Source organism: Nicotiana tabacum, chromosome 5 (assembly GCF_000715075.1).
Source record: "Nicotiana tabacum cultivar K326 chromosome 5, ASM71507v2, whole genome shotgun sequence".
NCBI classification, from domain to species: domain Eukaryota; kingdom Viridiplantae; phylum Streptophyta; class Magnoliopsida; order Solanales; family Solanaceae; genus Nicotiana; species Nicotiana tabacum.
This window is the reverse complement of record NC_134084.1, coordinates 53,260,986-53,333,074: the sequence shown is the minus strand read 5'-3', so window position 1 is coordinate 53,333,074 and position 72,089 is coordinate 53,260,986. Positions and strand designations below refer to the sequence as shown.

The 72,089-nt window shown below is 37.2% G+C and overlaps 3 protein-coding genes across 4 annotated transcripts; 2 read left to right on the top strand and 1 right to left on the bottom strand.

Annotated features, from left to right (window-relative positions):
• Positions 1-15,280: 15,280 nt before the first annotated feature.
• On the top strand, positions 15,281-15,700 carry LOC142180785 (secreted RxLR effector protein 161-like). Its single transcript, XM_075252858.1, has one exon. The coding sequence runs from the start codon at positions 15,281-15,283 to the stop codon at positions 15,698-15,700; it is 420 nt and encodes a 139-aa protein (XP_075108959.1).
• Positions 15,701-18,797: 3,097 nt separating this feature from the next.
• On the top strand, positions 18,798-20,764 carry LOC107803922 (omega-hydroxypalmitate O-feruloyl transferase-like). The gene has a single exon (XM_016627711.2). It carries the CDS (start codon positions 19,068-19,070, stop codon positions 20,457-20,459), a length of 1,392 nt encoding a protein of 463 aa, XP_016483197.1. The 5' UTR covers positions 18,798-19,067; the 3' UTR covers positions 20,460-20,764.
• A 5,422-nt stretch (positions 20,765-26,186) lies between these two features.
• LOC107803920 (26S proteasome regulatory subunit 6A homolog) lies at positions 26,187-37,560 on the bottom strand. 2 transcript variants are annotated; one of them, XM_075253572.1, is made up of 9 exons: positions 37,110-37,560; positions 32,842-32,949; positions 32,215-32,598; positions 29,906-30,024; positions 28,916-29,003; positions 28,570-28,689; positions 28,325-28,465; positions 27,437-27,461; positions 26,187-26,450 (listed from the first exon to the last, which is right to left on the bottom strand). In XM_075253572.1, exons 1-9 carry the CDS (start codon positions 37,341-37,343, stop codon positions 26,395-26,397), a joined length of 1,275 nt encoding a protein of 424 aa, XP_075109673.1. In that variant the 5' UTR covers positions 37,344-37,560; the 3' UTR covers positions 26,187-26,394. The 2 variants fall into 2 exon arrangements, with proteins under 2 accessions (XP_075109673.1, XP_075109672.1); XM_075253571.1 differs by lacking the exon at positions 27,437-27,461 and having other exon boundaries at positions 28,291-28,465.
• Positions 37,561-72,089: the final 34,529 nt, after the last annotated feature.

The window sequence follows — 72,089 nt, the reverse complement described above, 5'->3', positions numbered from 1 at the left end:
AATAATTTTGAACATAGCAGAATTATACTCACTGATAGATTTAAAATCTTGTAGCCTTAGATGAGTCCAATCATAACGTGCCTATGGAAGAACGACCATCTTCAGGTGGTCATATCTATCTTTCAAATTATTCCACAGTATGACTGGATCTTTAATAGTGAGATATTCCATTTTCAGGCCCTCATCAAGGTGATGGCATAGGAATATCATTGCTTTGGCACGGTCTTGGTTTGATGCCTGATTTTTATCCTTGATGGTGTCTGCCAGACCCATCGCATCAAGATGAATTTCAGCATCAAGCACCCAAGACATGTAGCTTTTGCCTGATATATCCAAGGCTACAAATTCAAGTTTAGAAAGATTTGACATTATTTAGGAAAAGAAAGTTCTTACCTCTAATACTTTCAAAGTATTTGTCCGAGATGTCAGAGTCTCGTGCTGATAACGTGTTATAAAATAAAGACTGTAAAGTAAAGACAAGTATAGAGAGAAACTGTTATATTATTCGAATTCAAACTGATGTACATAATGAACTGAAATCTCTTCTATTTATAGAAGAAAGGAAGTTGTTGTGTAAGCTGCTACTATACCAGATATGGATAATCTTCTACTGAGAGCAATGTTTATCCATAACGGAATACTGAAAGGATAAGCTTATTATACCCGATATGGATAATCTTCTACCGGGGGTAATGTTTATCCATAACTGGGTACTGAAAGGATAAGCTTATTATACCCGGTATGGATAATCTTCTACCGGGGGTAATGTTTATCCATAACTGGGTCTGAAAGGATAAGCTTATTATACCCGGTATGGATAATCTTCTACCGGAGGTAATATTTATCCATAATCGGGTACCGAAGTGATAAGCTTCTTCAGGAAGCTTATTTCCAATAGAGTACTAAATAGATAAACATATTTACGGTGGAGTCCCATATGGATAAGTTTCTTCAAGAAGCTTATTTACAACGGATTACTAAATGAACATCCATAATATAATATATTTATAACAAGATTAGGTTTCTCTTTTTAAAAATGCAAAGATGCCTCATATATAAAAATAAATATTTTTTGCTGCAAATTAGGCTTTAGAAGCTGATGGGCTTCTTTGTCTATAATGTGACAGATTTTAAGAAAATTGGGCTAAATGCCCACTCAAAATTGGCATGTAAGTTTTTATGGTACCTTTAAGAAATTGGGCTCAGAAGCTGATGGGCTTCTTACTTTAAAAATTGGCAGAGCACTCAATTGTCTTGTTGTTCTATTTGGACTTATGGCCCATTTTAAAAGCTTTACACAATTATTGTTTTGGGCTTATAGCCTAAATTAAAAATTACATAAGCTTCTTTTTTGATTAATTCCAAATTTCAAAAATTAGTCATATGGACTTAAATTTCAGAATATAAATTTAGTATTTATATTCTTTATGAAAAATATAATTACATTATTATTACAATTGCTTGAAATGTTAATTAGTTTAACATTAAATTTATTTGTTAATTTGTTTAACATTATACTGATTTGTTAATTTGTTTAACATGAATAAAATGTTAATTTGTATAACAATAAATTTATTTGCTAATTTGTTTAACATGCTTTAAAATGTTAATCTATTTAATATGATATTTATTTTTTAATGTATTTAACATTCTTGAGATGTTAATTTGTTTAATATTATGTTAACTTGTTTAACATGCTTGAAATGTTAATTTATTTTACATTATATCTATTTGTTAATTTATTTAACATATTTGAAATGTTAATATGTTTTAACATTACTTTTGTTAACTAGTTTGACATATGTTTTATGTTAATTTGTTGAGCATGAAATCAAATATTAATTAGTTTAATATTAAAATTACTTGTTAAATTGTTTAATATGTATAATATGTTAATTAGTTTAACATTATAAATTATGTGAATTTTTATAGCATACAATATATGTTAAACAGTTTGACATTAATTTTATTTCCATGCTAATATAAGTTATTTGTTAACTTATGATCCATATAGGCTTATAAAATCATGATAGATAACCATGTTGTCTTAAATATAATTAAGATGCTTATCTAGATAATTGAATAGGTTAATTTTTCTAATATTTTAATTTTTGGACGATGATTGAGAACATAGTGAACTCTCGACTCCATGATTAATATATATGTTTATTAACTTAATCATTTAATGCTTAGTGTTATAATATGTGTGTATGGTGAACATAGTGCCTTGCGTTATTTTTTTTATTTTTTTATATGATCCTCATGATATTTTTATTTTGTTAAAGAATGATTACTCTTCGAAAAATATTGTTACTAAGCTCAAAAAAGGGTTGAAACTAAATGGTGATAACTACGAAACCCGGAGCATGAAAGTCCAGTATGTGCTAGAGGAGCAAGAGGCTCTAGAGGCCATTAACAATGTCATGAATGAGCTTGAGGAAGGCAACACTGCTCAGCATAGGCGTGAGCATGAAGCCAATAACAATTGGAAGAAAAAGAACTTCATTGCTTGCATTACATTGTTGAGCACCTTGGATGATGACATCCAAAGGGAGTTTAAAGATCACCAAAGGGCTATGGATCTTTGGAATACTTTGAGGAAAATGTTTGGTACATGTTCTACTACAAGGTTGTGTTCCGTAATGATCAAATTTGATTCATGCAACAAACGCCTAGAACATTCAATGAAAGCACATCTGAGGCAAATGACAAATATGATTGGGGAGTTAAAAGATGTTGGTCATATGTTGACTGATGAACAATAAATCCAAACTGTCATACACTCTTTACCTAGTTCTTGGGATCATATGAAAATGCCTTTGACATATAATGAGTGAATCACAACTCTGGAAGATGTTCGGAGGCATCTTGAGTTAGAGGAGGAACGACATGAGGCTACAAAGCCAATAATTGAGTTGCATATGACAATAACCTCTAATACCAAGAGTGATTCAATGAAAAAGAACTGGGGAAAGAAAAAAGGGTCACCTCAAGCTCAGCCAGCTCAGCCTACTAAAAGAGCAAAGACTGAAAAAGGCAAGAACAGATGTGTCAAAGTTGCTAAAGGAAAATGTTATAATTGTGACAAAAGGGGTCATTATGCCAGAGATTGCTTTGAGCCTCCTAGAAAGGTATTTCACAATGCTCGAATTAGTGAACTTTGAGTTTCTAGTTCTGTTTTTCTAACTGACTCTAATCCTTTGTAGATTGTAAACTCAAGAGTCACGGACCACATAGCTTGGAAGTGTAGTGCCTTTATTAAATTTCGGCGAGTTCCACGTAGAGCAAAGTGGATACATGTGGACAAAAATAATAAAGTTTCTTTTGAAGGATCGACACATGCAAGTTAGTCCTGCGTGGTGGTCGAGACCTAATACTACATGATATTTTTTTTTGCACCAACAATTCACCGGAATGTTATTTCAGTTTCAATTTTTCTTAAGCTCGGATTTGACCTATTTTGTCATGGCAATTCTGCCAAGTTGACTTTTGGTTCAACTTAATTTGATTTTGGTCATGTGACCAGAGGTTTAGTTATTATGGATTTGGATTATGATTCATTTAATAATGATGCTAGTTTATCTATGGTTGTTTCTTCACATAAATATGATAGTGATGTAAACATATGGCATGCTAGGCTTGGTCATATTGGTCAACAAAGAATGCAAAGGTTAGCAAAACAATGTTTGCTTTCCAACATTGAACATATGGAAATTTTCCACATGTAAAAATTATAAAGCTTGAAAATCTGCAAGAAAACCTTTTAGTCATGCGACTAGAGCTGAATATCCTTGGCAATTAATCCATGTGGACATCTGTGGGCCTATGAATATTAGGGCTAGGCATGGAACAAGTTATTTCATAACATTTATTGATGACTTTATCCGTTTCAGTTATGTCTATTTAATTTCTCACAAATCAGAAGCAATAAGTTGCTTCAAACGCTATATGAGCTTAGTGGAAAATCAATTAGATAAGAAGATAAAAGCTCTTCAAACTGTCTGTGGTAGTGAATACTTATCAATGCAGTTTAATAATTTATGTGATGAAAAGGGAATAATTGATCAGTTGACTATCCCAAATATTCCACAACAAAATTATGTTGCGGAGAAAAGAAATAGAATGCTCCTAAAAATGGTTAGGTCAATGATGACACAAGCTAATCTTCCAATGAATTACTGGGGTGATGCGTTCCTTATTGCCACATATGTACTTAATCTAGTTCATACAAAATCAGTTATTACTACTCTATATGAGTTATGGACCGGAAGACAACCCAGCCTGAGTGTCTTAAGACCTTGGGGTTGTGCTACCTATACGCGTGATTCCTCTCACTAATATGGAAAATTAGGCCCAAGGGAAAAGAAAAGTATCTTTATAAGATACTCTGAACCTCAGAAGGTTATGTGTTTATCGGTCAGCAAGACAGTACAAGTCGAATTGATTTTGAATCATGAGATTCCATATTCTTAGAGGATGAACTCATTAAGAAGGGAGAGGTAGGTCAAAACCTAATCTCATTTGAGATAATGGATCAAGAAGTACAAGGATCACTTCATTCGAGTGGGAGAATTTTAGCAGATGATGAATTAGTTTCTCATCAGCGACCTTCTTCATCATCAGATGCGAATGAAAGTAATCCTTCTACATTTTGTGGAAGTGACCAAATGAATCTTGTTCCTAGTGGGAGCGAGATGGTCACAAATCTTATTCCAAGAGGAAGCAGGATGAATGTTCTTGATCCGAGTGGGAGAAACATTGATCCAAATGGGAACAATGATGAATCATATATAAGACGTGGCTCTCGTAAAATGATTATGATGCTCCTATAAGAAGAAAACTAGCCTAAATGTAAATAAGGCTCTCTCGTCCCTTTTAAGGATAAATGGGCAAAAGCAATGGAAGATGAATTGGAGTCTATGAGAGTCAACAAAGTCTAGGAAATAGTTGACCTACATGAAGGACGCAAAGCAATTGGGAGCAAATGGGTTCTCAAGATTAAACTTATCACGACCCAAACCAATGGCCGCGACGAGCACCCGATACCATACTCGGCCCGATCGTACCACTCTGTAACTGTGAACTCTGGAGGGGTAACCTTTAACTTAGGCCGATGAGGCCATACTCTGAATCAGCTTAAAATATCATCTCTCAAATCTGAGGGCTAAACATACCCTATATATATATATATAACTATGCAGGCTGATGAGGCCGCTATGAACATCTATTGATAGACCAAAATATACAGGACTCGTCTACAAGTCTCTAGAGATAACTAAACTGTATCATGATCGGGATAGGGCTTCGACCTACCCATCAAACCTGTATATATAAAATAGCCTCCAAGGTATAGACCTGGTAACTCCGAGAAAGTGGAGCGTACCAACCAAGCTGATGTTTGACTCTGTCTACTAGAAAGATCTATCCAGCTGTCTATCAGAACCTGCAGGCATGAAATGCAGTGTCCCCAACAAAGGGACATCAGTACAAAATAATGTACCGAATATGTAAGGCAACAGAATAACTGAAGGCTGAAACTGAACTGATAATATAATAACTGAGAGTCAAAGATAACCTGAAGATATGCTTACTTTCTGTTGCTAACTCAACTCTCTCAAAATAGTAACTAAAATAGTTTCCCTACCTTATAAGGCTCGGTATATATAAAACTTCTCTGGCGTAGTAGGCTCGCTCATAGACACTCGGCCATACTAGGCTCTGTATCTCGGGCATGCTAGGCTCTCTCATAGGCGCTCGACAAATGTAGGCTCGGTATATAACTTATCATCTAATCAGAGGTTTTCTAATAGCCTGCCCATCGAATATAGCTTGATGGTAATGAAAATACTGTAGTACTGTCTATATACGCTCTCTGCTCTCTTAACTGGAAGAAGACAATACTCAAATGAATATGAAGTCCCGATAAGGGAAAATACTGTAACTTATGAGACTAGGAAATGTACATAAATTCACGATTATGAATTTCTCTTTATGCCTCATTATCAAACTCGTGTAATTACGAGATCATGCCAAAATGAAGGAAGGACTTAGACTTAACATACTTGTATGATCTCTTCCTTATTAGTCAACCAAGCTCAACACAACTTCTTGCATCTACAACAAATGAAATGATATTGATGTTAACATATAATATCGTGCCATCGTATTTGGCTAGTCGCATGACTTAAGGAAAATCGGGCAGCAACTCCCCTATTTTTAATACATCCCAAAGACCACTAAGGGTCATCAACAACCCAACAACAACAACTATAACCAATACTAGCAATAATAACTATATAATCCAATATGAGTTTCTTCGATTATCTTAACAATCATATTGAGAGGCAAGCTCGTTTTTTACACTCATAGCAAGATATAAATTGAATCCAACTCTTATTCCATAAATTAGTTTACAACCTTCATAGCATCATACTTATATGTACCATATTATTTCTTTTTTAAAACCTCCACAAAATGCCTTCCAAAACAGCCCAATACGTCTAGCACCTTAATTTTTATCGCCAATCAATTGTTTTTCATCTTTTCTTCTTCAGTCAACTTAATTAACACCTAGAAAAGCTTAACAATAGTAGTCATAACATTATCAAATTATTTCTCACAATTTTCAGCCACCACAAACCATATATTTAGCCACAAAACAGTCCAACTAAAAAAGACAACCATATCCCATGTTCTTTCATGTGCTATCTTATGGTTTTTCACTCAAACAACACAACCATCACAAGATTAACCTTAGGCACAATCAAGAAGATGTTGTACATACCTCGAAAATTAGATACAACTCGAAACCCTATCTCAACTTAGCTCACAATAGCCCTCAATCACACCACAACATCATAGAAGTATTCTCTTGTAGTCTTTAACACCTTTGATGATGATTTGTGTTGATTTCTCTTGAGTTTGGTTCTTGAGATCTTGGACAAGTTCTGGGAGATATTGAGAGTGTTTTGGAGTTATTAGTCTCTGGATATTGATGAAATATAATGAATAAAGACAAAATATAAGCCCACCGCCTCAATTCTCCAAGCAGGTGGGTAAGTTGCCTGCTTGGCAGCTTGAGCAGTGCCACTTCGGACATTTGTATCTCTCTACTCCGATATTATATTGACAAACAATTTACAACATTGAAAACTAGACACATAGGGATTTAATTCCATATAAATAACTCCATGTAACTCTCAATAGATTGGGAGAAACTATGTCGCAACTTGGCCTATAAACCTTCTAGTTCCTCCGAAGTGCGGCAACATGACTTGGTAACCCTACTTTAAAAATCCATATTTCTCTACCCTGGTATCGTATGAATAAATTGTTTACACTGTTGAAACTAAATTCTAATACCTTCATTCTTTATGATATATGTCCAAAAATGATATCATAAAGCTTACGAATTTAATTTCTCAAAACGACTCATTACAAGGCAAATCTTAACTCGATTTTTCTGTAAGTTAAATTTAATTTTTCCCAAACTTTATATTTTATGTCCAAACATCATATATAGTCATATTATGACTTTACACTCATTCAATCATGATTAAAAAGTCTCATATTCATTATACGCCACCTTAGGACTCACAGGGTGTAACACCAAACTTGTCGACTTTCGACATAAATTATCTTCTTCAAATAGTTTAGCTTCTAAGCCTTCCAACCATCTTGGTACTTGTTATTCATGATCTTAAATATTATTAACTTCCACGGTAACATGATTAACTTACTTTATAAGTTTCTCAAAGATAATTTCATTTTTGAGCTTACATCAATTGACTTATGACGTACTCTTAACTACGAAACAGGGGGTGTAATATCATTCACCCTTTTGGAACATTCGTCCTCGAATGTTGATTGATGAACTTATCAGTATCATAACCCATAACCATTACGAATATTTTAATATTGTCCTTTCCATCTAGGCAACTATTTTGTGAACAAATCCAAAGGCTAGGGCATTCCCTCTTTTAGTTCCTACAAAATCAGTTACTACAAAATCAGTTACTGCTACTCTATATGAGTTATGGACTGGAAGACAAACCTACCTGAGTGTCTTGAGACCTTGGGGTTGTGCTACCTATACACGTGATTCCTCTCATGAATATGGAAAATTAGGCTCAAGGGAAAAAAAAGTATCTTTATAAGATACTTTGAAACCTCAAAGGTTTATGTGTTTATAGGTCAGCAAGACAGTGGGAGTCTAATTGAGTTTGAATCATGAGATTCCATATTCTTAGAGGATGAGTTCACTTAGAAGGGAAAGGTAGGTCCAAACCTAATCTCATTTGAGATAATGGATCAAGAAGTACAATGATCACTTCATTCGAGTGGGAGAATTTTAGCAGATAATGAATTAGTTTCTCATCAGCGACCTTCTTCATCATCAGATGTGAATGAAAGTAATCCTTCTACATTTTGTGGAAGTGACCAAATGAATCTTGTTCCTAGTGAGAGCGAGATGGTCACGGATCTTATTCCAAGAGGAAGTAGGATAAATGTTCTTGATCCAAGTGGGAGCAACATTTATCCAAATGGGAACAATGATGAATCACATATAAGACGAGGTTCTCGTAAAAAGATTCCCCACCGACGATTTGATGTTAAAGGTGATGAACTATTTATTATGCTCCTACAAGAAGAAAACTAGCCTAAATGTAAATGAGGCTCTCTCATGCACTTTAAGGATAAATGGACAAAAGTAATGGAAGATGAATTAGAGTCAATGAGAGTCAACAAAGTCTGGGAACTAGTTGACCTACGTGAAGGACGCAAAGCAATTGGAAGCAAATGGGTTCTCAAGATTAAACTTATCACGACCCAAACCAATGGCCGCGACGAGCACCCGATACCATACTCGGCCCGAGCGTACCACTCTGTAACTGTGAACTCTGGAGGGGTAACCTTTAACTTAGGCCGATGAGGTCATACTCTGAATCGTCTTAAAATATCATCTCTCAAATCTGAGTAAACATACCTAAAAGTTCATATATATATATATATATAGATATATATAGATAACTGTGCAGGCTTATGAGGCCGCCATGAACGTCAACTGATAGACCAAAATATACAGAACTCGTCTATAAGCCTCTAGAGATAACTAAACTATTTCATGAAAGGGACAGGGCCTCGACCTACCCATCAAACCTATATATATAAAATAGTCTCCATGGTATAGACCAGGTAACTCCGAAAAAATGGAGGGTACCAACCAAGCTGATGTTTGCCTCTATCTACTGAAAAGATCTATCTAGTTATCTATCAGGACTTGTAGGCATGAAATGCAGTGTCCCCAGCAAAGGGACATCAATACGAAATAATGTACCGAGTATAGAAGGCAACAGAATAACTGAAGGCTAAAACAAAATTGATAATATAATAACTGAAAGTAACTGAGAGTCAAAGATAATCTGAAGATATGCTTACCTGCTGATACTAACTTAACCCTCTCAATATAGCAAGTAAAATAGCTATCCGGCCCTATAAGGCTCGTTATATAAATAACTGCTCTACTGTAGTAGGCTCGCTCATAGGCGCTCGGCCATACTAGGCTCTGTATCTCGGCCATGCTGGGCTCGCTCATAGACACTCGGCCACAGTAGGCTCGGTATATAACTTACCATCTGATCAGAGGTTGCCCAATAGGGGCCTGCCCATCGATTATAGCTCCATGGTAATGAAAATACTATAATACTGTATATATAGGCTCTCTGATCTCTTGATTGGAAGAAGACAATACTCAATTGAATATGAAGTCCTGATAAGGGAAAATACTGTAACTTATAAGACTAGGAAATGTACATAAATTCAGGAATATGAATTTCTCTTTATGCCTTATTATCAAACTCGTGTAATTACGAGATCATGCCAAAATGAAGGAAGGGCTTAGACTTAACACATCTGTATGATCTCTTACTTATTAATCAACCAAGCTCAACATAATTCTTGCATCTACAATAAGTGAAATGATATTGTCGTTAACATATAATGTCGTACCATCATATTTGGCCAGTCGCATGATTAAAGAAAAATCGGGCAGCAACTCCTCTATTTTTAATACATCCCAAAGACCACTAAGGGTAATCAACTACCCAACAACAACATCTATAACAAACACTAGCAACAATAACAATATAATCCAATATGAGTTTCTCCGATTATCTTAACAATCATATTGAGCGGCAAGCTCGTTTTTTTACTCATAACAAGATATAAATTGAATCCAAATCTTATTTCATAAATTATTTTACAACCTTCAGAGCATCATACTTATATGTACCATATTATTTCTAGTTTAAAACCTCCACAAAATGCCTTCCAAAACAGCCTCATACGTCTAGCACCTTAATCGTTATCGTCAATCACTTGTTTTTCATATTTTCTTCTTCAATAAACTTAATTAACACCTAAAAAATCTTAACAACAGTAGCCACAACATTATCAAATTATTTCTCACAATATTGAGCCACCACAAAATAGTCCAACCAAAAAGACAACCATATCCCATGTTCTTTCAAGTGATATCTTATGGTTTTTCACTCAATCAACACAACAAACACATGATTAACCTTAGGCACAATTAAGAAAATGTTGTACATACCTTGCACATCAATTACAACTCGAAACCATATATCAACTTAGCTCACAATAGCCCTCAATCACACCACAACATCATAGAAGTATTCTCTTGTAGTCTTTAACACCTTTGATGATGATTTGTGTTGATTTCTCTTGAGTTTGGTTCATGAGATCTTGGACAAGCTCTTTGAGAGATTGAGAGTGTTTTGGAGTTATCAGTCGATGGATATTGATGAAATATAATGGATAAAGACAAAATATAAGCCCACCACCTCAATTCTCCAAGTAGGTGGGTAAGTTGCCTGCTTGGCAACTTGAGCAGTGCCACTTTGGACATTTATATCTATTTACTCCGATATTGTATTGACAAACGGTTTGCAGCATTGGAAACTAAACACATAGGGATTTAATTCCATATAAAGATCTCCATGTAACTCTCAATTTATTGGGAGAAAACTGTGTTGCAACTTGGCCTATAAACCTTCTAGTTTCTCCGAAGTGCGGCAACGTGACTTGGTGACCCTATTTTAAAAATCCATATTTCTCTACCCCGATGTCGTATGAATAAATGGTTTAGACCGTTAAAAACTAGGTTCCAAGACCTTCATTTTTTTGAGATATGTCCCAAAATGACTGTAGAGATGTCATTTTTGACCCTCCCCGAGATTTCATACATGTTAGAGTAAATATTGAGTTTAGGTTTAATATCGCTATTTTAAATAGTTTTGACTCTTTTACTTTATTTTATCATAAAAATCAAAATTACAAAAATATTTTTTATCTTTAGATTAAAGTCAATTAGTCTATTTATATTTATAGTATTATAACATTTGAAAATACAAAAAAATAATTTTACATTTAGCATGTAGTTTTATTCTAGTAATTTATTTTAATTAGGAATGATTTCACAATTTTATAGTTATTATATTAGGAATTAATATTTTTAGCCTAGTAGAGTTAAAGGGCCACTTTTAAAGGTAAATTTGGCCCAATTTGGATCTAGCCCATTAAGATCAATACCCAATACCCATTAAGCTAACGCTAATACCCTTAGAACCTAAAAAAACCTAGTCTTTAGGGCATGAGTCGTTTTTTGAAAACAAAAGGGAACTGAAATGAAGAAGGTCTTCTTCTTCTTGAATGAACACAACCAAAAACCCTAGGGACCTAAGCTTCTTCTTCAACCAACACAAACCCTAGAAAAGAACAACAGTCTCCGCCCTTGGACGACCCTTCTCTCGCGTCTGCCTCACTCCCTTTCTCACCGGCCAGCTGCCGTACTTGACAACCGGCGAGTCTGGTCGTCCACCACACCCCCTTCTTGAACCCTAGACCCTAGGAAACAAAACCAGCAACCTTCTTGTTTACCGTGAAAATGGTAATAATAATTAAATTTGTTGATGGGACTCTAAAAATACGTGATCTATTTTTATGCTAGTTGTTAGAGCAGTGGATGTTAGATATGTGAAGTCTAACGACGAAATACGAGCTAAAATAGAGTTATAATCAAACCGGGGCTTGTTATTCGAGCCTCGTACTGACCACTGAGGGGCCTCGAGGTCGATGCCTGGGCTCAGGCTCGAGCTATCGGGGGTAATCGAGAAGGGACTAACAGTTAGGATATAACTAAAGGAGGCTCTTTATGGTTAATATCAAGCAATAAAAGAAGAACAAGTATGAAAGCAATAAATGAGAGAGGTAGTTTCGAGCGTATAAGTTAGAGAGAAAAGAGAGAGAGAGTTATTATTGATCTTATGTAGAATGATTGGAGCAACAGCAACTGATGCTTACAAAGTGATGGGGATCCCCTTTATATAGGAGGGGAATCCCGTTATAGTACAAAATGCATTAACTGTAAAGGCATGGGGATGGGGCGGCTGAACGTGACACCTTGACACAGGCTCCGAGTAGGTCGGCTTTGTCAGATTTAGCCGTGTGCCTTAGGAATTCCCATTTCTCATACTATAGCCGTTAATACGCAATGCCCCCGGAGTCGGTACCCGATGACTCCCGAGGGTGGATCTCGACCTTGGCTTCGAGCCTCGAGGAGCATGGCCGCGAGGTGACCTAATGACAGGTAAATTGGGCCCCCGGTTTTACCGCATACATTTGGCTTGTTTAAAGCAGTTTAGAAAACAACAATTTAGTGCCTAACTCCCCCCCCCCCCCGGCCGTTCTTCTACTTCAATTTGCACTTCGCCAGCCACCAGACCCACTGTTGAACACACAACAACCAGCTCCACACTCAGCAGCCACCACAACGATCACCCTATAGCCATCTTCACTCATCTTTACCCATCAGCCGCTCTTCTTCTTCACCTCACAGCTGCCGGCGTCCAGCCAGAAAATCCAAGATCCAGTCATCATCTCCAGCCTGCCATAACGCCAACCACTCACCACCAAGCAGCAACTCACACCACAACCATACCTCCGCAAGTTAGGAACTTATAAACAGGCAGATATATAGAGAAGGAAAATGTTTTTTGTTTTGTTTTGGTTTTCAGATTCTTAACTTTCTTTTTCTTATTTAGTTCCTAGTTTAGATATAAAGAATTAGTTCTATGAGATTTTACAATCAAAAAATACAAAAAACACATTTGGTTCCTTCTGTTAAATTTGATTTCAAAGATGGAGTTGGTTTGAAATATTTGATCCGGAGTTTTGTTTGAAGTTTGAATCTGTCGACGAAGATGTTTTTGTTTCTTTATTTGGTTCTGATTTTTGGTTATTCGAGTATGGGAACGGAGTTAAGTCGAGGTTGATTCGAGTTCGTCGCTGGTTTTAGATTTTCGGTGCCGATTTGGGTTCCCGTCTTCGGTTCGTCACATGTTTTAGTTCAAAACATTGAAACAATCAATTTTTCGGCTATATTGAGGTTCAACTCTTTCATTCTCTATTTGTTTTATTCAAGATTAATGTTAATTATTTATTTGGTGATATGATCCCGTTGTTTCTGTAATTGTTTGTGGTTTTGAATTTGTTCGCTCGGTTATCTGCTCGTGTTTACTCGAATTGGTTATAGCTGAACATGATTTTGTTACAGTATAGAAATTGGGTTGCTATTCATCAACTGAACTACGTCAAATTATATTAAAGGGTCTCGGGTGTGCATTTCATATGACCCTGCCATAATTTTGAATAATAATAATAATAATAATAATAATAATAAATATGTTGTAAATTGCGGGTGTATTTCATGTGACGCGGTTTGAAATGTGTACCAAAATGACAAGTGTACGACAATCATGCCTTGTTCTAGAAAATAATTCCATAAATGTTAAAAGCGGTTAAAAAGAATAAAATGCTCATAGGTATAAAACATGTAATTAATCAGATAATTAGGCCAATTACTAATAGTTGAGCGACCGTGCTAAAACCACGGAACCCGGAAATGCCTAACATCTTCTCCCGGGTTAACAAATTCCTTACCCGGATTTTTGTGTTCCCAGACCATAAATAAGAGTCAAACTTCCTCGATTCGGGATTTTAAACCTGTGACTTGGGACACCATAAATTATCCCAAGTGGCAACTCTGAATTTGATATAAATAATCCCATTTTGATTTTGTCACTTTAATTGAAAAAACTCTCTTATACCCCTTCCCGGGTAGAAAAAGGAGGTGTGACAATGACATCATAAAGCTTATGAATTTAACTTCTCAAAACGACTCGTTACAAGGCAAATCTTAACTCGATTTTTTCGTAAGTTAAATCCTTTCCCAAACTTTATAGTTTATGTCCAAACATCATATATAGTCATATTATGACTTTATACTCATTCAATCATGATTAACAAGTCTCATATTCATTATACGCCACCTTAGGACGCACAGGGTGTAACACCTAACTTGACGACTTTCAACATAACTTATCTTCTTAAATTAGTTTAGCTTCTAAGCCTTCCAACCATATTGATACTTGTTATTCATGATCTTAAATATTATTAACTTCAACGGTAACATGATTAACTTACTTTATAAGTTTCTCAAAGATGATTTTATTTCTGAGCTTACATCAATTGACTTATGACGTACTCTTAATTATGAAAATAGGGGTGTAACAAAACTCAAGGTTGATGGCACAGTTGAGAGATATAAGGCTCGACTGGTAGCGAAAGGGTATACACAGTAGAAAGGAATTGACTACAAAGAGACTTTCTCGCATGTTGTATGATTTACCTCTGTTCTCCTAGTTCTAGATATTGTTGCAAGCTTGGATCTAGAATTACATCAAATGGATGTAAAGACTGCCTTTCTCAATGGAGAACTAGATGAAGAAATATATATAGAACAGCCTGAGTATTTCATTGGAAAGGGCCACGAATAAAAGGTTTGTAGACTTTTGAAGTTTATTTATGGCCTCGAACAATCTTCAAGGCAGTGGTATATACACTTTCAGAATGTTCTTGTATCCAATGATTTTACCATGATGGATGAAGACGTTGCATTTATACCAAACGATCAAGGAATAAGCTTGTGATTTTAACATTATATGTATATGACATACTTATAGCTGGAAATGATAAAGAGTTTGTCACCAAGATAAAGTCATGGTTGTCATCTCAATTTGAGATGAAAGACATGGGTGAAACTGCATGTATTCTTGGAGTTAAGATTTCAAAAGATCGTCCAAAGAAACTATTATATCTCTCACAAGAGAATTACATTAGAAAAGTTCTTGAATAATTCAATATGCAAAACAGTAGCCCAGTTAATACTCCTATCAGTAAAGGCCATGCCTTGGGAAGTCAGATATGTCCTAAGACTCCTGAAGAGACAGAAAGAATGAGCCCAGTTCCTTATAGAAGCGTAGTCAGAAGTCTAATGTATGTTATGGTATGCACTAGACCTCATATTTGTCAAGCAGTTGGCTTGGTAAGTAGATATCAAACCGACCCAGGTTTAGCACATTGGCAAGCAGTAAAGAGGATCATGAGATATCTGAAGAGAATTGCAGATTATGCGCTTTGTTATCAAGGAGGCAAAGATCTGCAATTAGTTGGATATAGTGTTGTTGATCATGAAAGAGATCTAGACGAAAGGAAGTCTACCTCAGGATATGTGTTCTTACTTAGTGATGGAGCCATATCATGGAGTAGTAGTAAACAATAATGTGTATCACTATCTGCGATGGAAGCCGAATACGTGGCTCTCGCATCAGCAGCACAAGAAGTTGTTTGGTTGAAAAAGTTCTTGGAGCACTTGTTGGATATCGTTGAAAATACTGAACCAGTATTAGTCTACTATGACAGTGAGGCTGCAATATCCTCCACCAAGGACCCTAAGTTTCATTGTAAAACCAAATATATAGATATCAAGTATAACTATGAGAGAGACATGGTTAGACGCAAGGTAGTGAATGTGAAGTATATGTCTACAAAAGATTTATTAGCAGATCCATTGACCGAGCCTTTCTCTAGAGAGCATTTGTGAGACACATTAGGTCTCAAGGCTTGCATAGACTTTGATATTCTTTATTTTGTTATTCATTTTTCCCTGTTCAAAAAACTGATGTTCTTGATTATCAATTAAGTTGATTTACATATATACATATTTATATTGTTGAATGTTATGTGCATTCTTTATTCACTTCTTATAAGTATGTTGGGTAGACAAGAGGTTGGCCTTCTCACATAAACAACCGCCTCCTAATCTTAGTGATGTGAAGAGATGAGACATGATTTTAAGCAAAATTATCATAAGGATAATTTGAGAGCTATTCGCTTAAAATTAAAATGTCGCTTAAACAATGACATAAGGTCATTAGGGTGAAAAATATTCACTTAGTCTATTTTGTGACACAAATGTGAGTTAAATATGATTTTGTAGATCAATGAACTCAAATTTAGATACTTATAGTTTCTAAATATCATCTGGATAACATTCTTTATAAGATAAAGACATACGCTCCTTGAGAAAAAGGAGGAAATGTTGTATCATGTGTTTCATACCATGTGTGCTAATATCGATCAATTGGGTTAATATAAGTCTATTCTCAACTTATTGTTATGTGAGACCTAGAGCTTTTATGATGGCTCAAGATTTTGTACCCTCGGAGATTCTGATCAGATACTTGAGACTTAGTGTGATGTTATGTATCTTAATGTGTTTCCAAAAGACCATGTTCACGGATTCGGTCTAGCGGAGCATATCTAGAAAAGCAATCATCCTAATGTTAAGAGGATCGTGAGAAGAGGAAGATCATTGGTGGAATCTCATTTATTTGTGTTCACCTGTGCACCAAATATAACCTATGAGTTATGATTGTATCAAGAAATAATGATATATGAGATTTTGAGACTATATCACATGTGATTTATATGATCTAGGGTACTACGTACTTTATGATCTACTTGCAAGTTTGCACTCGACGAGAGGCTATATACTCCTAACAGATGTATAGCACTTAGCTCTCACAATATGTTGGTCGCACGGACTACTTCCCTATATGAATGATTGAGGAGATGGGATGGGAATAGGTTTTTCATACAAAATGAGCACTCCCATTATGTGTGAGTGAGATGTAGGAAATAGAGTCCACCCATAAGAGGTGCTCCTAGGCCCACTAGGGCAAAACACAGTAATTTTAATAATTACTGTAACCCTAGTATTCCCTATATAAGTATATATACAATGTACAACTAAGAGATATAGATATGCAGTATTTTCCTACGCCTAGTTTTCTCTTAAAATCAGACTAGGGTGACAACCACCACTGACTAGTGACTCCAGCTGTGATTTCTTTCAGATTTTCGTTTCCGCTTCACGAAGAACAAGTAAGTTCTCGTTTTACGATTTATGCGCGAATTACTTCAATCTGCATTATGTACCTGCAAATATCAGGAAAGTGAAAGCGAAGAAGAAGGCCTTGATAAAGTGGATGATGATAATGACGAAGAACATGAGCCAGGTGATAATGATGAATTTGTTGATTTCTTCCATTTTACAACTGTCTGATCTGGAATTACTTTTGCCTGTGTATGATAGTTTTCAACCTTCTCTATGCGAGTAAACCACTTGTTGACCACAGCAGGTGCTGCACAGCATAAGAAGGCAGAAAATCTCAACGAGGAGATGGATAAGAAAGATGATAACAGAGCGACATCAGTCCAATGGTGTTGACATTGGAAACGGGGCCATTGACGGGCAGAGGACGCACCTAGTGTTGATGTGAAGGAGAAGATTAAGAAAGTGGCATCCATGAAGAAGAAAAGGTCAAGCAAGGAGGTAGATGCTGCTGCCAAGGCAGTATATCTTGTCTGTATTTTTATGAAATTTTTACTCATTTCAAATAAGGAACGTGCATGTTTGTTTAAAAAGAGCTAGTAATCATGGTTAACTTTGTTCCCTCTCTTTCCCCCCTCCACTATTCCAATATCTTTCAGCTTGCAAGAACTCGCATAAACTCAATATTTTCCTAGTTTCAACGTTCATGATCTCTATTCACCCGCTCAAAGTTCTATTAGTGGGAATTCTCTTAAGCTAACCCCGTAATTCTCTTGGCGTGCCATCTTTTGTTCCTAGTTCCCCGTCCAAATCCTAGGGAACTATTTCGTTTTCTCTCTGATCCCTTATTTCTTTCCTCTGAATGTGAGAAATACCAAGGATTCGGTTACATATATGGGTTTAATTCATTGGGTTAAACAACCAGGCCTATAACTTTGGGGCCGTTATATGTACTACTTTGAGGACTCTGATGCTAGAAGCTACGCATATTGATGTTAGTGATCCCATGAAGTATCGCCAATCTGACTAATTTATATCCGTTTGTGTGAAACAAACAACTGTATTAACCTGAATATTATGTTACTTATGGAGTTGGCATGAGGTTTCTGCGTTTATAAATCCAGTTCCAGTGCACGGCGAGTATAATTCATTTTCTTAGTTTCAAGTTGATGTGATTTGAATTACTAGGCCTTGCCTTTGCTATGGCTTCTTGTTTTCTTGCAATAGAAATTTTTCGACTGGTCTCCATGAGGTGTAAATAAAAGATTGCAGGTTGGACTTTGTGACTACTAATGTGTTTTCAAGGAGAATAGTTGCATAGGTTATGTCAACCTACCTTTCTAAAGTAGGAAAAAATACCAATTGAACTTTTCTAAAATAGGCAAGACAAAACATCAGTGAATAAAAGTAGAGATGTTTTAAAGATGTCTTTCCTTGTTTAGAAAGAGAGGGAAGGGAGTGGTTATCAAACTTAAAAGAACCCAAAGATGGTGCGGATAAACAACAATTACAAGGCTGGCGTTTGCAAAATAAACAACAGATATAAGTCACCAGTAATACTTTGTGCCTTAAAATTGGTATTCTAAACTTGGAATAGCTAGTTTTACTTAATTTCTACTTACTCCTCACCTACTAAATATCTGGAAAACTCCTCATAGTCTTTAACTTGGATGTTTTCTTGGGCATAGTTTTGGGATATTTTAGTGTCTCCTACCAAGATCTCATGAACTGCTAAGACCGGCCAGCTCATATCATGGCTCCAATGGTTGAAGAACTCCAATTTCCTCATCTTGAAATACCTCTAACTGTTAATTCTATATCTCCAATATTACCTGCAAATCCCATCCCCGCATCCCATGGTGATAGCCTTTACCTATCAAATCTAGATGATATGATCGGAGCTCGCGTTTTTACTCCAACTATGTACTTCTATCGCGATGCAGGGAAACCGGCTGTCATCAAAGTATTAAAAGAAGCTCTTGCAAGTGTACTGGTGCCATATTATCCATTCTCTGGTAGGCTACGAGAAACAGAAAATGGTAAGTTGGAGGTGTTTTTTGGACCTAACCAAGGCGTTCTCCTAGTTGAGGCACGTTCAGAAATGACGCTAGCCAATCTTGGAGATTTAAGTGTGCCAAATCCAGCATGGACAAACTTGGTTTACAGCTTTCCAAATGAAGAACAATACAAAGTGATTGATATGCCATTGCTAATAGCACAAGTGACAAGATTCAGGTGTGGTGGATTTAGCCTGGGATTAAGAATTTGTCATTGCCTTTGTGATGGGGTTGGAGCAATGCAGTTCCTTAGTGCTTGGGCTGCCACAGCAAGATTGAGCTCATTGACAGTTAACCCCAAGCCATGTTGGGATCGGGAAATACTGAGGCCCCGTGATCCACCATTGGTTCAACACCCACACATTGAATTCAAGAGAATAGATGATGGATCAAGCTTAACGAGGAGTCTTTGGGTAGTGAAGCCAGTTCAAAAGTGTTATCGTGTTAGCCGAGAGTACCAAGCCCATTTGAAGAGGTTGGTGCAGTCATCAGTTGGTAATTTCTCATGCACCACCTTTGATGCAATGGCAGCTCATGTATGGAGATCATGGGTCAAGGCACTAGATGTTAGGCCTCTTGATTACGAGTTGAGGCTAACATTTTCGGTGAATGGCAGATCAAGGCTTACAAATCCACCACTGAAACAAGGCTTCTATGGGAATGCAGTATGTGTGGCATGTGCCACTAGCACTGTCTCAGGCCTCGTCAATGGGCCTCTTTCGGACACAACACTTTTGGTTCGAAAGGCAAGGCTTTCAGTCTCCGAGGCATATTTGAGATCCACAATTGATTATATCCAACTACATAGGCCTACCAGGCTAGAATTTGGTGGGAAGCTCACAATAACCCAATGGACCAGATTCTCAATGTACGAAACTGCGGATTTTGGTTGGGGCAGACCCATTTACGCAGGCCCAATTGATCTGACACCCACCCCACAGGTTTGTGTTTTCTTGCCACAGGGAGGGGATGATGATTCTGATTCTGATGGAACCATGCTCGTCTGCATTTGCTTGCCGGAGGCTGCTTGCCATAGATTCAGAGACCTTTTCTGCCTCTTCGATTCAGACTATCAATTGCCTTGTTAAAATGTCAGCTACTTCGTCGCAGCATCAAACCGCTTTCTATCTAAACTTTTCAGATCAAGCAACTAACATTTGCTTTTACCCAAACTTGAAATGTACCTTTCCTAAAATTGCAATAAACAATACCTCTTTTTTCCTTTACTCGCGAATTGATATATATTTAGTAGGGCGAATGCAAAATCTTCATCAAAGCAATTCAATATTTTGAAAGAAAAATACATACACTAGGTTAATAAAAGAGAGGAGAACTAACTTGACTAGCTGGTTATAGTGAGAGGGTTGGCAGCAGAGCCTATCCAGGATTTGGACGTTACAGTGCCAAGTTGGTCAATTTGATCAAATTTAGTCTTCGGTTTGGGTTATTTATCATTTCGATTTATACAGACAAAATTCGATCAAACGAAAAAATTTATGAGTACTTGATGCAAAGCATAAAACTTCTACTAATATTACTAATATCATAAATATATATCATTCATTCATCATGGTCCACAACGAGTTTTCATATTTTGAAAATGGTCAATAATAGCAAGTTTGGAGGAATGGGTTTTGTTTTACCGGAGAGAGATTGAGAAAAGATCTTAAAAAGAAGGTTTATACCTTTCTACTCCATCAGTTTCAATTTATGTGAACTCATTTAACTGAACACGGAGTTTAAGAAAAAGAAAAGACTTTTGAACTTGTGGTGTAAAATGAGGCACATATATTTTGAGTGGCTATAAATCATTGCATAAAGGTAAATTATTATGTGAACTCATTTAACTGAACACGGAGTTTAAGAAAAAGAAAAGACTTTTGAACTTGTGGTGTAAAATGAGGCACATATATTTTGAATGGCTATAAATCATTGCATAAAGGTAAATTATTTTCAAATAAAGAAAGAGATCATTCTATTTTGCATGAACTAAAAAGGAAATAGGTTCCTATAAATTGAAACGGATGGAATATTATTTAATTCTAAGAAAATACTACTAAAAAAATATTTTTACTATTGTTTTATCCTATTAGTTTCTACTCAAGTAAACAAACAAAGAAGACATCATTTAAAAAAGAAGAGTGTCAACTATAATATGCTTGTCAATGTACTCTATAACACACTCATTCACGCATTATCACATGCGGAGGATAAACCCTATTGGAATAAAACATCCAATGGAATTTTTCTACATCTTCCGCTTCCAAACACATTTTAAGTCATACTCATTCCTTGAACAAAATTTCCCCACTCTTGGCTTTGGAATATAACTTGCAGAGGCGGCATTTCCATAAAGTAATTAAAGTAACCGTTTTAGGCCTCATACTTGTGAAGTCCTCATTTTTTGTTACACCTAATAGACTATGTATAAGTTTAAAAAAGAGTTTGTAAAGTAAAAAAGTTTGATTTCTTTCTTTAACAAATATAGAGAAGAATCATTTGCAACTGCGATGATTCTACCAAGGAAATTGCACTTAAAATGAATATCGAACCCGAATTTCGTAAGAAACATGTGATATATAGGAAGTAACAATGTGATGCGAATGTTGATAAAGAAATCTCAAAATCTTTCGAAGAGTCCTTTAGAGTTGATTACTTTTATACATAATACACAAGGCTATTTTTTCACTTCAAAATAGATTTGAACAATTCAAAGCATATGAAAATATTTTTGGTTTTCTATTTTGCAGTAAAAACTAAGATCACTAGATGTTGAAAATTTGAAAAAATATTACCTTAATCTTGAATGTTCCTTAAAGCATAATAATCAATTCGATATTGATGGTTTAGATTTAATTTCGGAATTAAAAGTATTAAGAAAATAGTACAATTAGAAGATAATAGTTTAATTGATACAGTTAACCAAATAAAAAGATAGAATTCTTTTCCAAATGCCTAAATTGCTTATGAAATAATGTTCATAACTCATGTTATTGTTGCTTCAGCGGAAAGAAGTTTTCAAATTTAAAATTGATAAAATCTTACATAAGAACAACAATGTCGCAAGAAAAGTTAAATGGATTAGCTATATTGTCAATTGAGAAATACTTATTAGGAGTTACTGATTATAAGAAAATTATTAATAAATTTGTGTCTAAGAAAAGATTAAAAAAAATAAACTTCAAATAAATAATTAAGAAAATTATAAAGTTAAAACCCCTCCTAAAATTTGGCTTTAGGCGACAAAATTCGTCTGTCCGCACCTGATAACATCCTTACCAAAAATTAAATACTTCCTTTGGTTACTACTACATGCATGGTAAATTACCCACAGCCGCACTACTCTTCTACAGAAAAATTTCTCCCAATGCTACTTGTAAAATATGCCACCGCCCCAACGAAGACATCCGACACCTCTTCCTTCATTGCAAACCTGCCTCTGCCTTTTGGCAACATGTCAACATAATCAACCCATCCTCCAATTTTCCAGACAGGCTCCACAATTTATGTACCTCTAATAATTCCTTTAACGTTAACTTCTACTATCAAAATACCTTCGTATATACTAACTCCTATCTATCGCAAATTTGATTGACTCGAAATAACAATGTCTTTGCCACGACCCGAAATCCTAATTTCGATATCATGATGGTGCCAAACATCTACTTGCTAGGCAAGCCAACGTAAAACAGAAAATTAACTGATTTTAACAATTGAAAACAAAATATTACTAATGATAACGATCCAAACAAACCTACTCTGCCAACCCCGGTCCATGTCTTCGTCTATACAGGAGAAGGGAGCCTTCTTTGCCCGACGTGTAAGTTTGATTAACCCCCCTCGAAAGATTTGGGGGATGTATACTCGGAGCAAGAGATCGACCATGAACTGTGGCTCCTCTATATTGTTCGCAAAATTGCGGAGAATAGTCACGCTCCTACAAAAGAACGGGTGAACTTGCCCGAGGCAAATTTTATACCTCTTACAATACTCAAGGACCACCGTAGCAACGGGACCAAACGTGAAAGGATACGTGTAAACACTTAAGTATCCTTCCATGTGTGTCGTGATATCCTCGTCAGTACTGGAAACGACTATGTCCTTGCCTTCCTATTTGTAGTCCTTTCGGACAACTTTAAGTGTCTCCTCAGTAATGGAGCAAACATACCTCCGCGCTTCCTCACCCCGATCTCCTTGTGCGAAAACTTTCTCGACCTTGAAGTAGTTATCTATGGAGCGGCCGCTGGGGACTAAATCTGTACGGGGAGCTCCTGAAGCTACTACTGGAGGCACTGCCTCGATTCCTGTTGCCGAGGAAGAAGTCGTCGGTGCAGTGTTTTGAGGTACCAAATTTGAGGTCTTCGCCATTTCTATCTGAGAATATGAAGATTTGAAGACTAGATATGAAGATTTAAAAATTTGGTATGAAGATTTGAAGGTAAGGTATGAAGGTTTGAAGATGAACTGTGAGATATGAAGAACTTGTTATGAAGATTTGAAGGATTGATGAACAGATGAAGATATGAAAAACTCGAGGGTAACTTAAGGAAATTTGAAGCAAGAAAGTAAAAAAGTGAAAATAGGAAACCAGAACTCTTATAGGAAAAGACTAATAATTGCGAGACGTTTCGAATTCGGTAACTACCGGGAGTGTTCAACCGACGGCTGACACGTGTCCAAAATCAGAGTGACATGACTGATGGGACATTTCGGTTCGTCATCTTGCTCATGATGTACGAGAGAAGGAATAGGGGTCAATCAGTCACTTCTCGTCGCTCGTATAGTCTACTATCTGAGAAGTGAGGGGACTATCTGTATACGGGTAAAATTGGAGATAGAATTACTTCCAATTTCCCGTTGTGGAATGACAAACGACGTTACTTGTTATTGGATCGAGTGAGACCAAAGGTACCCATAGATTGGAACCAGGGACGGAAGAACGATACAACGGGCCTAGGGCGTGGGCGAACCAGAAAGAATCAAGCTCGAGTGAGATGAATAATCGAGGATAAAGGAAAGACGGTTAAAAGAGACAAAAAGGGGAGCCAAAATATCCGTCATTAGCTAGATATTGTTGCGTGGATCACACTCGGAATTGGCTACATATCATATTTTCATGGGAGAAAGGGAAAAACAGGCTGTTACCTTATTTAAACTTGTGTTAGGGTTAAAACTCCTCTACTATATAAAGAAAAGGATATCTCCCCCTCCCCCCCTTTTTTACACCGTTTGGGCACACATATCAAGGCAGTAAAAATTACTTTAGCTTTTAGCAATTGTTTAAGTGTTCTTCAGTTGTACACTCGTTTAGTTGGATCTAAGTTCTATCTCAAGGACTCAATTGAAACTGATCATTAGCATTTAAGCCTAACGCAAGGCTTAATTACTTCGCCACATTGGTTTTAGGGGTGTCAACGGTTCGGTTCGGCCGGTTATTTTATAAATTTGTACCATACCAATTTTTTGGTTACTCTATTATGTATAACCAAAATTAGACTTTTCAAAAACCGTCTCAATATATCGGTTTCTCTTCGATATCGGTACAGTTCGGTTAATTTTCGGTAATTATTTTAAATGTCATGTAAAAGTCACTAGTAGAAATAGAATGCAATAATACGCGTACTTTTATAGGACTTAACAAAACTCTCTAGATATTTTTACAGTTTAAAAGGTGATGCATTAAAAAAATATGAAAGATGGCTAGAGTATATATCCATCAACTATTCTACAACATCATAAAAGAAACCAAGCAAATACAAAAAAAAAAAAAAATTAATCGCACGAGTGGAAAGATATTAACCAAGTTGAGATTCAAGAATAATGTCAATAGAAGATTAAACATTCAAAAATATAAATCTAAATCGTACGAAAGGAAACATATTCAATACATTGTAGTTTGCTACACATAATCACTACAATACCTTGTGTCTTGCTAGTGAATATGCTGGAAATAATCTATTAGTTTCAATAGAAGTAGCATAATAGGTTTGGGAATTAGGATTTTGAGTTTAATTACTTGTTGGCTTGTAACTGTTTCATAATTCCAAGGCCCAAAAAAAAATTAATGCATTATTATTTTTAAACTTAATATATAAATAGATTTTTCACACTGTAAATTTATTCGGCACGGTTAGGTATTTTTTCAGTTTATTTTCATAAAATAAAAAGCCTACCCTAATTATCGATACGGTTATAGATTCATATAAAAATCTACGGTTTTATTAAAAGAAACCTAAAAATCAATTCGATACGGTACGGTTCAATCGGTTTAGTCGATTTTAAATATCCATTGACACCCCTAATTGGTTTGATAGTTTTATCTCATTTCAATTCAACTATTTACTGTTATTTGATCATTTGTATAAAATTAAATCACATATCCTTTAAATCACGTACAAATTTAATTATTATCCATTTTATACACCCTTAAACGGCTCTCAAATCATAATTAATGCCTTCAATTAAAGGATTCAGCTACACCATTCTTCCTTTTTTTTTCTCCTCTCCTCTCTCCTTCTACTACTGTCTCCCTCCTTATTCTTCACATCTGATATTGAGATCAAAATTTGGAAATTGTCTTAACACATAGAAACATCAAAAGAGGATCCACCTCCAGATTGTAGTATGGACATTAATGAACTTTGATTTCATTCTGAGAAAATAAAAGTCTCGTTTTTAGTACAGATATGCCTGTAAAATACATTCCTTGAGTATATATTTAAGTCACCGCAAACTTTACCAAAAAACAGAAGTTTTTATTTCTCAATATCTGTGGCGAAACTGGGGAATAATCAAAACAAGGGCACAACCTGATAGGACAAGTTTAATATAACTTTCATATAATATTCATACAAAAATAATACAACTACAAAGAGAATACAACTGAAATATAATTTTCATACAACTTTAATACAAATTTGATACATATCAACAACTTTATGTACAAAGAGAATATTTATAATTTAAATATAAATTTCAGAAAACGATTCAAATAGTATACAACTTATTTTCGTCTCAACTCTCCTACCTTCTTTCTCCAACTAATCTTCTACTCCATTTTTTACTTTTTATGCGACCACCTAAAAAACGAGACATACCATCAGAAGAATTCAAAGAAAACCACCATGGGAGTATGAGCGAGAATCTGACAGAGCCTCTCCAGAAAACTCCCCTCCGACGATCACTTTTTACGTCCAGACCTCACTCTCCTCTCTTCTCTTTTTTCAGGAAAAACAACACATGCAACCCCACACCTCATCCGAAATCTCACCTTCGAACTTTCAGATATGAAGATGCTTAAGCTAAAAAACCATTCACATTGGGTGACAGGGAAAGGTAAGGCACATAGATTTTGGAGTGAGATAGAGACAGAAAGAGGGAAAAAGTTTGGAAGAAGTCGATAGATTAGGGGGGTATAGGCTGAAATTCTTTTTGTTAAAATTGATAATGGTTAATAAAAAAGGAATTGGATAAAAGGTATATATTGAGTGCCTGGTAGTCATAGATGGTAAGAAACTTAACTAGATTCTCTACGTTATGAATACAGCGGTTGATTTCTAATATAAATCTATGTGCAACACAAACTTTGCACGGAAGAGCCTATCACAGGAGCTTCCCCAGTTAGATTTTACTGGCATGCGCGGTTCATACTTTCACAGTACTCACCCCTAGAGGGTGAAACATCTTTTCGTCTTTTACAGAAATAAGGAAATACTCTCTTTCAATTAATATACCTTCTTTTTTGTGATAAGGTCCCTTTTCCAATTAATCTAATTCCCAATGTACCTCTGTTAGGCTTTTAGAGGTCATCGAGTCATTCAACAATAAATTATAAAGAGAACAAATTTAAAAAGAGATCAAATATAACGCTTTCACACCCTCCACGATCGGTTTTAACAGCAAACATTCTAGCACTTACAAGGCCAATTCCCCCTTGGGTGGGTGGGGGGGGGGGGAGTGAATGACAGTGCCCATCTTATCTTAAGACGTCAAAAGGCGCACATCTAGTTAGTTTAAGCATAGTAGTTTAAGCTGGCTTTCTTCTTAGCCTGAACCTGAATGATACCTTCATTGAAATCTTCATGGGTAACCTGCAAAACAGTAAAATAAAAACAAATGCTTATAGCTTGCAAACCATAGAAAAGTTGGGGGAATGTGTTTCTCTACTATTGATTAGTTTCAATCTTAATTCCTGGTTCATAGGACCGACAACACTATCAAACCAAACTAGTTGAAACCCTCTTGACAGGGATAAGAGGATGCAGATCACCATCATAAGCCGCCACTATACTGCTAAAACCAAAGACATTAAGGGCCTGTTTTATTTGTACCGATGTAATGATATAATCTGATTTTTTAATTACCAGTTGAAGGTCCCAACTAGTGTATCATAAACTGAAGTTTACTAGTGTGCTACATAATTATACAAACAGGTGGGAATAAGAATTTGTCAAACATCAATCTGAAATACAATACAACTCTTTTAGCCAAAAACACTCCTTTGCATCTTTGTGACTTTTCACATAGCTTTTACATGTAATATTAGAATGAACAGATCACATTTCACAAACAAATTTGTAATATGCTTCTCAATACTTAAACTTGTGCCATGTTCAAGTTATTTGGATTTTAAGCTTCTAACAATTTCAGTTAATTCAAAGTTCAAACATCTTAAACTTTTTCGGCCAACTAACATGATCAGACGCAAGAGACATTGTGGCTATCTTCTTTTTTCCGTTTTTAGGCCAGCTAAAATGATCAGATGCAAGAAACATTGTGGCTATCCTCTGTTTCTTTTTCCTTTTTTGATGGATCAAATTTTTTCCTGAATTAAATTACAGAAACTAAGCCAAACAGATAAAGATCATAGCCAGAATATCAGCACAACAGAGCATGGCATGCACAAGTGGGAGCAGCCACAAATAGTAGAGAAAGCAGGGAGAAAGAGAGAGACCTCAGTGGCATCACGGCGGAGTGCTAACATCCCTGCCTCAACACATACAGCTTTTAATTGAGCCCCGTTAAAATCATCTGTGGATCGAGCCAATTCCTCGAAATTGACATCGGGGTGAACATTCATCTTTCTAGAGTGAATCTGCAATTCCAATAGAGAATCAAAAGAAACCAAAAACATTGAAGAACTTATTTCTCAGATTATAGGGCGCATCAGATATACACCAATTTCAGAGGAAGACCTACCTGCAAGATTTGAGCCCTAGCTTCCTCTGTGGGATGGGGGAACTCAATTTTACGATCCAATCGACCAGAACGCATCAAAGCAGGATCCAAAATATCAGCTCGGTTTGTTGCTGCTATAACCTGAAGTAAAGGAAAGAGACCAATACAATTGACTCAAATATAGAGAGCCAGAATAATAAAAATACCATGAATAGTGGAAATACCATGTCTAACTTTTTGCACTGATGTGCAGCTAAATTTTAAAACCCCAACAACAAATACTACAAAATTGGGAAGGGAATATTTTGCTCAATGTCCAAACTAGTTTAAGATAGGTAAAAGTAGAAAGTACAGGCAAGAGAATAACCTTTATCCTATCGTCACTGCTGAAACCATCGAGCTGATTAAGTAACTCCAACATAGTTCGTTGGACCTCTCGATCCCCACTAACTTCACTGCAATCAAACAACATAAACTAGTAAGTGAAAGTCCAGCAGTATCGCACCTATAAGGAAGTTTGGAGTGACATTTCTTTCATGAAGTACAAAGTGATCATATTTTCAGTCATAACATATATCAAGAGTCTACACACACACACACACGCATATCCGTGTGTGCATGCGTGTGTGTCTGTAAGATTCAAACATTTGTAAGTGAAAGCAAGACTCTGCATATTATATAAGGAGATTTAGGACCCGTTTGGCCATAGATTTTGCCAAACTAAATTTGGGTTTTATTTGGCAAACACATGTTTGGCCATAGATTTTGCCTACATTTTGGCAAAATCCCAAATCAACTCAATAACTGGTTTTGAGCCAAAATATCACTATTACATTTTTAAAAAATTGCCCCAAGCTTTTGTATTTTATAAAAGAACCCACCATTTATTATTTTGTAACAATGTTGCTTCGCCTTCTCGGTCATCTGATAGTGTATCATGTAGTTCATTATAAAAATGATAATTTTGTACCAAATTAATTTATGTTCAGGACTATGGTTTGCGATAATATAATGAATGTTATTGATAATGCCAATGTTGGGTATTTGTGATAGTTTTTAGAACTTGTGGGTATAAGTCATCTTGTGGATAGTTTTTAGAACTTGTGGATAGTTTTCAAGTTTTTCCAAAATAAATTTGTGAAATATGTTTTGAAAACTGATGTCCAAACACATTTTCATCTTCAAACCAAACTTTACTCAAATCAAATTTTTCAAAACAAATTTGGGAATCTATGGCCAAACGCTAGCTTAGAGTGAAATTTCATTCATTACACAAATATCAAGAGTCTGCATACTCTCTGTGTGTGTGCAAGATTAAAACATTTCTAAGTGAAAAGAACATCAGCCACATAGTTACCTATCAAAACGCTTTGTGCCTATAGCATCAATCTCATCAATAAAAATGATGCAAGGTGATTTCTCCTTTGCCAGCTGGAAAGCATCACGGACAAGTTTTGCTCCATCTCCAATGAACATCTGCATTTAGTACAAGATTCCATTGATAAGCAGTATAAATGAGATGCAGTTGATTTATGCACTACTTGGGTAGTCAGAACGCCGAACAGTAAAACGTAATCTTCTAAATGCAAATTATCTGTCATGATATCAAGTTTTCTTTCAGAAACAATTAACTCTAGTCAATCAATTTATGGAAATTAGCTGACAAATTCAATATCAATAGCAAGTTATGCCTATCCCATGCTGCGAAAATCTGTCGCGTATAAGGTCCGCATAGCATTACTGATCAAAATTACTAGCAACAAGATAAGAGTATTTCCACGCACTGCACATATTGATAACAGGGAGATGGTTAGATAATCGAAAACAAAGGATCTTGAATACTATTCGAAATTCAGAAGAACTGCGTGGAGGGGCTATTGAACAACTCGAAAAAGCTCGTTCTCGCTTACGGAAAGTAGAAAGCAAAGCCGAGCAGTTTCGAGTGAATGGATACTCTGAAATAGAACGAGAAAAATTGAATTTGATTAATTCAACTTATAAGACTTTGGAACAATTAGAAAATTACAAAAACGAAACGATTCAGTTTGAACAGCAAAGGGCGAATAATCAAGTCCGACAACGGGTTTTCCAAAAAGCCTTACGAGGAGCTCTAGGAACTCTGAATAGTTGTTTGAACAACGAGTTACATTTACGTACCATTAGTGCCAATATTGGCATGTTGGGAACAATGAAAGAAATAACTGATTAGTCTTTCTACTGTAGGTATTATTTTTTTCTTTCAAAAAATAATAAAGAAAGAATCATGGTAACCATTCGAGCTGACGAAATTAGTAATATTATCCGTGAACGTATTGAACAATATAATAGAGAAGTAAAGATTGTAAATACCGGTACCGTACTTCAAGTAGGCGACGGCATTGCTCGTATTCACGGTCTTGATGAAGTAATGGCGGGTGAATTAGTCAAATTTGAAGAGGGTACAATAGGCATTGCTCTGAATTTGGAATCAAATAATGTTGGTGTTGTATTAATGGGCGATGGTTTATTGATACAAGAAGGAAGTTCTGTAAAAGCAACGGGAAGAATTGCTCAGATACCCGTGAGTGAGGCTTATTTGGGTCGTGTTATAAATGCCCTGGCTAAACCTATTGATAGTAGAGGTGAAATTTCAGCTTCTGAATTTCGATTAATCGAATCTGCCGCCCCGGGTATTATTTCGCGCCGTTCCGTATATGAGCCTCTTCAAACCGGGCTTATTGCTATTGATTCGATGATCCCTATAGGACGTGGTCAGCGAGAATTAATTATTGGGGACAGACAGACCGGTAAAACAGCAGTAGCCACAGATACGATCCTCAATCAACAAGGTCAAAATGTAATATGTGTTTATGTAGCTATTGGGCAAAAAGCATCTTCTGTGGCCCAGGTCGTAACTACTTTACAGGAAAGGGGAGCGATGGAATACACTATTGTGGTAGCCGAAACGGCAGATTCCCCTGCTACATTACAATTGACATCAAAATCATACCGTAAACAAATAACTTAGAGAGAGATATGAAAGTTTGAGAATGAATGTGAGAGTAGCATCCTGCCCTTGTGTATGTATAGATATGCTGCTTCCTTGATTTACTTTAGTTCGACCCCCAAAGTAGCTGTCTTATAATAACTGACATGTTGCCTAGTGACCTAGACATATTCCAAGGTGGCACTTGTTTTCGAGTGTGCAAACTAACATTTTTTGGGGAAGTGTTTGTTTGAGGTTTTTTAACCTTTTTTCTTTGAAGAGTTCCAAAGTCAAATGATTAAATCTTTCAAAAAATCCAAAAACTAGATATATCAAACACAGAGGCTTTAACTGAGATTTACAAATGTGTATTAAATGTAAGTAAATTAAACGAACAAGCTTTTGACAAGATCATCAGTAAGTTCGATACGAGAACCACTTAGCATCTTACTAAATGTTTTTTTTATTGAAGTCTTAGCATCTTACTAAATGTAATTGCAACAAATGCATTTTAGAGCAACCATTTGTCCCAATTGAGAGGAAAGAAGCAAACAGGGGATACATTACTTATTAAAAAAAATATATAATAAGAAAACAAGAATAGCGGATACAAGATATTAGAGTAACTTGCACATACAGAGTATCTCATATGAATTCAAGCAACTGAACATAACAATCACTGGAAGTAGAATAAAATTCACCTGCACAAGCTGCGGCCCTGCTAGCTTAAGAAAAGTGGCATTTGTCTGTGCAGCACAGGCTCGGGCCATGAGAGTTTTCCCAGTCCCAGGAGGCCCATACAAAAGGACTCCTTTTGGAGGACGGACGCCTAATTTCTGGAACCGTTCTTTGTGTGTCATAGGTAAAACAATTGCCTCTACGAGTTCTTGAATCTGTTTCTCCAGACCTCCAATATCATTGTAGTCTTCAGTTGGTTTTTCATCAACTTCCATTGCCTTTACCCGTGAATCATATTCAGATGGCAATGTGTCTAATATCAAATAACTGTCTTTGTTTACTCCGACAAGATCACCAGGCTTTAACTTATCCGGGTCAACAAGGCCAACAACAGGCAGGAAAATTGTCTACAATTAGCATGAAGAAAGGACTGAATTAGTAAAAAGAACTTTGCTAAATCCAAATGGCTTTCATATGGAGAACAAGGATCTAGTTGTGAAGTTCAACCATAAAAAGGATATAAATGCCAATGAAGCTGTGGTAGTATATATTAAAAGTGCACTACTTAGAAGAAGAGAATTTTAGGCAATTTCTGTGACATTGCATCCCTAAAAAGATAGTCATACAATATTATGAGTATAACGACTCACCTGGCGCGTGGACGTTTTCAGTACAACACATTTGCCCTTCCTTTGCGAGTCAAGATCAATATTTGCACCATCCTCCTCATCCTCTTCCTCTGGATTCATTTCCAAAATCTGAAAAGATAAGGATCAAATGAGTGCCTCAAAGATAAACTGATCTACCTTCCATCTCCGCATAACCCCCTTTATAAACAAAACAAAATATTAAGAAAAAGAGAAAGGACATAATAGTATGTGCAGGAATATTGTCTTCCCCAAGGTCTTATAGGCAATTCAATTTCTTAAAATCACATGACAGAAATGCCGAAATAAGCCTTCTTATACACATATAGCCTCAACAAACAGGGAAAAATATCACTTCCAAACAAGCAACAGTAGACATTGCAAGAAAAACCTCTTAAGAATTGCAGAACATACAAATCAATCACCAGCCCTCTCCTCTCTCCCCTGGCACCAACCAGTGTTTTTCTCAAGCATCTTTTGTCTTCCCAAAATACATTTATCCATCTCTATCGTCTTGACCAAATGCATTTGGCATTCCCAGATTAGCACTTCAATTAGGTTTCTTAGGTGAACTGTCCATCTACTTAAACTAATGCGATGATGAAACCCATATACTATACAGCGTACATATTAAATTCTCAAAAGTACAAGGATCATATCAGTACTGCAAAATTCTACATAAACAAATACTTTCCATATTAGGAGACCCTCATTTCAAGTCAAGAAAAACAATCACTAAAGTCTCAACCATCCTTTACAAATTTTAAATACAGACCTGAATGGCTGTTCAATTCAGAGTTCACAATATGTCCTAAAGATTGTTAAGTATCTCAATTAATTTGCCACAGAACAGGATATCTACGGAGCCAAGTCACTAAGAGGAAGCATGAAGATAACTATTACGATACAATTTAATATTTCTACAAAAGTGCAACAACAACAACAATAAACCCAATGAAATCCCACAAGCGGGATCAGGAGAAAGTAGGGTGTACGTAGACCTTACCCTACCTAGTGCAGGTAGAGAGGCCGTTCCCGTAAGACCCCCGGCCCAGGCCAGCATAGTTGCAGCAATTTCTACAAAAGTGCAAGTTTCATAAATTGGAGAAGATATCATGCAGAGTTGGTCCTTTGAGTATTTCAGATCTCCCTCTCTTTCTAACTCCTTAAGCCACTGCAACTAGAGCCTTACCCTTCCCCACGGGAACTGGCTCGAAAGGAGAATAAGTACTGGAGTGAAAGTTTGAGATTGAAGTTTGCTTCTTCAAAGCTAGGATTGAAAAGATTTCGTGGCCACCCCACTAGCTCCACCCTCGAATTTTTAGCACGGTAGATGGCTGTTCTTCACCTTAATGAAATGGTCATAAATAATTTGCTAATACTTCTCTTTCTACACTTCTGGTGCAATCAGAAGTCATAGGCAAAGAATGTTCCGTGGCTGTGCACCCGTTGTACCCCTCTAATAAGTAATAACACTATTGACACTGTTCATTACCCCTCCAAACGATCAGGTCCAGTCCCATTGCTTGGGGACAAATCATGCTTCATCTAACTGAGGTTCATAAAATATATTGTAGAATAAGACGTGCAAGCTATCCTGTCATCCAATACATCAAATTGGAAATTACCCTAATCAAGTAACATGGAGTATCCTATTTGGTGATGATATTGTACTAATTAACGAAACTAACGAGGGGTGTCAACTAAAAGCTAAACTATGAAGAAGCACTATAGAGAGTACAAATTTTAGGATAAGCAGAAATAAGACTAAGTATATGCATTACCAGTTTAGTCTGCATAAGAAGAGTGAAACAAAGATGAGATTAGACTGGATTGAGGTGGCTAGATGCAAGCAATTCAAATATTTAGACTTGTTGTTCCAAGAGAATAGAATGACATATGAAACAGATACACATTGAATCAAAATTCCTTATTAAAAAAACATTGAATCGAAACAGGACAGCTGAAACCGGGGTATCTTTTAACAGTAAAAGGCTATCAGGGTGCTAAAGTAATAGAAGGATGCCTACCAAAGTGAATAGTTAAGTATTATGGAACAGTTATAAGATTCATCAACATATCCACAAGATGAGTATCGCAAAAATGTGGATGTTAAGATAGACGTATAGCAATACAACAAGCTCTACAAGATTAAAATATTTACCACATCCACCAGAAAGTGCAAGTAGCACACATTTGAAGATAAAATGAGAGATTGTTTGGATGTTTTATCATGTCCTGCGTTGACCTCCAGATGCACCAAGGTGGACGAGATAGATCTAAATGAACACGGAAGGAAATTGTCTTGAATGACCTACCATCTTTCGGAACCCATGCAAACTCCGGGAAAGATAAGGCACAATGGAAGAAAAATATTTATATAGGTGATACCAATTAATAGGAAATATGTTTCAGTCGTGCTAGTAAGTAGCTGAAATGAGAATGTTGAGATGGTTGTGCGGACATATCAGGAAAGACAAGAATAGGGATGAAGTTATTAGAGACAAGGTGGGAGTGGCCTCTGTGGAGGAAAAGTTGTGGGAATTGAGGTTGCGATGGTACGACCATGTGAAGAGGAGAGACATAGATGCCTCGGTCAGGAGGTGTGAGAGGCTGACCATGGCAAGCTTGAGTAAGGGCAGGGGTAGGCCAAAGAAGTATTGGGGAGAGGTGATTAGGCAGGACATGTCATTGCGTCACCTTATCGAGGACATGACTCAAGATAGGAAGGTGTGGAAGTCGATGATTAAGGTGGTAGGTTGACAGGTAGTTGTGAGTTTCTCCTAGGTTTACCAGTAGTACTAGTACTATTCTTGTATTCTCTTATTTGTGACTCTTTATTACTTGTTATGCCATTCGCTTCCATTACCATATTACATTACTGTTGCTATTGCTTGTTGCTTTATTTTTACTGTTCCTTAAGCCGAGGGTCTATTGTAAATAGCCTCTCTGCCTTTATAGGGTAGGGGTAAGGCTGCGTACACACTACCCTCCGCAGACCCCCTGTATGGGATCAAGCTGGGTTTTTTGTTGTTGTTGTTGTTGTTGTTGTTGTTTTAGTCATGTTAGTACGTTTATTTTAGGTCCTACAATTTTAGGAGTCTTTTGGCCCTACTAAAGATTTTTATGCCAGCAAAAACCACAGATAACTTCTGATACTTTTTATTTTTGTATCTATTTTATATAATGTTGGCTTGAGATGGATTTAATTAGAGAAACATGGTTAGTGAGGATTTAATAGCTGACCCATACTTGTTTGGGACTAAGGCGTTGTTGTTGCATTCTCTTAAACTAAGGGGTCGTTTGGTAGGATGTGTTAGAGAAAATAATGCATGCATTAACTTTTGGTATTACCAATCTCTTGTTTGGTACACTTTTTCAATCTACGTATTACTAATACAAGTATTAGTTATACAGCCTATTTGGTATTATCCTATATATAACTAATACATAACAAACCATGGTATTAGCAATACCAAGGCTATTAATGCATGAATTAGCATAGTTAAAGACAAAATTGTGCTTAAAGTCCCTTAAAGCTAAAGAATATGTAGGCCATTTTCATAATTAGCTAATTTTCTTACAAGTTATGCAATGCATTTTAATTTTTAATACATCACACCAAACAGTAGATAAGAAATAATTTCTGCATAATTAATGCTTGCATTACTAACGCATGCATTACTAAGAGTCCGTTTAGATGGGCTTATTTTAAGTGACTTTTAAGCCAAAATAGTTTTTAAGCCATAAGTTAGGAATTCTAGTTTTTGGCTTTTGGCTTGTTTTTGTCATTTTAGCTTTAAAAATGCTTTACTCTATCCAAACACTACAAAATGGCTTAAAAGTTATTTTGGCTTAAAAGCACTTAAAATAAGCCAATCCAAATGGGCTCTAATACATCTTATTCAGCATTATTCTTATGCACCCTACAAAACGACCCCTAAAAGCCTTTCTCATTGGCTCTATTAGGATGCATAGTCTCATTGTGAACAGATTTTTTCCTTCCTTCCGACGTACAGCAACTTTCTATGCTATTTTATCAGTAGACAGTCAATATCCTTACTGAAAAAATATTAAGGTTCCGATTCCAGGAGAAGTTGATGCCCAACAAAAAACATAAAAAAACAATTAGTCGCTGGTCTACTTACACTATTAGAAAGTACCAATTACACTCCCAATGATTTTAGTGAGTGTCTTAAAGCACTAGTTTCATAAATCCGGAATTATAAATGCAAACGGTGAACCCTAACAATAAGATAACATAACAATACCTCAACAATGTTGCCGACCAAGTAAGGAAGCTGCTTGTTAAGCTTAATTTTCTCCTGATTCTCCTTTATTTTTTCCTTGAATGAATCCAACTCTAGATTCGTTCTCTGCAGCTCTTCCTTTAAAATTCGGATTTCGTTGTCTAGCAAACGCGCAGCCCTAATAATATCATCAGTGGACATGGCATACAGGTCATCTTCGAAGTTGCCGTCCTCAGCCGCCATCGGTGTCGCCATCCACAACAGAGTAAGTCTATCAGAGAGCACTATGGAATGAGGGACTCGATCTGTGTGTGGCTTGTAGATTGTAGAATCAGAAAGGTTTATAGAGATTAGAGTGTCACGAAAGGAGAAAATACACCAATTTCTGATTATTGCATTTTCAATCCTTTCAATTTTAGTTTATCTTTAATTGGATCCCTGTAGTTAGTAATAATACCAATTGTAGGCTATAAGCCTCTAGCTCCTTCTACATCACTATATCTATTTGTCTATTTATATATCTATTCTATATAAATGCAATAATTCTTTTCTTTAAAAGTTAAATTACTTTAATAACCTTTTTAACCCTTAAAATGCCCTACTTAGAAAAAAATTACTTTTAAAAGTTGGAGAAAAAAATAATACCTACAAAAGAGTTGCCACGACCCCCCCCCCCCACAACGACATTATTTAATTAAACTACAAGCATCGGTAATATCAATTTATTCACAAGAAAGAAAAATATGGCTTCTTTCTTTTACATTCTATGTTTGATCAATGCTTCGTCACTGTCATATTTTTCATTGTTGGTGCCTTGGTGTGGAATTTGATATTGTAATGGTGTGGGTTTAGCCAAGTTTGGCTAAAGCAAATCTCCACCATTAGCGTGTTTTTAGGAAATAACTTCACGTCGCCAAACCACCTAGTAAGACGATCTCCTATCTCTTATTATGGTATTATTTTGTTATTAATATATACTTAAAAGTAAAATAAAATACCTACAATTATATATGTATCTGTGTGTTAGCCCGGGCCCAACACCTCACTATTAGCATGTTGTTTTAAAACATTATTTTTTTTCTCTTTGAAGTTGTGATAACGTTCTCTTTTTACGTACTAAACATAGCAACATGCCCTCCTAAATTTTGCTGTAGAATTCAAGAGAGAGCATTACACTTGCAAACTTGATCCTAAGTTTGGATCTTTTATAATTAAGAGGTTTAGTTATCTATTGTTTCTTCATTGAGAATAGTAAATAACTCTTAAACCAACAATACGATTTTCAAAATCTTGTTTGCTCTGATCAATTTCTCCTGCTTCAGGAACATCAAAAACTTGAAAGCTTAGCCCACTCTTAACCATCTCTTTTTACAATACATGCTCTCCTTCAAACGAAAAATCAAGGAAAGGATCTTAAATTAGTGCTAAATGAAGGTTGAGATCATGGAAATAAAACTACAGTACATGAAACAACCGGTCTCTCTTGAAGTAACTCAGTATGACATAAAATGTTCCTATTAAGGTATTGATTCATGGCTAAATGAGTTAATATTATACTGGAGTATTCCAGAGTTATGAACTAATTTTATCAGAAATAATTGAAATTCCAAGAAATCTGAGATATTCAACATATACAAATAAATATTTGGAATGATATTTTATATAATTTAAGAGCTTAATTAAATATAGAACCTTATTTTCAAAAAGAAAAAGATATCTGGCTGGAATAAAAAAATTTGAAGGCTATTGATCGAGATAAATATGTTGTCCATATGAAAGCCAGCCATTCTCTTAAGAATCTGGAGGCATGAATCAGTCTTTGGCTATCTACACCAGCAAGAGTCAATGGCTTACTCATCAATATTGTTGCGGAAGCCAAATGTATATAGTGTGAATAAGTCACAATTACTATACTAAAAATTATGACAGCCACCAAATAATAAATAAGACAATAAAGTAACAATAAAAGGAACACCAGAATTTACGAGTTTCGGCTAATTTTGCCTACTCCTCGGACACAACCAATATTTTATTTCACTCCAAAAATACAAGTGAAATAATACTAAAGAGAGAAGATACAAATGTCTTAAGAAGATAAGAAGGCAAATGGGAGGTGTATTTAAATCCTAAACATTAGGCCTTCTTTTATAGGGGGAAAATCCCCCCAACTCTACTTCCCAACCGATGTGGGACAATTTGACATCTTCAACAAATCTCCACCTTGGCAAAATTCCACATCTTCAATTCTCTCTCAATAACAAATTTTGGTTGTGTTTTCATCTTCAATCTTCAGTGTTCAACAATGTTGATCAAATTCAAACAATGTTGAAACTTGATAGTAGTCACCACTTTTGTCAGCATATCAGTAGGATTCTCTATAGTATGAATTTCTTCACCGTGACTCCACCTTCTTCTATGATTTCTCGTACAAAATGATATCGAACATCAATGTGCTTCGTCCTTGCATGATAAACTTGGTTCTTCGCTAATTGAATAACACTTTGACTATCACAAAAAATTGTGATACCTTTTTGTTCAACACCAAGCTCCTTTAGCAATCCTTGAAGCCAAATTGCCTCTTTTACAGCCTCTATAATAGCCATGTACTCTGCCTCTGTTGTAGACAAAGCAACTGTTGACTGCAAAGTAGACTTCCAACTAACTGGTGCCTTTGCAAAAGTAAACACATAACCAGTAGTTGATCTTCGTTTGTCCAGATCACCCGCAAAATCTGAGTCACAATATCCAATTACAGGCTGATTGCATTCCTGCTCAAAAACTAACCCAACATCTACAGTATTATGAATATACTGTAGAATCCACTTCACAGCTTGCCAATGCTCCTTTCCTGGATTATGCATATATCTGCTAATAACTCCAACAACTTGTGAAATGTCAGGTCTCGTACAGACCATTGCATACATCAAGCTACCAATAGCATTTGCATATGGTACATTTGACATATACTCTCGTTCAGTTTCATCCTTTGGCGACATAGTAGTACTTAACTTAAAATGGGGAGCAAGTGGAGTACTAACTGGTTTAGTCTTTTCATCTATGCCAAAACGTTGTAGTACTCTTTTCAAATATTCTTTCTGAGATAAACAGAGTTTCTTTGAACGTCTATCTCTTATTATCTCCATGCCAAGAATTTTCTTTGCCTCACCCAAATCCGTTATCTCGAACTCCTTCTTTCGTTGCATCTTCAACTTATCAATTTCTTCCAAATTCTTGGAAGCTATCAACATATAGGAGAAGATATACAAAGGAACCATCTTTAAGCTTGTGCAAATACACACAATGATCGTATTTGCTTCTCTTGTACCCTTGCCGCAACATAAACTCGTCAAATCGCTTGTACCATTGTCTAGAAGATTGTTTCAATCCGTACAACGATTTTTCAAGTTTGCACACCATATTTTCTTTTCCAGCAACTTTGAATCCTTCTGGCTGAGTCATGTAGATTTCCTCCTCCAAGTTTCCATGTAAAAATGCAGTTTTTACATCCATCTGAACTAGTTCCAAATCCAATTGTGCTACCAAAGCCAACATAATTCTAATGGAGGAATGTTTTACAACTGGAGAAAATACTTCATTGTAATCAATTCCCTCCTTTTGAGCATATCCTTTGGCCACCAATCTTGCTTTGTAGCGAACATCTACTTGGTTAGGAAATCCTTCCTTCTTTGCAAATACTCATTTGCACCCAATTGCTTTCTTTCCCTTCGGGAGATTGGCCAATCTCCATGTATAATTCTGATAAAGGGACTGTATTTCATCATTCATGGCAATCCTCCACTTATCTTCTTCTGAACTTTGGACAACGTCTTTATAAGTGGTAGGAACATCATCAGCTACAATTGAGGTTGCACAAGCAACCATCTCTATGAGACGAACAGGTTTCATTATTGTTCTTTTTGGCCTGCTGGTTGCTATTGATTCAAGTTGTTGTTGAGGTTCCTGAGTTGGAATCTCCTCTACTGGCTCTCCTTCCAGAGGGTAATCTTCATTTGTTTCCTCCTCTGCTTCTTGTGTAGGAAAAATAAATTTTCCCTCAAACTCCACCTGCTTAGAAGCACCTTCATTTTGTTTGGTATCTTCTGTTACCTTATTTACCATAGCAGATTCATCAAAGGTAACATCCCTGCTGAATATTATTTTCTTTGTCATAGGACACCATAAGCGATATCCTTTGACTCCAGAAGTAATTCCCATAAAAATAGCCTTCTTTGCCCTTGGATCCAATTTTGACTCTGTCACATGATAATATGCAGTTGAGCCAAACACGTGCAAAGAGTCATAATCTACAACAGTCTTTCCATACCATTTTTCAAATGGTGTCTTGCCATCAACAGCAGTAGATGGTAAGCGATTAATGAGGTGGCATGCATATGTAACTGCCTCAGCCCAAAATTCTTTGCCCAAGCCAGCATTGGACAACATACACCGTACCTTCTCCAGCAAGGTCCGGTTCATACGTTCTACCACTCCATTCTGTTGTGGTGTATGTCTGACAGTGAAGTGTCGGACGATGCCATCATTGTCATAGACCTTATTGAAATGATCATTTTTGTATTCACCTCCATTGTCTGTGCGAATACACTTGATCCTCTTGCCTGTTTGATTCTCCACCATCGTCTTCCATTTGAGAAAAATTCCCAACACTTCATCTTTGCTCTTATTGTATACACCCACACTCTTCGGGAAAAATCATCAACAATGGTTACAAAATAGTGCTTCCCACCCAATGAAGGTGTTTTGGAAGGACCCCAAACATCAGAGTGTACATAATCCAAAATGCCTTTAGTATTATGGATTGCTATACCAAATTTAACCCTTATATGTTTCCCTTTGACATAATGCTCACAAAACTCCAAGTTGCAAGCCTTTACTCCTTTTAACAATCCTTGATCTGATAGAGTTTTCAAGGATTTTCCTCCAGCATGTCCCAAACGCATGTGCCATAGTTTGGTTGTTTCTGCCTCTTTGTCGTCATTGGATGTCACTGTCGCTGTCCCAATAACTGTACTGCCACGATAGTGGTACATATTATTATTCTTTCGATTAGCCTTCATTACTACTAGTGCACCAGAGCATACTCTCATCACTCCATTTTTTGCAATGATTTTGAACCCTTTTGATTATAGGGCTCCCACAGAGATGAGATTCTTCTTCAAATCCGGTACATATCGAACATTTGTTAATGTTCTGATCATTCCATCATAGTTCCTTAATCGTATTGAACCAATTCCATATGAGGTAAGAGGGCTGTTGTTCGCTGTGTGGATGACTTCATATTTTCCTTCTTGAAAATCCACGAACCAGTCCCTGTTGGGAAACATATGATAGCTACAAGCCGAGTCCATCAACCATATGTCTGATGATGTTGATGACTCTGTTGTAACTAATGATAAGTCTGAATCATCACAATCAGCTACATTTGAATCCATAATGGTCTTTCCATTGTTATGTTTGGCTTTATTCTTCAACTTCGGACAGTCTTTCTTCCAGTGCCCCTTTTCTCGACAAAAGGCACATTTATCTTTGCTGGGTCTGGATCTTGACTTGGATCTTCCCTTCTTTGTCCTCGTTTGATTTTGAGGACGACCCCTCACAAATAATGCTTCTCCTTCTCCGCCCTTCTGTTTTTCTCGCTTTCTTTGTTCATAGCTGTACAAAGCTGAACAAACTTCTCTGAGAGAAACTTCGTCATTTCCATGGAGTAGAGTAGTTTCAAGGTGCTCGTACTCATCAGAAAGTGACGCCAACAACATCAAGGCCAAGTCACCATCATCATACATTGTATCCATATTTTGCAAATATGTGACCAACTTATTGAACTGGTGATATGTTCATTCATCGTGGTACCAGGAACATAGGTGAAGTGAAACAGTCGCTTCTTCATGTACAATTTATTTTGACTGTTTTTCTTCAAAAATTTATCCTCCAGTGCTTTCCATAATTTACTTTCAGAAGTTTCCTTTGTGTATGGATATTTCTGCTCTCTAGCAAGGTAGGATCGAATGGTACCGCAAGCAACACGGTTGAGAATCTTCCAATCTTCTTCTCCAATAACATCTGGTTTCTTTTCTTCAATGGCTAGATCTAGCCCTTGTTGAAAAAGGACATCTAGAACCTCGCCTTGCCACATCCCAAAATGTCCGGACCCGTCAAATATTTCTACCGCAAATTTTGCATTTGACACGATTCTTGTCATAAGCGAAGATGCCAATGATGACGTATTGTTGACACTTGATGTAGATTATTCTTGTTTATTGTCTTCCATTTTTGACACAAATATTATTTAATAGCTGACGACACAAATCAAGATTATTTCCTTTCTGGTATGGAAGATCAGACTAAGCTGCAACCACAGAGCATACTCAGACAGAACCTTGACTCAGTTACCAAGATAAATCTTTTCTAATGTGGAAGATCAGACTATGTTGCAACTACAGAGCATACTTAGACAGTACCTTGGCTCTGATACCAATTGTTGCGGAAGCCAAATGTATATAGTGTGAATACGTCACAACTACTATACCAAAAATTATGACAACCACCAAATAATAAATAAGACAATAAAGTAACAATAAAAGGAACACCAGAATTTACGAGGTTCGGCTAATTTTGCCTACTCCTCGGACACAACCTATATTTTATTTCACTCCAAAAATACAAGTGAAATAATACTAAAGAGAGAAGATACAAATGCCTTAAGAAAATAAGAAGGCAAATGAGAGGTGTATTTAAATCCTAAACATTAGGCCTTCTTTTATAGGGGGAAAATCCCCCCAACTCTACTTCCCAACCGATGTGGGACAATTTGACATCTTCAACAATTAGATATCTCTTTCCAATATATATTAGTATACGAATAAAGAGTTAAGACCGATGAATGAAAATCGGGACGAAGACCATGTTATGCAGTAAGGTTATCCCTAGCTGGAGACTAACTTAACCAATTACATGAACCTAGGTTTTAGGAAAACTGTAAGAAAGAACAAATTGTATCACAAACAGTTACCACAGACACAATCTAAAGTTTGAAAATGTTCCGACCGATGGGCAACTATTGGTGATGAAAAAATAAAGCGTAAGTTTGGAAGATATATAGATATAAATGAGAATATCATATTATTTAATCTTTAAAGTCTACAATACAGAACTAAATGAATTCAGTATTGTATAAAAAGTGAAGTCCACATAGTAGCAATTAAATTGGACTAATTTGCATTATGAACTGGACTTACTAAAAAATAAAGTTCCACCATTTATTCAAAAAATATGAACTATAAGGAACAATTTGCTATTTTACAAACAAACTCATGCAACCAACCAAAAGCATTACAAAATTGCAGAACATCCAAGGAATTACAAAATTTTGTTCACACAAGTTGCTTATTATACAACTCTGTATAAAAAATCATACTTCTCGAAATCAGGTGTTACATTTCGATCTACTAATAGCATTACTTGAACGTCAATGATCAATTTCATATCTAGGTAAATGCATTTCAAACAAATACTTCTTTAACAAAAATTGAAATATAACGCATAGTATATTGTTCAATAATTATTTCTCGTAAATGTCAAAAATGTACCTTTGATATTGTTAAATTATAGATGTTTATCTTATGGAACCCGTATGGAAGAGAAAAATTATTGAGTTGTTTTGGAGATTTCGTCAAAGTTCTTCTCATATCATTACCATTTTTCTTCAGATAAAAGTTTAATGTGTCTAGTGATGTAGCAGGTTGTGCACCTAATAAGAAAATTTTCACGGAAGCATTTGGAACTGGGAAAGAAATCGTTTTGTAGAGTTTTTAAAAGTTACATTCTTTTTTTCATGTTAAAAATCATGCAATTTTTGCTCTTTTTTGTATGTTATCAAATTTGTTATGCACGTGCTCAAATAATCAAAGACGACTATTGTCATTTCATAGTTTTGTGTTATTTTGCATTTTCTTATCTTCTATATATTTAAGTTGATGTAACATCCCTACTTTACATCTAAATATTTTAATTTCTGAGAGTCTCGATTTATTATAATATTCATTATATATCACTTCGTCAATAATACTACATTTGGCACATCTCTAAATATGCAAAATGCAACTTTAAGAAATAGAGGATTATCAGGTGTTTACTTTTCTCCATATTTTTTCAAAAGATATATACTACGGCAGAAAATTCATATAAGAGAAACTAACAACTATTAGTTTTAACATTAGCATAGTAACACATAATACTCAATACTTGAGTCAAAAGATAAACAATTATCAACTTCTTAAGATAATACATCTTTATTATCAAGATAAATGCTACTTACATGACTTAGCCAATATAAGTAAAAGCATATACATTAAAGTTGTTTCATGTCAACTGATCTTCTTATCCTGCATGCATATGCAAGTCTAAGTTAGACGTGCCATTTGTGCAAATATCATTACTTGACCCAATTTGAACGTCAATGATCTCATATCTACCTAAATGCTTCAAACAAATATTTCAATAACAAAAATGACATACATAATCAATAATTCTTTCTATTGAATATCAATAATATACCCTAAAAATTGTTTAATGACTGATTTTTATGTTATAGAAGCCTTAAGAGAAAAAATAGAATAGAAAACTACTTATTTGATTTGGACATTTCATCAAACACTTTGGTAGCATAAACGTTCTTCCATTTTCGTTGTTGTTTTCGGTTAGATGGAAATTTGGTGTTGTAACGACCCGACCAGTCGTTTTATGAATTTCAACCCCATTTTCCCCATTTCTGCTTCTTTATTCTTGTTCAGCCATATTATGTGGTATCGGGTTGGTTGGTTCACGTTCGGAGAGGTTTTGGAGAGGTATGAGACACATAGTCTCTTTTGAGTAAGCTTAAGTTGGAAAAATCAACCAGATATTGACTTATGTGTAGGAGGTCTCGGATGTGAATTCTGATGGTTCGGATAGCTCTGTTAGGTAAGGACTTAGGAGCGTATCCGGAATGTATTTTGGAGGCCCGTATTAGATTTAGGCTTGAATTGGCGAAATTAGAAATTTGGCATTTTCCGATCGGCAGTGGAGATTTTAATATTGGGGTCAGAATGAAATTCCGGAAGTTGGAGTAGGTCCGTTGTGTCATTTGGGACGTGTGTGCAAAATTTTAGGTCATTTGGATGAGGTTTGATAGACTTTTGATCGAATTCGGAATTTGGAAGTTTTGGAATCCTTAAGCTTGAATCTGAGGGTGATTTGATGTTTTGATGTTATTTTGAGCGTTCCGAAGGTTGGAACAAGTTTGAATGATGTTATGGGATATGTTGACATTTTTGGTTGAGGTCCCGAGGACCTCAGGTGTGTTTCGGATGCCCAACGGGACATTTTTGGACTTGAGTTAGCAGTTTTGCTGGTATTTTGTTGCAGACGTTTTGCTCTTCGCGATCGCATAGAAGGGTTCACGATCGCGTAGGCTAATTTGGGGCAGGTGGAGTTGTTCTACGCGTTCGCAGAGAGGAGGTTGTGATCGCGTATGTGTGAGAGGTTGTGCTTCGCGAACGCGTGGCCAGGGTCACGTTCGCGTAAAAGAAGGAAAGTTGGTGTATAGTGGAGGTGATTGCTCTATGTGACCGCGTGAGGCAGGTCGCGATCGCGTAGGTTTGGGTGGTTAAGGTTCGCGAACGCATGGAGTTTTACACGATCGCATAAGGTATGTTGAGGGGCAGTCCACTGTTGTGCTTCACGATCGCGGTGAAGGAAAAACACATGGGCAGTAAGGTTAAATAGCCATCTTCGCAAATTTTAGGCCATTTCTCACCATTGTTGGCCGGATTTGGACCTTTTTGAGAGGGATTGAAGAGGGAATCGAAGGGAAATACTTGGAGGTAAGATTTTTGAACTCAATACTCGATTCTATGATGATTTCTACCCAATTAAATATAAAATTAGTGAAATTTAAAGCCTAAAATTGGGAATTAGGGCTTGAAATTGGAGACTTTTATTTAAGGATTTGAGGGGTCGTTTGTGGTCGGATTTTGATGTATTTGGTATGTATGAACTCGTGAGAGTGTAAGAATTCTAGTTTGTGATTTTTATCGGAATCCGAGACGTGGGCCCGGAGGTCGGATTTGACCAATTTTGGAATTTGTGATGTAATTTGATTTATTTTCGTGTGGGCTTTGTTCCCTTAGCATATATTAATGTTATGGTTCTGATTTTGGTTAGATTCAGGGCATTTGGAGGCCGAATCGAGAGGAAAGGGCATCGCGGGCTAGAACAGTTAGTGCAAAAGGCTAAGACACCAATGCTTAGGCCTCCTCCTCCATGTCCTCAAAGGCTTGCCAAGCAAAATGGCGAGAACCAATTCAAAAAGTTTATTGACATGATGAAAAGTCTATCAATCAATGTGCCATTAGTCGAAGCCTTGGAGCAAATGCTCAGTTATGCAAAGTTTATGAAGGATTTGGTGACAAAGAAGCGGTCAATGAATTGTGAAACTATAAAAATGACTCATCAAGTGAGTGCAATTGAGCATTCAATGGCTCCAAAATTGGAAGATCCCAATGCTTTCACAATCCCTTGTACCATTCGAAGTGCCAAGTTTGCTAAAGTTATTTGTGATCTTGGGGCAAGTATCAATTTGATGCCCTATTCGGTTTTCAAGACTTTGGGAATTGGGAAACCAAGACCCACATCTATGAGATTACAAATGGACGATCGTACCATGAAGAGATTATTGGGAGTGATTGAGGACGTATTGGTTCGTGTTGATAAATTCATTCTTTCGGCGGATTTTGTCATTCTTGATTGTGAGGTTGACTATGAGGTACCGATTATTCTGGGGAGACCTTTCCTTACTACGGGGAAGGCTTTAGTTGATGTTGAATCCAGAGAACTTACCTTTCGGGTTGGTGATGAAAAAGTGGTTTTCCATGTGTGTAAGTCTATGAGGAACCCAATAGCAATGAGGTGTGCTCTTTCGTGGACTTGGTGACCTATGTGATTCTGGATGAAAAAGTGATATGATGAATGTTGATGATACATTGGAGGCTGTCTTGCTCAACTTTGATGATGAAGAGATGGAGGCCTTCGTGGAATATGTGAACTCTTTGCAAGGAACAGGGTTGTACACTTATGAGCCCCGAAAAATTATCCTTGGATCTTGAAAATAGAACAACTCCTCCAACAAAGCCTTCAATTGAGGAGCCTCCCATCTTACAGTTGAAGCCATTGCCTCCACATCTTTTGTATTAATTTCTTGGACATTCTTCTACTTTACCGATTATTCTTTCCTCTTGTTTGACTAACGTGCAGGTAGAATCTACATTGGCGGTGCTACAAAAGAGAAAGAAGGCTATTGGATGGACATTAGCGGATATTTGGGGGATAAGCCCCGCTTCTTGCATGCACAAGATTAACTTGGAGGAAGGTGCCAAACCATCTATTGAACATCAAAGGAGACTCAATGAAGCCATGCAAGAGGTTTTCAAAAAGGAGATAATCAAGTGGTTGGATGTCGGGGTTGTCTATCACATTTCTGATAGTTCGTGGACTTCTGTGGTTCAATGTATTCTAAAGAAAGGGGGCATGACGGTGGTCACCAATGATAAGAATGAGTTGATTCCTACAAGAACAGTGACCGGGTGGAGAGTGTGTATGGACTATCGTAAGCTCAACAAAGTCACAAGGAAGGACCATTTTCCATTTCTCTTCCTAGATCAAATGCTTGATAGATTGGCCGGTCGTGCTTGCTATTGTTTCCTTGATGGGTACTCCGGCTACGACCAAATTCTTATTGCTCTAGAGGATTAAGAGAAAACTACTTTTACATGTCCTTATGGTACTTTCGCCTTCAAGCGGATGCCATTTGGGTTGTGCAATGCACCGGCGACTTTCCAAAGGTATATGATGGCGATCTTCACGGACATGGTGGAGGATTACCTTGAAATCTTCATGGATGACTTCTCGGTGGTCGGGAATTTTTTTTTTGTGATTGTCTTCTTGAATAAAGTGTTGGCAAGATGTGAAGAAACAAACTTGGTGCTCAATTGGGAGAAATGTGATTTCATGGTTGAGGAAGACATTGTCCTTGGACACAAGATCTTAAAGAATGGCATTGAAGTCGACAAGGCAAAGATAGAGGTGATTTCTAAACTTCCACCTCCAACTTCGATGAAAGGCGTGCGGAGTTTCTTAGGCCATGCGAGATTTTACTAGCGTTTCATCAAGAATTTCTCTAAAGTGGTGAACCCGTAGTGCAAGCTATTGGAGAAAGATGTTAAGTTTCACTTCAATGATGATTACATGAGAGCTTTGAATTGCTAAGGTTCAAGTTCACTACTACTCCCATTATCACCTCTCCAAATTGGAGTGTTCCTTTTGAGCTCATGTGCAAACGATGTGGTGGTAGGGGCTGTTTTGGGGCAACGTATCAACAAGATTTTTCGTCCAGTCTATTATGCAAGCAAGACCATGAATAGTGCCCAAGTCAACTACACCATTATGGAGAAAGAGCTCCTTGCCATTGTGTTTGCTATTGAGAAGTTCCACCAGTACTTGAGGGGTACAAAATCCTGGTTGATGAGATGGGTTCTTTTGTTGCAAGAGTTTGATATAGACATCCAAGATCAAAAATGAAGTGAAAACCAAGTGGCAAGCCACTTGTCTCATTTAGAGGAGGATGGGAGGCTGCATGATGGCCTTGAAATCAATAACTCCTTCGCTGATGAGCAACTCTTGGCTATTTCAATGAAAGATGTTACATGGTTCGCGGATCTAGCAAATTTTCTTGTAGGTGGTATCATCCTGGATGAATTCTCTTCAAACCAAAGGAAGAAGCTAAAACAGGATTGTCAAGACTATTATTGGGATGAACCGTACCTTTTCCGGATTTGTAAGGATGGAGTGATTAGAAGATGTGTACATTCTTCGCCGTATGGTGGCCACCATGGTGGAGCAAGAACAACGGCCAAAGTGCTAAGTTGTGGTTTCTATTAGCCCACTCTTTAAAAGAATGCAAGTGATCTCGTGAAGCATTGAGATGAATTTCAATGGGCTGGTGGAATCTCAAAGAAAAATGAAATGCTCCTCACCACCATTTTAGAGATTGATATTTCAATGTGTGGGGTATTGATTTCATGGGTCCTTTTGTAAGTTCTTGTGGAAACACCTACATATTGTCCGTGGTTGATTATGTGTCCAAATGGGTTAAGGCCGTTGCTCTACCCAACAAATGGGTTAAGGCCTTTACCTGTTTTGATGTAACCCTCTCTTAGCACCCAAGCTTTCCTTAACACTCTTGAAAAACAATTGGCTAAAAACATAAGTTTAGGGGAGAGACGAGGAGTTTGAAAAAGGTATCAAGGCACAAAAAGAGAAAAGAAATGAAGATAAAGAAAGGCAAGAAAAAGAAAGAAAGAACAAAAAGTAAAATCCAAAAAGAAAGTGAATAAGTTGAAGAGTTGAAGGGATTCAAAGAAAAGTAATGATGCAAAGCATGGAGAAAGTAAAGAATGAGAAAATGAATATCATGACCAAAAAAGAGTAATGCTAAGTATCTCTAGTTCCCCTAAGGAAAAGAAAATGTCTCAAAGAGTTGACAAAATATGAGCCAATAAGAGAAAATAGAGTACTTAATGAAAGATGAACCCGTTCTATCATAACATATCCAACCTTAGTCCAAAATCCTTCATTGCATTTCGAAAAACCCTACATGATTTCAAGCCGAGTGAGCTTACATTAGTGGTGATCTACATGAGGGGCAAGTCTATGGTACTTAGAGTTGTACTTGCGACATTCTTTTGAGAGAGATGAGCGAACCTTTCACAAGTCTTTGAATTGAGTGTTCTATTCTTGAGTGAGATAGGCAAATGGAGAGTAGAGAAGGAGGATTTTGGGATCCATAATAACCTACATGAATGAGCGAGCTTCTTTGATGAATAAAGTCAATTCTTGATGCTCAAGTGTCTATTAGAACTATTTGTGCTTAAAAGTTCAACTCATTGCCTTGTAGATAATTCATAAGTGTTGTGGGTAATTGTTGGTCCCAATTGATGTGGGATTGATGCATTTTTTATTAGCTGGAATAGCTCTTAACTTGTGGAGGTGGGAATTACCTTATTTGCTTGAGGATAAGCAAAAGCTTAAGTTTGTGGGAGTTGATAAGTGGGGATTTTGACTACTTATTAGCGCCTTTGAGCTGTCATTTTTAGTCCAAAAGCGTTTAATTGTGTTCCCGAAAAATGATGGAATATGATTAATTGCAGGAATATTGGAATATGACCCCAAGATGAAATCCAACTCAAGAAGGAGTGATCTGAACTCAAGGATAAAAACAGGCACAAAAGCTCAAAGTGCGGACCGCAGATTGTGAAGAAACTCATATCAGAGACATGTGCAAAGTGTGGTACGCACATGACATGTGCGGCCACAGAAACTGGGCAAGAGAAATAGTTCAAAGAACATGTATCTCAAGTTCAACAGAAGTGCGGACCGCACAATTATTGTGTGGCCGCAGAAGAACAGCTACGTGACCGCAGTCATATTTGTGCGATCCATAGAAGAGAAAAGTGCGGGTGCAGACACATTTGTACGGACTACAGAAAAAGAGAAGTGCAACCACAGTTCAGAATTATGCGGCCGCAAGTTTCCAATCCTATAAGGTTGAAGCAAAGTGCGGACCGCACATGGAATTGTGCGGCCGTAGAACCTCCGAAGGGGCATTTTTATCTGAAAATTCCATCCCTGTATAAATAAAAGAGTTTCACCTTTTTAGGTCAAGTTTTGACATCAACAACCACAATAGACAGTTTTCTTTACTCTCTTTAGTAGTTTTTGCTATTTTGAGATTTTTTAATATAGATTTCATCATTTTAGTTATCAATATAGGTTTAATTATTATTTCTTCTTCTATTTCTTCTATCTTAAGCATGAGTAGCTAGATTTTCAGTGGGGTTGTGACCCAACCCTAGAGTGTAATCTTAATGAGCGTTTGATTTATTGCTTGTTTATAGTTGGGTGTTTATTATTTAGCCTTGTTCTTGCTTTTAATTGTAGAATTAATGGTTACAAACATTAGTTCATGCCTATTTGACTTGGTTTCTACTAGAGAAAGAGAGACTTAGTCTATAAAATTTGGCTAGCAAGAAATTGGATAAATCAAGAGATTGGTAGTCTCAATTAAAGGGTTGAACCTAGAGATAGTAAAACCCGACTTGAGCTTTGTATCAACCGCTTTGTTCAATACCCATTTGGACTTGAGAAAGCCAAATTGGGAAAAATCACACTCTAACCGAGAGGTATTGAGTGAGTACTCAAGTGTTGATAGCTATAATACACCCCGACCAATAAAAACAAACTTCAAAGTTTACAACCCGTTAGGCATACTCCTAGGTGAAGGTCATAGCCCTAGGCCTTTTATATCATTTGAAAAATAACAACAAAAACAATTTCCTAGTTTCAATTCTTAGTTTGTAATCTTAGTTTAAATTAGACATAGAAATAACCTAAGTTTGTGGAAGTGTAATTTGAGATAATTCAAGTGCATGCACTATAATATATACCCCTAAATCCCATTCATTGCTCCCTGTGGAAAATCGACCCCGACTTCTTGTTGGGTATTACTATTGCATCGATTGTTATAACCTTAAATTGAGGTGTGACTTGGGCAAGATCAAAAGCGACGATCACTGATGGATGACTTAACTGAGCATAACTAAATCCCTATAATAATGTTAAACTATGCGCTCTCAGATCAGCATACATCGAGAGGCAATGCTGGATAAACTTGTGTAAAATCGAATGAGTATTTTTTCGAGATAAGAGGAAAAAAGGAAAAAGAAAAAAAAGATATGATCAGAGAAGCAAAAGCTGCCTTAATGCTAAATGATGGTTAGAAACGTACTTGAGAAAAAAGGTTAGAAACGTACCAACAAGCAGGTAAGTGAGAAGGACAAACCCACACTGAACAATGAAGAGAGTTTATGTGATTTCAAACCAAAAGAAAAATAGAGAATTTGTGAAGGAGTAGAAAAATGATAGCAGAAGACACATGTCCCAAAAAAATACAAAGACATGCCATGTTTCATAAAATGAGTATGATGAAAGTTTTTGAAATTGAAGAATAAAACACAAAATACCCTTGACAAACAATTGTAATTTTGATTTTTACCCGAGTTCATCCACCCATGTTCGTTCTTTGTAATGATCCAATAGATCGTTTTGAGTATCTGTATTCAGATTGATGGTTTGAGGTCATGAGTAGCTTCATATGGTGTATTATCACTTGCGTGTGTGGTCGGCTTTGGTTTTTGAGTGAGTCGGGATTGATTTGGAAGAATGATTCTCATTTTAGAAGCTTTAAGTATGAAGAGTTGAGCAAGTTTGATTTTTTTTGTATTTGACTTCGGATCAGAGTTTTGATGGTTCCATTAAGTCTGAATGGTGATTTTGGACATGGACGTATCCTGGATTTGCATTTGGATGTTTGAAGAGTGGTGATTTTACCACTCATTCTAGTCTCTTTTCTTTAGCTTTTATGTCCTTTAACTATAATATGAGGTTGTTTATGGTGTGTATTGTTAGATTTTTAGGTGAATGATGTTATGAAGTGATTTGAATTGAATTGAAGTGGAATTGAGCAAAAAAGGGTGAAAACAATGCAAAACTCTCTTGTGAATCCACATCTGCGGAAAAGTGGTCGCAGGAGCGACCCCGTATATGCGGGAGTGGAAACGCATCTGCGGAGCTGGGCCTTTTGCCAGGAATCGCATCTGCGAGTAATTTTCTGCTTCTGAGGTAGTGCACCTGCGCTTTGGGAGCCCGCATCTGCGGTATCAGACATCCTTCAACTTCCTGCTTCTGCGATAAGGTATCCGTATATGCGGAGCCACATCTCCGAGAATTCGTCCGCAGGTGCGGTCGACGGGCATCAGAACTGGGCAATTTAGGCATTTTGCATGTTCTCATTTCCAAACCCACAAATACTCGTCCTAGCAGATATTTTGGGGAACGTTTGGCTTATTTTCAGTTTCAAGAGACTAGAGAGAACAAGTTTTGGAAGCTAGGGTTTGCATACACACTTGGGTTTTGAAGATTTCAAGCTTGTGGTTAAGGATTTCTTACCCATTTATGTTTATTTCTTTATTTTCTTGCTTTGTATTGAATATTTAAGTGTGTAGTATTTATTTCCAACACTTGAATCTTGTTTATGGAAGTATTCATATTTAAAGTGTGGATTAAATACCTTGTTGTGCTTATGTATTGGATGATTTTTATCCTTTTATGAAGTGAGTTATTGTTTCTTTAATTATTCTTGTTCTTTAATGTTTCCTAAGGGATTAGCTAACCCTAGGACTCGCCCATTAACTCCAAATTAATTTTGGAAAAGATAATTTGGGGTTGGGAAAGATTAATTAACAAGAATTTGAGGTTTTAACCCTCATTTTATAAATTCTACCTAGGGATAGGATTGAACTACTTGTAGCCATTCCGGGTGTGCTTAATCTCTTAACTGTTTTAGGGATAATTCAATTAGAAAGTCTTGTTAGTCTTCGGAATAAGCTAATATAGAATTATTATCCGTGGCTAATTAACATAAACTCGCTCATATTTGTAAAATCGTGAAATACATTGGATCGTTATTTGAGTGTAATTCCCGATGCATCCATACTTGTAGCCATTGATCATTTTACTTGCTTTCTAGGTTAGTTTACATTTCCCCATTTAGATATAAATATTTTCCAAAAACCAATTCTAAGTGTTTGACATTGCATAATAAGTGATAGTTATCTTACACTCCTAATCGCCTTCATATTGTTCTCTGTGGGATTCGACCCCGACTCATAGTTGGGTAAATTATATCACATGCGACCATGTCCATTTACTTTTTAGTAGTGGATTTGGACGTCATCAATGTTCAAGAAGGTTTTTGCTCTAATTGGCGATAGTTGGTAATTTGAAGGTTTAGAAAATTTATGAGTTTGACCGGGAATTGAATTCGATGATATCAGGTTCGGATTATTATTTCGGGAGTTGGAATATGTTTGTTATGTCATTTGAAACTTGTGTGCAAAATTTGAGGTGATTACGATTCGCTTAAATGTGCTCGGCGTAAGTTTGGAATTTAGAAATTTGAAATAGTTCATTGAGCTTGAAGTGAAGTACGATTCGTGGTTTTGATGTTACTTTGCGTGATTTGATGCATCAAGTAGGTTTGTGTTATATTTTGGGATTTGTTGTAATACTCGGATGGGGTCCCAAAGGGATCGGGTGGGTTTTGGACCACCCAGAAGATGGTTGAGTTTGGGTGAAAGTTGGCAGGCCTGGTGCAATCGCACCTGTGAAGGGAAGGGAGGTGCACAGATGTGATGGCGCATCTGTGGTAACTGGTACGTAGAAGCGAAAGAGGTGGCATGTGAGAATACTCTACAAATGCGGAGATTGACTGCAGAAGCGGAAGCGCAAATGCGCTAGGGTGTCCGCATATGCGATGTTAGTGGAGGATGGGTGTGTGCGCAGATGTGAAAGTCTTTCCACATCTACTCCGCAGATATGAGAAGGTGTCCACATATGCGGTTGGTCGGGATTTGGGGGAGCTCACAGATGTGAGGTATTTGTCACAGATGTGATGTTGCAGATGCTATTGTTTGGTCCTCAGATACGGAGATGCCTAGGTAGATTTTATTTATTCGGGGGTTTTACTCATTTTACCATATTTTGAGTTTGGGAGCTTGGATTTGGGCGATTTTGGAGGAAATTTTCACGATTTGGATTGGCAAGTATTTTTAACTCGAATATTTTACATGATTATATCTTTGATTTTGGCATTGGATTGTTGAATCTAAAAGAGAAACTTGGGGAATTTTTTGTCAATTTTTTTTTCTAAAGTGAATAATTGGGATCTAACATCGATTCAGAGTCGGATTTGAGTGAAACTAGTATGGTTGGACTTGTATTCGAATGGGTTATCGAAATTTGTGAGTTTTGTTGGGTTTTGGGGCGCAAGCCTGGGTTGACTTTGAATATTTGATTAAATATTCAACCTTTGGGTTCGTTTTCTATGTCATTATTTGAGTTTTTGAGTTGTTTTTGGCTAGTTTTGAGTCATTTGGAGGTCGATTCGTGCCAAATGACGCTTCTAGAGTATTGATTTGACTTACCTGAGTATGAAATTTGATGTTCAGTAATCATGTACATGTATTATTGTATATCTTCTTTCTGTATGATATGGATTGGACTGATAGCATATGACAACACCGAGGCGGATTGTGATACTGAGCATGTGACCCCGCCGAATGAATTATAATATTGAGCTTGTGACCACGCGAGACTGATTGTGATATTGAGCTTGTTACCATGCCAGGGGATTGTGATATTGAGCCGTTCACCATGCCAGGCGGATTGTGATATTGAGCATGTGACCATATTGGACGGATTGTGATATTGAGTTGTGACCACACCGGGAGGATTGTGATTATTGGCATATGAGTTGTCTGCTCAACATGTGAATTGTCCGTGTGAATCTGAGATATTGATATTATTTGCAAGTGAGTTGTCCTTACAACACATGAGCTGTCCCTGCAGCTGATATATTATTAGCATGTGAGTTCTTAGCGCAACACGTGAGTGTTCGAGCAGCGTGCAGATATGGATCCATCCCCTTGGGGTCACCCTCTCATGTGTCTTCTTAATGGTGTACATGCGGATTATGAGAAATCGATGGGTTTCTGGTTGATGCGGGCTTTGGGAAAGCTGATTAGTGGGTTGGTTCGGTTATTGAGATTCTGATGTGGGCCTTAGAGCCGTATTGTAGTTTCTATTTGGATCGGGTTGTGTGCCGCAACATATTGATGTTTGGTTATTTCATTTCATCTTTACGTGCAATTTTCTTGGTTCTTTATCTGATTTATTTGCACATCTTCCGTATATGTTGGATTGTTGATTAAGCACAGTACGTTAAGTTACTGTGTGCAGCAAAGTGGTTTTATTTGTGATTCATGACTTGATTATGTTAATGTTCTGTACTTGTTGGAATTATGAACTGTACAGGTGATTAGCGAGTATCATTTATAACTCTTTCTTTTATTATCTCACTAAGGTTAATTATGATACTTGCTGAGTATATGGAGTCGGTTGTATTCATACTACACTTCTGCACCTTGCGTGCAGATCTTGGAGTTGAGATGATGTGGATGACAGGAGCTGGCACTGAAGACATACCTACCGGATATATCTACCATTTGTTCTTGGTAGTTTTAGATTTGTAATCTGTTTATGTATAGTCCAAATAGACATTGTATTTATTTTCATGCTAGCTTTGTTAATCTAAGTTTTAGTGGCTCATGACTTGTACTACCAATCCTTGGATTATTGTATGAAAATTTAGTTATTTCACTTGTTAATTTCTTATTATTTTAATTAGAGTTGTGTTGATTGTTATTTGACTTATCTAGTGAGTTGAGTTATGTGCCTTCATACCTAAGAGAATTTTGGGTCATGACATATATATACAATACGTGGAGTAACAGGAAAATATATATACAAAAATATTAGCACGAAAATAAAAAAGCAATGAGTGGAGTAACAGAGACAATCCTAATCATGTGCTTCTAGAGGGATGGATCCAAATCCATGCGATATTGGCCTCGTGCAACGTTCGAGCAACATTGGACTTGAAGCTTCCAACAACTACACCATCTCCGTTGAGCCACTCCATACATAATTCTTAAAATTATCACAACTCTAAATTTGATCAGTCCCAGAGACTCGGGATCTGATAGGGACTCGAATTGTCTTTGAGACAATTCATCAAATAATTGTGCGCACAAACTATGTGTGAGTGTGGTTTCAAGTGAGGGACTGCCTCACCCTCCCGAATCGACTAGGTAAATGTAGTTCTAGTACTTCTATTAGCAGCTAATAGAACATGTATAGAGGACGTGGGTTTGGGATTCATTTTCACTACTTCCACCATTGTTGAGTTATTATTACTATGAAGGGAAAGAAGAAGAAAGAAGAGCAAGCTAGAACTAAAATAAGAAGAAGAGAAAGAAAGAACGAAAATATTAACAGAAACAGAGAAGATAGGAAAGATATACCTTGTCTCATGGTGGAGTATAACAAGGCAATGGAGAAGAAGATAGACGAGGGAAGAGAGGGCTCTTTAGTTTCTTTGTTTTGAATTTAGTAATGGTAGGTCCTGTTGTTAAGTAATATACAGTTAAGAGGGATTAGATTTTAATGCGTTAAGAGGGGATTATGGGTTGGGTCAGTTTAATACGCTTAATCACAGAGTAAAAGAAATTGTTTGGCCACCGATAATAAGCGCGATATGATGACAATTACACCTAGTTGAGGTGCGCGCAGAGGCACGAGGCGTTGAAGATAGTGCCTAAAATATTTTTTTGCCTGCTTGTGTGAACACTATTGGGAATGAGGTGCAAGAAACTGTGGCTAAATACATGTGCCAGCAGGTGTGGCGCAGTAGTATCGGACCTGAAAATAATTTCCTAAAAAATTGAGCACGATTGCAAGCGTGGAGCGCTGGTGCATGTTCACCTTGCGCTTTTGGACTCTATCACTTCTTTCCATACTCCATCGTTCATTTAGCTCAAATATTCTCAAAAAATAGCAAAAGGATGAAAAAAATCTACTAGTTCCATCGAGGTAAGAATTGAGATCTGAAACTCAAACTACAATTACGCTATGACTAGCTATAGAATTAAACACTAAACAAGTTGCTGGTGCATGTTAACCTTGCGCTTTTGGACTCTTATCACTTCTTTCCATACTCCATCGTTCATTTAGCTCAAATATTCTCAAAAAATAGCAAAAGGATGAAAAAAATCTACTAGTTCCATCGAGTAAGAATTGAGATCTAAAACTCAAACTACAATTACACTATGACTAGCTATAGAATTAAACACTAAACAAGTTAAATAGTTGGGTTGCCTCCGAACAATCACCTTATTTAACTACGGTACCAATCTTCACGTGTCAGATAAGTTCGCTAAGATCTTGTGACGTGCAATGTAACCACCTTGTACTTTACTCTTTGCCCATTTACCCAGGATGTACCATTTGAAATCAGATCCGCAACTCAACTGCTCACTAAGGCATAACGGGGCCCGACCATTTAGACTTATGATTTCCAAGAAAAAACTTTAATATCGAATTGAACAAGAGAGCTGATTTGCCTGGCTCAAGTTGGATGTTCTTATCGTGCCACTTCTTGATCTTTTCTTAGTACAACTTAGCATTTTCATGCGCATACAACAAAAACTCATCAATCTCATTAAGTTGCAACAACGTCTTCTCACCGGCCAAGTCCATATTACAATTTAGCTTTTTAATCGCCCAATAGTCCTAGTGCTCAAGCTCAACTAGCAGGTGACATGGCTTCCCATAAACCAACTTATATGGCAAATCAATAAGAGTTTTATATGAAGTCGGATACGCCCATAAAGCGTCATCAAGATTGACAATCTAATCCTTCCTATTTACACTAAGCGTTTTCTCCTAAAACTGCTTCACTTTCCTGTTTGACACCTCAACTTGTCCACTAGTTTGTGGATGATATGTGGTAGCAACGTTGTACTTAACCCCCATATTTTGCTAGAATATTGTTCCACAACGTGTTACAAAAATCAGTACTTCCATCACTTATCAAAGCATGTGGAGTCGTAACGTGTATAAAGGTGTGCTTCTTCACAAAGTTCATCACTTATTTTACATCGTTAGTGTCACGAACCAAGTCCCATCAAGTCATGATGGCACCTAACTGTGATGCCCCGTGAAAATTTCTACTCAAAATCCGAAAGCTCGTAGTGCCAAGTTAGGTATATGTGTTCGGTTTGGACCCTTTGGATTGATCTGTGCATTAAAAAGTTAAGGAACAATGTTTTCTAGAAAAGTGCATTTCTGCGGTCCATTATGCGATCACAGAATAGCTATGCAGACCGCATAGTCGCCGCAGAGTCAAACAGTTTGATGGTTAATTTAAGGTCAACTATGCGGCCAATTATGCGATTGCATAATTAATTTGTGGGCCGCATTGCCATCGCATAATCTCCTTAGAATTTTGTGAGGGGCAGTTCTACGATGCATTATGCGACTGCAGAATAGGTGTGCGGGCCTCATTTCTGTCGCATACCCGGGCAGTTTGTTCAGGTTTTTGGGGCCATTTTTGCGGTACATTCTGTGGGCCGCATGTCCATGTGATCGCAGATCGTGTCGGAGCTCCTATTTTCTAACTTTTAAAACCCGATCCCATCTCATTAAAAACACCCCATTAGATCCATTTTAAGATATTCTTTTGCAAAAAGAGAGAGAGGGTGATCTTCATCAAATCCCCACTCAATTCTTGCCTAAACCCTTGAATATTATCAAATAAAATTTGCTAGGCCTTCACCCCAAGAGGTAAGAACTTGAGCCCTAACCTTTGGTTTCGAAATTCACACTAGAATGAGTAATTATCTTGGGGGTTCATGGGTATAAGAATGAATTTTCTTGCATGCATAAAAGATAATAGGGTATGGGTAGGTTGTGAACTAAAAAGATAACAATTGGCGTGTAAAACGATAGAAATTTGTCACAAAAAAGTCCTAAAATCACTGTGCACACTTAGTGCTTGATAATTTACTTAAATGAGCTAGAATCTTATTCATGTCTCTAATTCTTGGTTCAATTTGTAATTTTCATAAAATAGATCGAAGTTTCTAGGAAATTCCGGAATTTATTATAAGGATTTAAGGAAAGCTCTATTGAGGTATGTATGGCTAAAAACCCCTCCTCTTAGAAATTGAGCCTCCATGGTGCCCGTGCAAATGTTGTAAGTCCGAAATTTGATTGATGTAGTACTTGTTATGTCAAATGAATTGATGTTGTGAAAATGTATGTGGAAAGTGCCTCTCCATGTGTTAAATGTGTTATTCTTGTAAATTGAGGATGTGTGGAGAACATGAGCTATGTGCTAAATGCCTAAATGTCAAGTCAAGGTTACATTGTGATTAATATGCCGAACTAGATGAATTCCTCTCTATACTCATAACTTAAATTGTTTTTGTATGTACCTATGATCTTAAATGGCAAGGTTAATGTTGAAAATAGGAATAATGTGAAGCCTGAGTTATGAAATGTGATAATTGTGGCACCAAGTGCCGATGAACTAATACATGTGAAATGAAAGATTGAAGTGAGATGATTAACAAAAAAGGGTAACGTCTTGGTGAGACGACTTAGCCGATCGGGCCGTGATCAGACTCCATGTTATACACACATGGTGGTAATGTATTGATAATTGAAACTGGAAAGTGAGAATGAAATAAGGGTAACATCTTGGTAAGACGGCTTAGCCGATCGGGCCGTGATCGGAATCCACTCAAGGAAGCGGTGGTATTGTGGATGATGATGCAATAATATGGAATGCCCCAACCTAAAATTTCGGAACTATGTGAAAACTATGTGAACCTTTTATATTGATGATGTGGTGTTTGTTTGAAGCTTTATAGCTGTCACACCTCCTTTTTACTACACCCCGCAAAGGGTATAAATACAAGAGAGTTTTTCCAATTAAAGGACAATAGAAACGGGATCATTTATTTATTAAGAATCAGAGTAGCCACTTGGGATAATTTAGGGTGTCCCAAGTCACCGGTTTAAAATCCCGAATCGAGGAAGTTGACTCTATTCTACAACCTGCAAACATAGAAATCCGGGTAAGGAATTCTGTTAACCCGGGAGAAGGTGTTAGGCATTCCTGAGTTCCGTGGTTCTAGCACGGTCGCTTTGATCATACTTGGCTTATTAAAATTATTTAATTACTGATTTTAGATCCTATGTGCATTTACCCCTTACCGCTTTTTAATTACAAATTATCTTGAAATGGGTCATGCGTACGTGTACCTATTTTTGGCGCGTCAGAAATCATGTCACGCGAATGTGTCCACAATTAACAATGCTTTATTATTGTTAAGAAAGTTTAGCTGAAGTTACGCGAATGTATACTCCGATTTTGTTTTTTAGAAATCGTAACCGTGTCACGCGAACGTGTCCACAATCATGATAGTATTTTAAACGGCCCTAAGATTTCTCTACGACCATTTGTTATTTGAAGGCCATAAAAATTCGATTGGATGGAATGCCTAGTTACAAAGGGTTCAAGTTAATGAAGTGAGGACCGTGCACTTTGAGATTTTATTTGGCACGACACGTTTTTGATTCCAATTTTAAAGGGAATGCAAAATTAAACCTTGAAGGCCATGAACTATATCCCATTCCAATATGGTGCGCCTCACGTATAGATTCTTGATTTGAAATTATGAGGCCTCAAACTATTACTATTATTTAAGAAGGCATGCTTCGATTATGAAGGAATCATTCTGAAATCATGTAATTTTGAGCTGCTGCCTATGTGGATATCGTTTCCATTGGCTTTCAAGCCTTTGGACTGAGCCTATTGCGAACGAGATTGGCAATAGCAGTCAACTAAAAACTGGGCTCAACTCGGTCTAGGGGCTGAACTGCACGCACCCACTCAGAACTGGGCTATGAGTCCAGGCCCAGGTGAGACGCAGCGTGCTATATGTGTCAGTGACACAACACTGATGGAGAGATCTGGGCTCCAGACTAAGCCCATAGATAGAAGAGATCCAAACGCCATAGCCCAATGCCAATACTCAGAATTATAGGCCTTTAAGCATTTCCACAAATTAAAACAATAAGAGGCAAAGAACTAAACTAATCTAAGAATTATCAAGTTTAAAAATCAGATCCTATATCTATTTGAAAGCCTTTATGAATTTATACATGAGTCAAGTAAGGCTAGGTAACAAACTGAAGTACTGAGCTTACTCAAAAAGGTTAATGGATGGACAACAGAATACAACCAGATTTGCTGAGGAAAAACAAATAAAAGAACTATTTTGAGGGTTGCTGAAACACTGCTAGAGAAAAACATTTCCAAAGTTTGACGAACTTCAGCTAAATCAGGCCAAACGAGAGTCCAAACATCATTCAAAAGAAAAACAACATATTCAGGCCTTGTAACGAAGTACCAGACTAAAGCATGAACGAAATATACAGAGTCAAGCTAAACATATGGACAAAATACAACACATTCGAACAATTACTCGATAGTAGAAAGCTAGCTTTTGCCATTTTCTTTTCGAGTTGGTTACATGGCTCACATTTGCAATTCATATGATAATCGAGAGTCGATACATACCTGGGAATAAAGAGAAACAACAGAAGAGAAGAAATCAGTATCCAGCAACAGCAAAGAAGCAATGGAACAGTGATAGAGTCAGCCCATTAAACCCAAGGAATTCAAGCTGAAACCCAACCATACTGTACTCCACACGAACAAACTCAAACCTAGTTTTCGAACCCAGAATGAGGTGCAAAAGCCCCAAAAACCAACTTCAGTTGAACAACAACCCAGCAGAAATCAAACCCAAACTCTAAGACTCGAACTCAATCCATTTCAACTGCAAATAAGCAAAACTGCCTCAGGAATCGAAAGCCTCAGGGTTTCAAAGCAGGAAGTTCAATGGAATAGTGTTTTTTCAAAAAAAATTTAACTGTTTGTGATTTTTCTGATATTTTTTTTTCTTTTCAGTCTCTTAGGTCTGCCTTGAAAGGCAAGAAATGATGCCTTTATAGGCAAGAAATAGGGCAGCCTTAAGGGTTCAGCTTTTTATTTTAGTCCTTTTCTAATTTTTGTTTTTGCTTAGGGAACCTTAGTTAACTCTCAGAATTTCGAAACAGTCCCCAACCCAGCTTCTTAGGAAGATTCCTATTCTGTTACACCAAAGAATCCCTAAGCTAGTTACCCAAAATATCCCTTTAACCCCTGTTAATTAACCAGAGAACCCAAACAGGTCAAACTGATCCAAGGCGGGCATTCGAAAACCAGGGTCAGTCCTTTTATTTGGGGCCCAGGTCCAAATCAGAAGTCTAGGAGAAACAAGAAGGCAAAAGAAGGAAAAGCAATTAGGATTTTAATCAGCCTTTCAAACCAAATGCTTTCAATCGACCCAAGACTAAAGGGAAAACCAAACAAACCAACCTAACGAACAAAACTGAAGAACCTAATAACTAACCATTAATCCTAACTTAAAAGAAACACATGCAGTGATGACTTTGAGAACACAGAAGAAAAGAAGAAAAGTAGAAGAAGAAGAAGATAAGAAAAATGGAATAGAAAAAATACTAGAGATACCTGTAAAGCCAGGCGAACACAATCTTGAACTATTCTTCAAAGAAATCTTGATTTTTGGCCGAGATAGACCTTAATCGTGTGTTCTCGCCTGAAAACACATGGCTAAGGTCGATCTCAACCTCAAATCTTTAGTAACCTCGCCAATCAACTCCTTTCGAGATTTCAGGTTAAACTTCGATCTGAAATTTGAGAGACTCCAGGATGATTCGAAGGTGAATAGTTAGAGATTTAGAATGAGGGGGACTTGGTGGTCACGGGGTGTAATTTTGGTGGCGCTGCCACCGGAGGCCGGGGATTTGGGGCGGCTCAGCTAGGGTTTCGGGGTGTTGGGGATGTTAAACAGAAGGGGTTCTGGGGGGGGGGAAGTTTTGGACACTTAAATACCCCCAGGGCTTCAGTTCTGAGCCGTTCGATCAAGGGGAGATCAACGGCTCAGATCAATACTTATTGAAACGACATCGTTTCGCTTGGGGGAGGGGGAAGCCGAACCGGGTTAGGGTTGTTTGGGCCGGGTATTGGGTAGTTTTCGTTTGGGCTGGGGAATTTTGGCCCAGATTTATGTCTTCTCATTTCTTTCTTTTTCTTTTTCAATTTGACAATTAAAATAAACCCCAAATTAATTAATAATAATTTTTAAACTAAATTAACCTACCCAATTAGATTAATCACTCACCATGGTATTTACAATAATTAATCAAATCCTAAATTTAAAGAAAAATTATACAATTCAAAATTAAAAAGTAAAAATGCAAAATGAATTATTTCTTGTGATTTTCATTTTTATAAAACAAACTAATTTGCTAATTAATCTAAAAATATAAAATTAAATCCTAAATGCAGATGCAACATATTTTTTGTATTTTTCATGAATTAAATAAAATAAACGTGCACAGGCAAATACAAATAATTAACAAAAAATGCCACGAAATCCAACAAAATTGCAAATACTAAAAGAAATTATTTTGTTTTGAATTTGTTGGAGTAATATATATAAGGAAAAAATCACGTGTTCACAGCTGCCCCTCTTTGCCCGAAAAGTGAGCGGATACGAGCGATTTTTGCCCGTTTGAATACTCCGTGGGAAGCATTTTTGAAAGATTTGACCGCACCCTACTTCCGAGGTTGCCTACATATCCTTTAAAAAGGAATTAGGTCAGTGTAGTTCGGGAGTGTCTTGTAGCTGGAACTACCATGGAGCTGTGATTTCACTGTTGTTGTTGCTGCTGCTGCTCACTGAACCCCTTATTACACCGTGCCAAAAATAAAATAAGCTAGACTAGACTATGATATATGCTTTACAAAATCCTATCTTGATCTTCAAACCTGATCTTGTGTTTCTTATTGCCTTGTTGTCTTGTATTCTCTTGGTAAAATTCCTTTGTTGCCATCTTGAATCGTAAACTGAGATGCTTCCCTTTCTCCAGGAGGATGCCTGACTGCTGAACTTGATATGCAATCCTATGTTATCTAGGCGGGCTTCTGATCGTTGAACTTGAATGTATTCCCATGCTATCCAGGCGGGCTCCTGACTTCAACTTGAGATATATTCCCTACTCTCCAGGCGGGCTCCTGACTTCAACATAGACAAACCAAAGAAAATTTTTCTGCCCCAGTTTGGTGGCTGGGCCCATGTGTAAGTGTAGAACGAATCACATTACCGAATATCGATAAGAATTTCGAAAAACCAAAACTTGAATTGTACTCACTTGTTCTCCAGGCGGGCTCCTGACTGCTAAACTTGAAAGTATTCCCTGCTTTCCAGGCGGGCTCCTAACTTCAACTTGAAATGTATTCCCTGCTCTCCAGGCGGGTTCCTGACTTCAAAATAGACAAAAAAAAGTTTGAATGCTGAAACTTAAATTGTACTCCCTTGTTCTCCAGGCGGGCTCCTGACTGCTACGCTTGAAAGTATTCCCTGCTCTCCAGGCGGGCTCCTGACTCCAACTTGAAATGTATTCCCTGCTCTCCAGGCGGGCTTCTGACTGCTGCATTTGAAAGTATTCCCTACTCTCCAGGGGCTCCTGACTTCAAAATAGATAAAACAAAGAGAATATTTCTGCCCCAGTTTGGTGGTTGGGCACAGATGTAAGTGTAAAACTAAATTGTATTACCCTGTATTACTAAGAATTGAAAGCTAGGTCCCATTATCCAGGAGGGTCCTGAAATTCCTAGTTAAATGACAATTAAAAATCTAAGTTATATCTTCTAAAGTGTGACTTCTGCTGAATCTTGTTATCTAAGAGGGTCTTCAAACTACTCCCCATTATCCAGGAGGATCCTGAAAATCAAAAGTCGAGTTTTATCTTAAGAGTGATAGTTTTTATGGCTGAATTATACTACCCTTCAGCAAAATTTATGCTAGATTTTGTATCTAATCGAAATTTTACAGCTAAGTCCCATTATTCAGGAGGGTCCTGGAAACTCCTAATTGAATCCTATCTCGAACATGCAAGATTCTAAGCTAACTTATGTTCCCTTTCTGGTACATTTATGCTAGATTATGCTATTTCTGAACTTTAAAAGAGGTCCCATTTTCCAGGAGGGTCCTGAAAGTTTACGGTCAAACCTGTTTTAATGCTTGCTCTTTCCCCTGCGGAGAGTTTCTCTGAAGCGAATGAATTTTCTGCCCCTGTTTCAATCAAAGAAAAATTTGTCAGTTTAAAGTGGTGGTTAGCTGATGGCATTCTTTCTAAAGATCTCTCCACTGCATTGTTTTGTTCTGAATGGCTTTGCCGAACTGGCTCTAAACCGTTTTGACTTTCTGACTGACTTTCAAATCCCACGACCTTTGACGAACCGAGTGTTCTATACTTGTGTTTTTGTTTCACACCTCTGGCCCCTTTATCTGAACCTTTGCATCTCCCATGACATTACCAAATCATTCCACCGATGAAACTTTCGGTGATTCCTTGTACCCCACCTTACATCATGCTGTCTTTAGTATGCTCTAACCACATTGTGATTTGCAATTTTGGGAGTTGGTAGTGAGCTTTAAAGCTCATTTCCACTTACTTGGGACAAGACTGACATTAAAACCTCTTAGACAAATAAACCCAAAATAAAGTGAAATGCAATGACTTTGCGGGTTAAGGATAGGAAGAATCCAAAACCAGATAACTGCTACAAAGGAACAAAGAAAAAGAAAAAGAAACTTATCTGAGTGGAATAGCTGGTACCAATGATCATGACATGCATTTCGGATTAATTGGCCCAATCTGTCCAACCAATCAACTTTTAGTTGCCGTACTTTGTCGCCTCAGAATTTCCATGACCGGATTACTTTACCCAAACCTTGACCTTATTCATCATGTGCTGCCTTGAAACAGTTTTCCACTAACAAGCCTTTCTCACTTGTTGACTTTTCAACTCACTTCGCCTCAAGGTGCCCGTGAGAGTTTTCACCAATAAGACTCTCATTTTATTTCTCTTAACTCCCATCGCCTTATGGTGCCTGTGGAGGTTTTCACCAATAAGACTCTCTCATTTTAATTTCTCTCAACTCCTGTCGCCTTACGGTGCCTGTGAAGGTTTTCACCAATAAGACTCTCTCATTTTTATTTTTCCTACTTGAACCAGAGTGTTGCCCCTGACATTTAATTACCTTTACCTACTTGACTTGGCATTTCTCAAAGACTGATCAGAAGGTCTTTCTTTGGACCGTAATATGGGCTTTTGGACAGGGTTAGAAAGAAAGGGCATAAAAAGCTCAAAACAATTCAAATGGGTTAGAGTTACAACTTTCGGAATCAGGTTTCTTACAACAACCACGACTTCTACCCCAGTTTCTTGCTTGGGGCTTTTGGATTTTTGTTTGATGAGACCGAACCGTGAGGCTGCCTACGTATCCTTAAAAGGAATCAGGTCGAACGTAGTTCATGACATAGGAATTACTTTGTTGTTGTGATTTTCTCTTCTCTTTCTTCTTCTCTTCTTTTTTCTCTTTTGCTTTTCTCTTTTTCTTTTTATTGTTTTTCTTCTTCTATTCTCTTTTCCTCTTTCTTTTCCTTCTTTTTTCTTTTATTTCTCTCTCCTTTATTTCTCTTTTTCTTTTCTTCCTTTTCTTATCTTTCAGACTCGTGTTTCTGATATTCATTACTGATTCCGAAAAAGGGGTAAGAAAGAAAATAAATAAGACTCAAAAGGGTTGACAAGGGATAAGGTGTTTAGATAGCAGAACAAAATGCCTTCGTTATTTCAATCTTCAAAATATGCCAAATGCAAACAAGTACAATGAAACAAAGAAATCATACATAGTATCTCTTGACTGCATCGGAATTGATGGCCATTTCTACACATTTCCCTTCTACATCTATCAAATATAACGCGCTATTGGACAACACTCTAGTTACGACAAATGGCCCCTGCCAATTCGAGGCGAACTTTCCTTTTGCTTCAGCCTGATGAGGCAAGATACGTCTCAACACTAACTGACCCACTTCGAACTTCCGTGGACATACCTTCTTGTTATATGCTCTCGCCATTCTCTATTGGTAAAATTGGCCGTGACATACTGCTGTCAATCTCTTTTCATCAATCAGACTTAATTGCTCCAAACGGGTTTTGACCCATTCAACATCATCAATTTCTGACTCAGCGACAATTCGAAGGGATGGAATTTTAATTTCTGCGGGTATTACTGCCTCCGTGCCATACACCAACAAATAAGGAGTGGCTCATACTGAAGTACGGACAGTAGTGCGATAACCCAGCAATGCAAATGATAACTTTTCATGCCACTGCCTAGAACCTTCCACCATTTTTTAAAGTATCTTCTTTATATTCTTGTTGGCTGCCTCGACTGCTCCATTCACCTTAGGGCGATATGGGATGGAATTGCGATGTATAATCTTAAACTGCTGACATGTCTCCATCATCAGATGACTGTTGAGATTAGCGCCATTGTCCGTGATGATTACCTTTGGAATCCCAAACCGACAGTTTGAATGCACAAAATCGACCACTGCTTTCTTGGTCATAGATTTGAAAATTTTCGCTTCAACCCACTTGGTGAAATAATCAATGGCTACCAAAATAAATCTGTGTCCGTTTGATGTTGCTGGCTCGATTGGCCCAATGACATCTATGCCCCAAGCAACAAAATGCCATAGTGTTGACATGGTATGCAGTTCAGATGGTGGGGAATGAATCAAATCTCCATGCACTTGGCACTGATGACACTTGTGCACAAAACTGATGCAATCTCTCTCCATAGTGAACCAGTAATAACCTGCTCGGAGAATCTTCTTTGCTAGAACGCCCACTCATATGCGGTCCGCAAACTTCGGAGTGTACCTCAGTCATGATAACTGTGGTCTGTCTGGCATCTATGCATCTTAGCAATCCCAGATCTGGAGTTCTTTTATACAATACCCCTTCACTGAAGAAAAATCCACTTGCCAATCATCGAATTGTTCTTTTCTGATCACCTGTGGCCTGTACCGGATATACCCCCATCCGGAGGTATTCTTTGATATCATGGAACCATGGCTCCCCATCAAGTTCTTCTTCTACCATATTACAGTAAGCATGCTGACCACGAACCTGAATCTGCAAAGGGTCCACATAAGCCTTATCTGGATGGTGTAACATTGACGCCAGAGTAGCCAAAGCATCGGCGACTTCATTATGGATACTTGGGATATGCCTGAATTCTATTGACTGAAACCGTTGACAAAGATCATGCAAACATTGTCTATATGGTATGAGTTTCAAATCCCGTATTTCCCATTCTCCCTGAATTTGGTGCACCAGGAGGTCCGAGTCACCCAAGACCAAGACTTCCTGGACACCCATATCCACAGCTAACCTGAAACCCAGAATACATGCCTTGTACTCAGCCATGTTGTTGGTACAGTAAAAACGAAGCTGAGCCGTAATAAGGTAGTGCTGCCCTGTTTCAGAAATAAGTACTGCTCCTATCCCCACACCCTTCATGTTTGCGGCTCCATCAAAGAAAAGTTTCCATCCAGGCTTCTCGACGTGTTCCAACTCATCAATGTGCATTACCTCTTCATCAGGGAAATAAGTTTTCAAAGGTTCATAATCTTCATCAACTGGGTTCTCGGCCAAATGGTCCGCCAAGGCCTGTGCTTTCATCGCAGTTCGAGTCACGTAGACAATGTCAAACTCTGTGAGCAGGATCTGTCACTTTGCAAGCCTCCCTGTGGGCATAGGCTTCTGAAAGATATACTTCAATGGATCCAAGCGAGATATGAGATAGGTAGTGTAAGATGACAAATAATGTTTTAGCTTCTGCGCCACCCAGGTTAGGGCACTACATGTCCTCTCAAGCTGAGTGTACTTGACCTCGTACGGTGTGAATTTCTTGCTGAGATAATATATGGCCTACTCTTTCCTGCTCGTGATGTCATGTTGACCTAATACGCAGCCGAATGAATTGTCCAAAACCATCAAATATAGAATCAACGGTCGCCCTGGTTCTGGCGGGACCAACACGGGTGGATTTGACAAATACCCCTTTATCTTATCAAATGCCTCCTGACATTCATCTGTCCACTTGACCGCAACGTCTTTCGTTAACAATTTGAAGATTGGTTCGCAAGTTGTCGTGAGCTGAGCGATGATCCTTCTGATATAATTCAATCTCCCCAACAAACTCATCACCTCGGTCTTGTTCCTCGGAGGTGGCAATTCCTGGATGGCCTTGACTTTCGATGGATCTAGTTCAATGCCCCGGCGGCTGACTACGAACCCCAACAACTTTCCAGACGGCACCCCAAAAGCACACTTTGCAGGATTAAATTTGAGATTGTACCTGCGAAACCTTCGGAAGAACTTCTTCAGATCCCTAACATGGTCAGACTGCTTTCTAGACTTCATGATCACATCATCCACGTACACCTCGATTTCCTGGTGTATCATATCATGGAATATTATTGTCATTGCCCTCATGTAGGTTGCCCTAGCATTCTTCAAGCCAAATGGCATGACCCGATAGCAGTACGTTCCCCACGGCGTGATGAATGCCGTCTTTTCTGCATCTTCCTCATCCATTAAGATCTGATGATAACCCACGTAACAATCCACAAAAGAACCAATCTCATGTTTGGCGCAATTATCAATCAAGATATGGATGTTCGACAATGGAAAATTGTCTTTTGGACTCGCCTTGTTGAGATCCCGATAATCGACACCCACCCTGGTCTTGTCATCCTTCTTCGGCATAGGCACAACATTGGCTAACCAGGTGGGATATCGGGTGACCCGAATGACTTTGGCATCAAACTACTTGGTGACCTCTTCTTTGATCTTTACACTCATATCCGTTTTAAACTTTCTTAGCTTCTGCTTGACAGGAGGGAATGACGGGTCAGTGGGCAACTTGTGAACCACTAAATCAGTGCTTAAACCCGACATGTCGTCATAGGACCATGCGAAAACATCTTTGTATTCGAATAGTGCTTTAATTATCTCCTCCGTGAGTTGAGGTTCCAGATGTACACTTATTTTAGTCTCACGGATATTATCTTGGTCCCCTAGATTAACAGCTTTTGTATCGTTCAAATTAGGTTTGGGCTTTTCCTCAAAATGACTTAGTTCCTTACTAATTTCTTCATAGGCCTCATCGTCATCAAATTCCAACTCGTCATCACACTCAATTTCTTGTATTATTATTTCAGAGTTAGATTGGCTTTTAAAACTGGGCCGAAGATTCCTCATGCATGTCATGTCATTGATATCAGCATAAAAAGAACTGTGCAAAAGAAGAAAACAAAAATAAAATTAGAAGAAATGAAGGAAACAGAACAATTGCATTTTATTGAATTTAA

Bases quoted from the DNA above. Each gene is read 5' to 3' on its own strand.
- LOC107803922 (XM_016627711.2), top strand. From the start codon at position 19,068: ATGGCTCCAATGGTTGAAGAACTCCAATTTCCTCATCTTGAAATACCT.
- LOC142180785 (XM_075252858.1), top strand. From the start codon at position 15,281: ATGCAAAACAGTAGCCCAGTTAATACTCCTATCAGTAAAGGCCATGCC.
- LOC107803920 (XM_075253571.1), bottom strand. From the start codon at position 37,343: ATGGCGACACCGATGGCGGCTGAGGACGGCAACTTCGAAGATGACCTG. The intron at 32,599-32,841 runs GTGAGTCGTTAT...TGCTAATTGTAG, and splicing joins TGAAAACGTCCACGCGCCAG to ACAATTTTCCTGCCTGTTGT. The intron at 28,466-28,569 runs GTAGGTCTTCCT...TTGGAATTGCAG, and splicing joins CTAGGGCTCAAATCTTGCAG to ATTCACTCTAGAAAGATGAA.